Source organism: Strongylocentrotus purpuratus, unplaced genomic scaffold (genome assembly GCF_000002235.5).
Source record: "Strongylocentrotus purpuratus isolate Spur 01 unplaced genomic scaffold, Spur_5.0 spur5_scaffold_19, whole genome shotgun sequence".
Lineage (NCBI taxonomy): Eukaryota > Metazoa > Echinodermata > Echinoidea > Camarodonta > Strongylocentrotidae > Strongylocentrotus > Strongylocentrotus purpuratus.
The window spans coordinates 27,152,013-27,224,101 of NW_022145604.1; the positions used below are offsets into that span (position 1 = coordinate 27,152,013).

General features: G+C 37.8%; 1 protein-coding gene across 1 annotated transcript; it reads left to right on the top strand.

Moving 5' to 3' along the window:
* The first annotated feature begins 23,393 nt into the window (after positions 1-23,393).
* Positions 23,394-59,274, top strand: LOC764176 (corticotropin-releasing factor receptor 2). The gene is made up of 11 exons (XM_030990752.1): positions 23,394-23,557; positions 43,786-43,899; positions 45,493-45,590; positions 46,223-46,305; positions 47,443-47,563; positions 48,294-48,453; positions 50,306-50,360; positions 51,078-51,159; positions 52,855-52,940; positions 53,425-53,617; positions 57,219-59,274. The coding sequence occupies exons 1-11, from the start codon at positions 23,419-23,421 to the stop codon at positions 57,795-57,797; spliced, it is 1,710 nt and encodes a 569-aa protein (XP_030846612.1). The 5' UTR covers positions 23,394-23,418; the 3' UTR covers positions 57,798-59,274.
* Positions 59,275-72,089: the final 12,815 nt, after the last annotated feature.

A 72,089-nucleotide genomic window follows, 5' to 3' on the forward strand; every position in this document is an offset into this window, starting at 1 on the left:
TGGAAAAGAAGAAGAAGAAGAAAGAGGAAGAGGAGGAGAACAAGAAAAAAAAATGATACGAATAAGATGAACAGAAAAGGAATAAGAAGAAGACAAAGACGAAGAAGGTGAACAGAAAAGGAAGAAGAAGAAGAAGAAGAAGAAGAAGAAGAAGAAGAAGAAGAAGAAGAAGAAGAAGAAGAAGAACAAGAATAACAAGAAGAAGAAGAAGAAGAAGATGAAGAAGAACAAGAAGAACAAGAAGAAAACTGAAAAGAAGAGGAAGAATACAACATTTAATCACAACCAAATCTTAAAACTAGGTATAGTTTTATTCGGTTTGTAATCGGTTTCATGAGTCGACTGATGTATGAGTACTGATGTTCAACAAGCTAACGTGACTAAATGTCCGTTCAACTGTGAAATTTAAATTGAAATGAGTGCATTTATTTTCTGGCCATATACTCTGAAAACGTAATCAGGTGAAGACATTATCAGGGAAAGTAATTAGGGGCGGTGTTAGGGGGGAAATGGTTGAATGTCCATATTTCCCGTATGAATTTCCACCAAACAATTTGAACATAAATTCAGATAAGCATGATAACTTTATGGTGTCTTTTAATAGAGATAATTGGTGCTAAAGAAAATATCAACGAATAGCAACGATATTAAACAGACATACTTTTCGTCTAGAACTGATCCGAAGTCAGACAATATTAGTGGAATCGAAAAAAACAAGGAAACGTGTCTGGTTTCGTTGTAGTCTTCGATGTCTTTGTTGTGGGGGTGGTGTGGGGGGGGGGGCGGTTAATCGCCAGTACTTAACGATGGATGTCCTACACAGAATGAATACTCTTCTGATGTTTATGTCATTTATATTATGCCTTGTGCAACAGACACTTTCCATAAAGCCCCATACGTATGCAAAACAGCTCAGGAGACACCCCCAGATTTGCCTCCTTATATCATACTTTTCACGGCTTGTGAATGTCATCAAATATATATGTATTCCCGCCCCCTCGGGCAATGCAGCGAACGTTGCATAAGTCAGAAAAGCTGTTTGCTACGAGCATATCGCATATTGAAGTCAAAGACCCTACTTTTCATGATGCCTACCTGTGTATGACTACATGTATGTGTGATCAATATCAAGATGGTTGTGCTGTTGCTTTACGACAATTCTGATTCGGCTTTGCCACCTTGTCTGTCTACCTCAATGTCATATCAAGGTTTATGCACATCATTTGCGAGAAGTCATTAAAGGTAATACAACGTTTTGGTATGGGGTCATGAATTTGGTTCAAACTAATATATTGGAAGCATATGCGATTTTACAATATTCAATGATCGTTGTCGTGGTTGAAATTGAGTCTAAAGTGATGAAATTGTAAATAATAAACTCTTTATGTTGTATAGCTCCCTCTCAAGTTCAAGATAATAATTTAGCTTGCAAACCATGTTTCTTGACTAAAATCGCTTCCCGCTTGGGAATTATATGTCACAACTGCATATTTTGATATTTTCATCGTCGCAGCTACCATTGGATGGCCGTATAAGCTATTTGAAATATTAACATTTACCGGGAGCACCGGTAAATTTGTATATTCATTTTTCTCGAAAGCAGAAGTGTTTAAGGGGCTAAGTTTTTTAGTGCTTATATTACATCCTCAGAGGCATCCAAATATATAAACATTTTAAAGAATCGCTATCCTGCCATTTCAAAATATCCCAAAACTTGTTATTACCTTTAAGGGGCTAAATTTGCTAGTGCTTTTAATTCTTCCACAAAGGCATCCAAACATATTAAAATGCTAAAAATTACTTTCTATCCAATTTTCCAAATTTTCCTAAATTTTGCATTACCTTTAGGTACAAAATATTTCCAGTGGCCGCGGAGAATAAAAGGGGTGTCGCTTCGTCTTGGTAGATACACTTTTTACATTTTTATTTCGATTGTATTATTTGTTATATAAATTATATATATATACATATACATGTATCTATACATACTTATGATAATTTACACTCGGAGTACAAAACACGTTACATTGATCCTTTGATGACCCAACATTGACTCAAGTGTCACTGTCTCCAGGCTAATTTCGTGAAAGATTGGATGTATAGGAATTCAATCAGTGTGAGCATTGACCACAGGGCAATTCTGGGGGGGGGGGGGGGGAGGGAGAATGTGTCAGTTCGTATACTATTTACGACAGTTATCCTTCCGTTAGCCGTTTTGAACTCAGTCTTTTCCCGTTGTGCCTCATTTTATCATTTTGATTTGTTTTTGACCGAGGGCGTGCAAGGTAATCCCGCCTAGACAAACAGAATGACACCGGGTCGTACGGTCATGGGCGCTTCCCGTTCCATTATATTCATGTTTGTGCAGATTTTACCTGGCGGCGGTGCCACACTGCTGCATAGTTTCATCCATGTTCTTCGCTTCTAATTGACTGCCGAAATTCAATTGCGCTCGTCCAATCTCTGTAAGAGCCGCGTATCAGCTGCGGAGACTGTCATGCTCTCCCTTCGGCCCTCTCATCATCTTCGTCGTCGAACATTCATCGTGTGAGAGAAGGAAAGTTTATCCGAAAAATTGAGCATGGTCTTGATTTTAGGGAGCGAATTCCATATCTTCAAGTCAAGCCCCATGCGTAAGGCGATGCGTATTCGATATGTTGGTGTGCAGCTGTCGATAATGCCTGAATGAGAGGGAAAAGGACGAATTATTATCATAGCCGAGTCAGGAAAGAGAGAGAGAGAGAGAGAGAGAGAGAGAGAGAGAGAAAAAAACAAACAATGATTGTATGCACTCAACCACTTTCCTATCTCTGTCTGTCCTCTCGAATGTTTTACCCATGTCTCTATCTCTCACCTACCCATTATTTCCCTCTCACTCTCTCTCTCTCTCTCTCTCTCTCTCTCTCTCTCTCTCTCTCTTCCTCCTCTCTATCTCTCTCTTTATCTCTTTTTCTATCTATCTATCTATGTCCTTTTCCATTTTCATCTCAGCCATTCCTATATGCTTACACGCTGTTCCCTAAAGAAGGGTTATTATAATTGAATGAATTTTACTTTATCTGTTTAGCATTACGATTGATTGTTGTGAAAAAAGTTCACAAACATTAATTATAAATGTGTGATTTAAGGTGACTCCCCAACCCCCCCCCCCCCCAGCAAATAAAAATGATAATAACATCAACAAAACATTTTTTTTATGATCTAAAGTAGATATGGACTTACTGTAGATAATAACACTCTCTCTCTCTCTCTCTCTCTCTTTCTTTCTCTCTCTCTCTCTTTCTCTCTCTTTCTCTCTCTCCCTCTCTTTATCTCTCTCTCTCTGTCTTTCCTTTTCCCCCTCTCTTTCTCTCTCTCTCTCTCTCTCTCCATCTCACCCTCTATCTATGCACCTCCCTCTCTCTCTCTCTCCCTCTCTCGTCCTCTCTCTCGCCGCCCCTTTCACACGTCCGTCATCCCATTCTTACTTTCTTTTTCTTTTAAATTTTCTTCTTCTCACCCTCTATCTATGCACCTCCCTCTCTATCTCCCCTCTCTCGTCCTCTCTCTCGCCGCCCCTTTCACACGTCCGTCATCCCATTCTTAATTTCTTTTTCTTTTAAATTTTCTTCTTCTCCCCTCCCTTTCACTCTTCTTTTCACTCGTGCATGGCTAGACCATCAGACTGTCATTAATTTTATCGGCGAATAAACACATCTTACAACGAGGTGTGAATACAGTAATTCTTGATAAACAAGCGCCTAAGAATATCTTGTCATATCCACATCTTAAGTTTACACCTTTTATTAATGTGTTCATATATTTTCGGTATTTTGTTTTAATACTTATATTTAACTAATTAAATGCCATCCTTTCCCCGAATGGCAAAACGATCACATAGGTTTCCCAAAATGAATGCAAAGCTGATCAAAATGTATTGTCATATAAAACGCCAAGATGGCAAGCCATGGACGATTTTGTCGAATAAGCTTTACGAAAAATGACAGATGTAAAACACAAAAAACCTTCAAAATTACTTTCATTAATCTTGCTTGATATTATGAATTTTAACCAATTATAGCAAATCCTGGAATTTCCACTCTATTTCTCCATAAACGTGTTTATCTCTTTATAATATAAAACATCTTCATCTTCTGTCCAGCACTCAATAGATTATTTCTTAATTTCCTGTCGTAAGTTAAAGTCAAAATGCCAATTATTCTGGATTTCAATAATCACTAACGTGTCCGGCTCATGTATTTTCTCGTCACTATAGCAAGTCATATTGCTTCAAAACTTGTTATGGTAATCGCAGCTGCGTCTTGTTTTTAAAAGTTCGAGATATCTGATAATTGCCTGTCAGTAGTTGAATTTAAAGCAAAATTATTTTTTTTCGAATTTGTATTCATGTATTCTTTCATATCCTCTTGTTTATCCGGATGCACCCATAAGCTGGTTTAGCGCAGTTAGATATCATTATTTTTTTCTTCTAATTCAAATATTGTCAATTCTCCTCCACACCCATCCAACAGCGGTTTCTAACGTTTTCATTTTCTGTTCATGTTCTTTTTCTTTAATTCCAGGTTCATCAGTTTGTGTTGTGATGTTTTCATTTTTTATTTATTTATTGTTTAAATATTAAATCACGCCTTTGTTACTACTTTGTATTAGCTGTTGGCGCGGGGCGGATGGATACATGCAAACTAGAATCGAATGGAACAAAAATATACACACTTGCAGGCCCGAATTTCAATTTTCAATACAGATTATTTAAAATGTATTTGAACGTACAGACAGAACACTTTTTGAAGAATGGGGGTAGGGTGGGCGGGAATAGAATTCCCCTGTCCCATTCGTAATCGCATTTTTTTCTTCCACAGCTACATGTATGTATACCTTGTTGTTGTTGTTTTAAGCTGTTTTTTAAGGCTAAACATTGTTTAAGCGATGCATTTAAAAGAGCACATGTGTACATACATTTTCTAAACCTTTTCAAGGACAATGAGACTACGCTTCCCTAGGAAAAGACAGACTTCCTTAACATCGAAACGCTGATATTTAAGAGTTCGCTCGATGTCACAGCGTCAACCCTTCCGTTTTTGAAGGCCTCAACACGAACCAATAATCTATTCCCAAATTGTCGCTTTTCGCATGACTAGGCGCATTTGATATGCCTATTGAATTTCGATCAGAAAGGAGTCAACGAAATGAAATGATCATTAACATTAAAGAGATGGTCGTTTATCAAACAAAGTAAATCAAATCAAATCAAACGGAAAATGAAATAAAAAACCAAACCAATAATATAATCTTAAACCTACTCTCCCTAATGACGATATGTATCCGTTGCACATATCTTGGTGAATAAGATACTTATTGGTGAATGGGCTACCCTGTCAAAAGATTAGAAATAAATAAATACAATATATTAAAGCTAAAGACCAGTTATGGTCATGCGATTGCATTGTGAAAGAAACATTGTGAAATCGATCAGAAAAGGTTGATCATCTAGCATAGATGTACTGCAAGGTTCTGGAATCATCAAAATGATAAGAATTTGGCCAAGTCTTCATAAAGTTAGAATCACTGTACACAGAAAGATGTATATGGGACTACACACACGTGCGCGACACGTGCATTTCATTTTTTGAAATTGGGGCGTTTCCAATACTGGTCTTTACCTTTAATATCAGTGACAAACATACCGCGTTTGCAGAGACGCTCAAGAAACAAAATCAAACACAATTTAAATACTAATAGCATAGTGTATATCACATAGAAATCATGTTCAGAAGGCATCACCATGTACGCACATCGAATTTGCCTTAAGATTGTTTATCGAAAATCTCCTTTTCATCGTGTTGCATCAACATCTGAGTCGTTGAACTACATTCAGAAGCAAATAATCACATTTTTTTCATTTCCGACAATGTTTTCTGTCATTTTTCATCCTTAAAATACAACTTTGGCACAACATCAAGAAGCGATGCGTTACCTCACGTAAGCCCCTAACGCAAAACATTTATCAAGATAATCAGGAATTGTCGAGTGAGAAATGATTCGCGCGTGATGTATATATCACCCTCACGTTAAATTCCAATTTCGTTGCGGAATTCAAACCGCGAAATCTGATTCACTTTACGTCACTTGCCTTTGCTTTGCATACGGGTAATGTTCATTTAATACATAAGATTCAGTAACGATTTGGCTGCACGCCTCGGTAAATTTGTGATCCAGAGACGCACACTCTAGAATTGTGGTATTCGTCTGCCTTGCGTCATCAGCGAGATTTGTATATTTTAGCGATCGTCTGCAGTGACATGGAACACTGCCGGCATCCGTGGTTTTCATATGATTTGTCGGAGGGAATTGTCCAATTGGCGTATTTCCGTTACGAGAGTCCTTTGTTTACGTTAGGACATTGCTGTAGACTTGGACAAGTTATGGAAACTACGTCAATTCTGTTTTTCTGGACAGAAAAATTGACTCTAATTTTGTAATGAACCGTGTTTCGTAACTTTGAAGTCAACGTCATTCAGGGTATGAATATGAAAAAAATAACTGAGATGAAATATGGGGAGGGAGAGAATGGGGGAGATGGATATGATGGCAAATAAATAAAAAGAGAAAACGGAGGGGGATGTGGCAATCATGAATGGAGATTAATGAACACGAGTGCCCCCGACAACAACAAATTTATTATTTAAAAAAAAAAAAATAATAATAATAATAAATAAATAAATGAATAAATAAATAAATAGATAAATAAATAATTATTAAAACAAATTAGAAATAATTAATTTAAGAGGACAGGATACAACGTAACGATTATTTCTACTGGTAGTATGTTGGTCTGTCGATGAAATGCATTTGAGACTTCTCTTCGTTCTATGTTTTTTAGAAGCCACATAGTCAGAAAGGAACTTGGCGTTTGCCCCCTTCCGCATTCATGAAGATGGATCGGCGCCCCCACAACACAGTTATATAAACATTGAACAGGTATTTTTGCAAACATAATAAAATGAATAATTGACAATTGAATTTTTCAAGACGAAATCGGCCATGAGGGCCCTTTCTCTTGGCAAGTCGATGAATTCATGAATTATTTTGCAGAGCGTAATTATTCGAGCGCTTTGGTGTCCTTCGCTTCACGCCTATCTAGACGGAGCTAAGCGTGTCTTCAATCACCGATCCGTTCACACTCGTAGGATAAGAAGGTCCTTAGCCGGGTCGCCGGAAATAAGAGAGTGTGAGGAAGGACCAACGTATGGATTTCCATATTATTGATAATAACAAGAAAAAGTCAGATATTCATGATAAATCCTGGATAATAGCTGACTAATGAAAAGAAAAGGACCATTTCAGTGTTTTGTGCACGATTTTACTGTTACAGTATTTCCATGTCAAACCCTTCCTATGGATAACTAAGCTGACGTCACTTTTTTGTGTGTGAATGGGGTTGATGGCTGCCGGTGAAATGCAATTATTTTGAAGACCTTAGGGATGACTCATTGGGATATTGGTTTCGAGGGAAATGATACAAGAAAATTAGAAGTTGTAAAGCCGCAGCAGCTTTCCGTGTTGATATTTCAGTAAACCCGCTCGTTCAAATAGATGGGTCAATTTACATTTGGTATCATATCTTTGTCAGGGTCGCCATTTTTTCATGTCATCATCCACAAATGACAGAGTTCTTGTTCTTAAAGCCTCACTGCACTATCGAATTGCGCCCTCTATATAGCAAACAATGCCTAATCGGTGACCATTGATCCCCATGGTCCCCTTTTTCTTATGTTAATTGAGAGCTTCTTTGATGAGATAACCACCTGTCAGTGACCACGCAGGGAGGTATAATCCCTCTTGGTCAAAACTAGTGCAGATACGCTTTAAACGATACAAACAGGATGTAAATAACAGTGTACGTGAACTGTAAATTCCTGTATAGAAGTAGATATACTGACCACGTTGACTTGATAAATATTAATACGACTGATGTATTATTTTGCTTATTGATTGATTGACTAGATTATTGGTGAAACGCTACCGTCTTGTATTTACCCGAATGAGTGATAAACGGATGATCGATTTGTTGGTTGATTGATGTTTTGATTAGATTGCTAAGCACTACGGTAAAGGATATAGCGCACTGGCGTTGACTTACGTCATAAGTGCGTTATGCAGTTTGCAAATAAGGCGTCGTTTCAATTTGCGTTAGTACCCACAATGATTAAAGGCTCTGAAAGAAAACGAACAAATGTGCTAGTTATTCAACTCAGTGTTTGCATTGTCCATTTTGCAATAACAAATAAGATATTACTTTAGTATGACGTAAGACAATGCCATTCACCGACGCATTACTACGTCAGAAAATGACGCACTTTGACAAATGGACATTACATTGCTGGATCATGGATTCACCAATTTGACATTAATCTTATGATTACCATTGTATCAAAACATGCAAAAGGTTTATGAGGTATTGTTGCTTCACGCCGGTTGGATTATCTTATTTATCATCCAATAACTATCAACTTGGTCTAAGTTAAACGAACGGTAAACATATTTTGGGCAGGTCTGAGCTATTATGTCCAATACGTCACCGACAACATAATAAAGGTAAAGTATGATGATATATGGGTGGCTCTAGGGGTGGCCCTAGACAGAGCTAGGAATACACCAAATTCAAAGTGAAATTACATTTTTTCGGTAAATACATAATTCATCAATCTGACAATGCTTCGTAAAGTGTGGGACACAAATAATCATATACATTGGCTTTGCCCACTTATCTTAACAATACATCTCTTCCCTCCGATGTTTTCATTTCGGTGTAAACTTCGCTGAAGGTGCCACGTGTGTAGGTAACACACCATCCTTCTTGATTAAAAAGTGTTGTCTGTCGCCGTGCCTCTAGACAGCGGCATGGTCGGGTTGAGTAATAGTATGCAATGCCCTTTAATAATAAGCCTTGCTTCTTCAGCGATCAACACTAATCATGAAGCTTGCGGTGGAAGGTGAACCAGGGCCCTCGAATCATGTATTATTCACCAAACCCCAAGAGAACCTCCACATGCGGTATCCTCATCAGAATAAAAACAAACAAAAGGAAACTACAAAGAAGAAGAAATCCCAGTTTCCTAGACTCTTGCGATCATGACCGAGGTGTGGAGTCGACTGATTTATTTAAGGATTTCATGCGAATTGAAAGCATCCTTCTGCTTTGATTGCGTTCGGCTTTTGATCATCGGTCATATATGAATTGCAAAGTTGGTTAAACGTTGTCGATTTCGAATTCGGATGAAGAGTTTCTTGCTATTCACGCGTTGGTCGTTGACCTTTTGGTGATTTTTCCCCGATTGTAAAGTCAAAGTAATGGAAATGAGGATGGTCTTATCGGGGAAGTAGCGAATCTCACATAGTCATTATTTGTCTCCACACTTGTTGGCCCTGATTTGCCATGTACGTTTAGATATCTTGAGGTTTTCATGATAATTTCCCCAATTCCTGTCTAGAAAAGGCCATTAATAGGAAATCACCTTTTATTTTCGAACTGATGTCATCACGGACTGATATGACAGATGCTTTAATATTTTGTGTTACTATATATTTTCCGTTTCTATTTTGTCTGTATTTTATTATATTTATATTTTTAAAAGATAGTTGATCTTTTAATTTTCATTTCACAAGGCAACATTAACATTGATGCATGCAGTCTTCTACCATCACTGCAACTATTTGCTCACGACTTTCAGATATCAAAATCAATTCATCGCTACGTGTATAGGTTGATCCACGTCTAAATAAATTTGCCAATTAGGTCGCTTCACACCGTCTATCTCTCCATAACCGAGGTCTTAACGAATATTGGTGTGATGCACAATAGCTAGGTATCACAAGCTCAAACCATGCTGCTCTTAATCATGATTATTTTGTATCTCTTATCGAACTTCTCCCACTCGATCGCGAAGCAGGCGACAGAGGTCGATAATTATTCAAGTATACACTACGCATTAACTTTGCAGTCAATCGCGCCGGGTTTCGACGAACGTGAGCGGAATCCCGCCCAACAACAAGTCCCCGTTCCCGCGTTCCAGATCACGGCAAGCTAGACACGCATGAACAAATAAAAGACCCACTGTAATTAAAACCGATTTCCTCACACCTTGCACCATGAAATGTAATGACTTTAGATCAGACAATCGTTACCATGGCAGCGACGATCAATACGTGGCGGTATCGCTATTTTTAAGGCCAGCATCATTTTTTGTATATATACCTCACTCTCGAATTATTTTTCTGGGGCGTATAATCACCTTATCGATGTGCTCTCAATTATTCAATATAAGATGTTCCGACAGCAATCTCCGTGACCTATTTCTAATATTCCCATCGGGGCCTGCACATGAATTGCGACACATATCCCAATATATCCTAAATGAATTTAGCGTACGTATCCTGATTTGTGACTATATTCAACTCAATAAAGGCTTGTTGAGCAAAACAATGTTTTTAAAAATGTCATTGCATTATAATACATTCCCATGAAGACTTTCTGGAAAAAATAGCGAATCTTCACGTTCTTATTGGCTTTCTATTTTACAAAATGGAATTATTTCAGTTAGAATAATAACGAAGGATTATATTGCCTTCTGCAAATCAGCTCTATGGATGTTTAATGTATTCATTAGTTTATTGGCGGAATGGTTGCTTTGAGAAATACAATGACTTTCCAAAAGATAAACTTTTCTGTCTTGATTAGCTCCACGACAACCCTTTAAAGCCCCAATGCACTACTTATGGCTACTAGCTTGCGCCCTCTATATATCAAACAATGTATAATCGGTGCCTGTTGGTCCCCCCCCCCCCAATGATCCCCTTTTTCTTATGTTAATTGAGAGCTGATTTGATGAGATAACCAGCCCCGTCAGTGGCCTTGCATGGAGGTCTAATCCCCACAGGCCGAACTAGTGCAGACGGGCTTTAACGCCGGTATAAATTAATCTTGCATTGGAAACAGTTGACAAAATATTGAAGCCTTCGGTATACATAATATCCCATGTTAAATTACAATGTGCCAAAGGAATATTATTTTTTGCCGCATATAAAGAGTTAATTTAGGGCATATGAACATAATCATCTTGGGTTTGAAAACTTATAAAACAATAGATATTTCATCTTGAATGTCTTCAAATGTCTGTACTGGATTTTCGACTGAAAAAGGGGAATCGATTACCTCATAACATCAAATATTGTTACACTTACTCCTCCAGAGGAAAATTGTAGCAGAGGAAAATTATATGGTGCGGCATATAAAGAGTTAAAGGAAACCAAAACCTTCATACTAAGTTACTTTTATTGTAAAGCTTAAGATATTTGAAAAATATCAGTGAAAATTTGAACAAAATCGGGCAAGTAATAAGGAAGTAAGAGCTTAATGACTAGTCACTAGAGGGCGGTATTCAATTTGATGACATCATCTGTGGACAACTCTCCATGCCTTTTGTACATCAAATTTCATGTTTTTCCTTCTTTCTTGTGATTGAGATAATGTACTCCCCCGAAAGCAAGATATAGAATGCAAAATGATATTCTACTTCACATATTGTGAAGTCGGATCAAGAACACAAATAAATACGAAGAAAACGAAAAAAATGTGAAATTTTATGTACTAAAGGCATGGAGAGTTGTTCACAGATGATGTCATCAAATTGAATACCGCCCTCTAGTGACTAGTCATTTCAAAAAGCTCTTACTTCCTTATTCCTTGCCCGATTTTGTTCAAATTTTCACTGATTTTATTCAAATCTTTTAAACTTTACAATAAAAGTAACTTAGTATGAAGGTTATGGTTTCCTTTAATTTATGGCACATGAACTGTGTAATCTTAGGTTTGAAAACTTATAAAATAATAGATATTACATCTTGAATGTCTTCGAATGTCTGTACTGGATTTTCTTTAAAGACCGTCAATACTACTGGGCCAGAAGGGATTAGACCACACAGCGAGGTCACTGACAGGTGGCTATCTCATTAACTCAGCTCTCAACTAACATAATAAAAAGAGGATCATGGGGGACCAACAGGCACCGATTGGGGAAGTTGTCTATATAGAGGAAGCAAGTAGGTACAAGTAGGACAGTGGGGCTTTAAAGAAAGGGAATCGATAACCTCATAACCTCAAACCTTGTCACTATCCCCTCCTCTGGCTCCCAGCGGAACCCCCTTGATCGACATAGGCACGTGATCACGCACAAGGTCGGTTAGTCAAACCAAACTGTCAGGTGACAATAGTTCCTACCCTGTCGATCCATCAACCCTGAATGACGGGGTTTCATCAAATGAAACCTGGCCAGATTTAAGCTATAAGATGAACATGATGAAAGTGAAAATAAGGTCACCCCCAAAAGGGTGAAGATCGTGTTAAAAACAGGGGAGGGGTGGGGCAGCATTGCCGTGGTTTGAGGGCATAATCATCATTTAGTTGTGACGAATGAGAGCCAACCTGTCACTTGCAAATATGTTATAGAAATAAAAGCATATTTTTAAAACCTTACAAATATTTTGAGTCTGATATTTTAAAATTCGGGCTTTAAATGCATTCCTAAATACTCGACACAACTGGTTGGAAGTCACATAACAAACCATTAAAAATCAAACAAACACAGAAAATAGCGGGTTTTACATGTTTTAGAAAGATATTGAGAGGTTAATGTAATTGCATTCATTCAGATACGATCTGGACATTAAGTGCGCACAATCTAATGACTGTTCACGTTATGCGTTTACAAAGGGCATCGCATCCCTACAGACTCTTCAACATCAAAAAGGAGAAAATTGTTCGTCTCCCTTCAGACAGCGATAGTCTGCATTATATTATAGGACGTACATATGAACTGATACAAAATTGGGTCACATAGGCATGAGAAGACGGTTAAGTATACATTCCTTTTAGGTTTGCTTCAAGCTTCTATTTTTGCCACTCAAATCAAATGCGACGCTGTTGAAAGTAAGAGGCATTTATTTCAGCTTTTGGAAATGGACGTGAGGGCCTGTCTCCTCGTTACAATCTCCGTCTACCCTTTTGTTCACAGCCGCAGGTCCAGAGCTAACGCGCTTACGGCTTCTCTTTTATGCTTTCGCAGTAAGATTTATCTCGAGTGCTGTTGATTCTACTGAAGTTGTATCCCTACAAGTATGGAAATAATAAACGTCTTTTCAGACGGAAGATGTGCCTTTGATTCCATTTTAACACCAGAGGCGTCTTTTTGAAGAAAATGCGATTGGTTTTTAATCGCGTTTTCTTTCGCTTGAAGACTTTATTTTCGCTAGTTTATATGATAGGCAAATTTTGTCTCCACCATAATATACTCTTTATAATGTATATAGATACAGTTTAAGCTTGCAAACTTTGAAATTTTCGATGAAAAAAAATTGTGAGCTCCGTATTTGATTGTGTTTAGAGGCCACCGTACCCCCGTTGAGTGCGATCCGATTTGTAAAATTTTCTTATATCATTAGGTATGTAATTATGAAAATTTTAGAAGAAAATATATCATTTGATTTGAAGCGTTGATGAGACCATAATTTGTGCTACATTGCTATTGAATATCTACATTCTGCTGTTTCAATAAAATGCATGGAAATGCCATTTGCAGCAAACAAGCAAGTACATCTTTGCCAAGTAACTGATATGACTGTTTAAAAGGAAAAATATCCGTTTTACTACTAATTTGCATGTCATTATGCATTGCTTTCAGTGAAGAACACCAACATGAATACAAAATCTGAAATACGATATAAAAAAAGGGGTGAATAAACATGGATACTTCTCATATAAAAGGAAATTCCGAAAAGCAAGATGAATCCGTCATATTACCCGGAAATATTTTGGGTTCTCTCAAGAACAAGAAACGGTCATTGCCTGAGGCACGACTGAAATGCTCACTGCTTGTTTGTTTTCTGCTAGAAATTGGCATGGGCATCCGCCTGGTGGGGTATTTTAGTTCAATGACTTTCGAGGGCGTTGCTGGAGGATTGAATAAGAGGGGATGTGCCCTCCGCCTCCTCTTTAAAGATAAAGTTGAGTTCTGGTCTTGTCATTAAATTGTGAAAAACACGTTGTGGAATTGATCAAAAAAGGTTGATCATTTAGCATAGACCTCTATAAGTATTGGTTTATAGTGTAAGGTTCTGGAATCATCAAAATGATAAGAAATTTAGCCCAGTCTTGGTAAAGTTACAAGCACTGTACACAGAAAGATTTATATGGGACTACACTAACATTTGGCATAAAAATCCGTCCCGATTGTTATGATGTTACATGCCATATTTAGAATATTAAGGCAGCTAACCCTATGGAACTCAACCTTCTCTTTAAATAAAAATTCGTCGGCAAATACGGTTTTTATTTGTTTTAGGCTGTCGATAATTACATTTTCCGATTTGATTCCTTGGAAATGTATATACAGCTACGATGTTGGCAACATTAGTCTACCCTACTTCCCCCCCCCCCCCATTCGAAATGGTATGGAGCCGCCCCTAATGACTTTCTGAAATCGTCGCAGTTGTGTGGATACTTCGATCTATTTGCATTGATGTCCGGTTGAAGTAAGGATGAAAATGTGAGCGGAAAGATAAGGTTTCTCCATCGTGCAGTGTCATTTCTATTTTCTATTTATCCGTCTGCCTGAATGCGCCCGCGCGCTCTCTCTCTCTCTCTCTCTCTGTCTCTCACACCACTACCCACAATATCCCGATCTCTCTCTCAATGTTAATGTTTTTTGCCTTTCTATTTCTTGCCTTAGCACAATCTTCCTTTCTCTCTCTCTCTCTTTCTCTTTCTCTTCCTGGAGTCAATAGCCCTTTTTATTTGCATACACAATTTGTGTAGTTTAAAGTAGCCACACGAAGAATCAAAGTGTTTTGAATTGATGCAAATCTCATATCATTGCGAAGGGAAAGCTTTGCCGATCAAATACAACAACTCTTCTCTTCAAAATATGTTTGGGGCCCGCAGTAATCAACTCTCAAAAATGTTAGTTTTGAGATCCAGATTTTCTGCCTTCAGCGGTCCCTTGTAGAGCGTCAATATTTGTGACGTCACAAACGGGACACGGCTGGCACTATAAACATGACGAACAAAGAAAGCGGACAAAATATACAGGTCCTCAGGTAGACAAGGGAACATCCCTTCACTGCTATTATGTAAAAAGGTGAATATGCATGTGACACCTGTTCTACATAATAGCAGTGAAGGGATGTTCCTTTGTCTACCTGAGGAACTGTATATTTTGTCCGCTTTCTTTGTCAGTCATATTTATAGTGTGGCTAGCTGCATACTGCTACACGACACTGAGCTGTTCGTCCAGTGTGTGACGTCACTATTTAGAGCTCGCTACGCTTGTGTGTTTGACTTACGTTCAGGGGCGTTCGGGGGTCTAAGGAGGGTCTTGAAAAATTGCATTTTACGCCTTTCCATGATATCTATATGATTTCTCAGCAAATTGTTCATGTTTAACAAGAGAAAATCTTTCCATCCATATGTAATTTGTTCTTATTATGAGTTGTTAGTGAATTTCTTTGTGTAGCTCCTTTAACCATCTCTCTATATATTTATCCAATTGCCACTGTCTCATTCGTTCTCAATCGCCCTCTCTCTCTTTCTCTCTCTCTCTCTCTCTCTCTCTCTCATGTCTGTCTCTATGTGTCTGTCTCTCTCCCTCCTCTCCCTCGCTCTTGCTCTCCCTGTCTATCCTTTCTTCTTTGTTCCCATTCTGCTCCCCTCCTTATACACACCTTTTCATTATTTCATTCTTGTCCTCTCCTTTTGAATGTATTCCATCGCTCGATCTCCTCCTCTCCCTCGCCGAATCAATTTACTCGGCAAACAACGATTTCGCCCCTTGGACTTGGGAATTCCAAAGCTGCAATTATATTCAGACCTCGGTCCACACAGGTGTCATTCACTCAATAATGTGTTTGCCTTTCTTATTTCAGCCATCACCAATCGCTTTACCTCCACATCAAGTCCGATCTTTGGCAGTTGATGATGACCACCCGGCCTTTTCTTCGAATTAAAATAGGTTGAAGTTCATATAGACATAGACGCGAGCCTTGTCTATTTTTGACTGAAGAGCGCACACAGTTAAAACGCCCCTCTTGTTTTCCATCTATCTTTAGAATAATTTTACTTTTTAACTTTTCGAACTCTCCTTTTATATCTCAAACAAACTTCTTGATTGCGAAATCGATTAAGACCAGCGGGCCACTCTCCTATTCGACGTTTTGGCCGCTCAAAAGAAATTTACTCTGGTTTATTTTCAGACTTTGAAATGTTATCGCTCAAACTTAATCCGTGAAGGGACCACCGCGAAATCAGCGTAACTTCTTAATAACCTGTGATAAAAGGTCATCCTTAATACGGCCACAATGTCGGATTACTGATTGCACAGGGTGTACCAATCAATCGCTAAAAGGTAAGCCAAGCCTGTCGTTAAAGTTTCATCCCTCCAAACATTGGCGGGAAGAAAAGGGATAAAAACGGCCTCCTCTTCGAATGTCACGTGGTCGGTGTCGTCTGCGCGGAAGGTGGGTCTAACGAGAGTCGGTCGAAAGAAAAAGAAAAAAAAAATCAATGGCTTCGGCTCGGTTTCAACCGCGCGGAAAGGAATTGCGCGGCGGCGGAAAGATACCGGGAGCAAAAATGCTGAGATGTGCCTTCTACCTTTCCTCACCTGTACAAGCTCTTCTGTCTGTCTTTGAAACTCGAACTTGGTTCCCGATCCCTCTGCCGTCTGTCTGTCCTTAGTCCGTCGCTACCTATTTGTGCTTCGACTTTTTTCCGTTATCGGATTTGTTATAGAATAACAGGTTTGGTTTCGGAATGCTCTGAGTCATGGCGCGACTAGTGATATGTTTTTGACCATACCATAATATAAATCCTATGTTGTTGCATTTTCCTTTCTATCAGAATAACATGTCACTGTCAATGTCTTAAGTGAGTAGAGCCAGTTTCTGAGTTCTGCAAATCCCTCGAAGGTGTTGATTTAAAGCCTCGGCTATATTTCGGTGAAAGGGGGAGTATGCTTCTATTCTTCCTTTACTCTCCGAATCGCTTTCATGTCTTATATGGTGGATTCACACTGATAAACAACATGCGTTGTTGTGGCAAAAGTGGATGTAGGCATGTTCCAAGTTTGTTGAACTATTTAGATAGTGGACCTTAATTGGCAACAGAGCATAATCACTTTAAACGGAGATACATGTAGGTATGTGGTGACGTGTGCCTGCGAATTTGATTCAAAGCATTTATTATCACATGCTATTACTCAGGGCCGTAGCCAGAGTTTGATGTTTGGGGGCACATACTTATAATTGATCGACGTCCTGGGGAGGGGTCTAAACAAGTTCAACCGATCTTTGAGAAAAAAAAATTGCCGTCCCCCCGTGCCCAAGTAGCTACGTGCCTGGCTATTAGTACTGTAAGAGTTCAACATGTTTTGAGAGATCCGCCTGTCAATATGCTATTAACTAGCTGACATACCATCCAATATCTGACTGCTGTGTTTACCACAGAAAATGGAAAAACATGGAACAAAGTGCTGACTGCATATCCAGTCAAGTCGCTGTACTTGTCAAAATAGCATCAACAGAGTCGCCACAAAGTCATAACACAAATAAAGCTGAGATTGTCTTGGTAGATCGCCAAACGATGACTGTCTCTATCCACTGTATACAGAGCAAGTCGGACCAGTATCTTCCCCGGATGTAAACATACCAGTGTTCCTATCCAAGCCTATCTGATGCAAGTGTATAGCCTACAGTTCCAGTTATTATGCACTTCCAATAGGCATAGACGAAAGAAAACAAAATATTTCGCTGAGTATATAGCACTCGTTTTCAGTGCGTGCTCTTGGGCGGCGCCAGTAACGTAATCAAAGTTAGATGTGAACGTACTATCCAAATATTTTAAGAATTAAACAAATAAGAAATACCCTTTTTTTTTGGCAATCCTGATCGGGTTGTTAATCTTAATCTTGTTCTGATAGTTATAGCTGAAAAATTGAAAGGAAAACGCCCCCCCCCCCTTCCCACTATAAAAAGCCCTATCTTCACCAGATGTGAACATACTCGTAGTTTGTTTTATTTGGTTACCCTTTTGATTAGTTAGACGTGAATAATCAGTGGGTAGCTATTTGGAGCGGTATGCTGGTATCGGTGACACGAAACCTCAGTCAATTTGTTTTGTCAGTTTTTGTTTGTTTGGGGGGGGGGAGGAGCGGGATGGGGAAAAAAAGAAAAAAAGGAGGGGAGATTCACGTGAAAAGAAGGCGAAGGCCATCCATATCATTATGTATTTGTTTTTCCGTATGTTATCCAATGTGCAGTCCCTCCCCCCCCCCCCCCCGATCAACTGGAAGTACCCTCTCAGTGACGACCCAGGCCTATACACTACGCCATTGTGAATTATATCTATACATTATACTTGGAATAGGGGTAGAATGCAGCCGGTAACGTGGCTAAGCAAAATGACAAAATGACGTTAAAGTACATACAAGAGGAACTTGTGCCCATTATCCGTATTGCACGATTGTTTCATATTAATATACAAACAAAATGAAGAAACCACAAGGGAAAAGACACACACAATAAGAGACAGGATATAAAGCCCTCTTGGTAGTATTCATAGGCTTACATTAATCACAAGTCTATTTTAACATCGAAATTGTGTTGGGCCTTCATGAAAAAAATAATTATTATCGTTATATATTAAAGATAAACTTAAGAACTGGTAATGCGATTGCATTGTGAAAGAAAAGGTGTGGAAAGGATCAGAAACAGTTGATCATGTAGCATGTAAGTATTGGTGTGCACTGCAAGGTTCTGGAGTCATCAAAATCATAATAAATTTGACCGAGTCTTGGTAAAGTAACAAGCGCTGTACACGGAAAGCTATATATGGGACAACACACATGGTGTCGGGGCTGGTACTACCTTGATTTCCTTGTCTTTCTATGCTCATTACTCAGCCAGTATACATTTTCTACCAAAATTGTTTGGCACAGTCATGTTTGTAATCTTGAACATTCAGTGTAAGTTTCGTTTGATTCTGTGAGAACTCAAGTTATCTTTAATCAGAGAAATACAAATTGCAGTTGCCGGGTCGTTCTGCTCGATTGCATTACATTTCTTTTAATCGCGACCTTTAACAAGACTGTCCCTTTCAATAGCCTCTGACCTCAATGCGAAAATAATATCATCATGGTCTGACCTCTTTTACCCTGTGGCACTCGAACGAATCTACAGACTAAAAAATAATAATCTCGGCCTTTGGTGGTTTCGTTATAAATAGCTTTGAGATCATCTAAGGGACGAGAGTTCTTGAAAATTTCCAGTGCCATGAACATCAGAAACTTGATTTGTCAAAAGACCAGCCATTCCCTAGGGGAAGCCAGCGATGCGAGCAGTCGTATCTCGCGGGAACGCTCCCCGGGAATTCTGAATCAACAACCCTGCCAATCGCCCTACTACCACACGGTCTTTTTTAAAACTGTGTTTTTGGAGCTCCCCCTGTCTTTGCTTTTTGTTGCTTCTTCGCCATTCCTTTCTTGCCTTTTTTTGTCTGTGTTTTTTTTTCAATATCTCTGAGATTACTTTTAGATCCATTTCTTAATTACACGAGACTCTTCTCAATTTCATGTTTTGTTCTTCTTTTTGTTTTCGTTCTTTTTCTTTGTTATTTTTTTCATTTTTTCGTTGTTTTTTTAATTTTCTTGTTTGCAACCACACCTTTACTATTCAGCTTTTTAAATGTATTAACCCTTTTCTCACTCGTCTTTATTTTCGTATATATTTTCTCGGTATTCCTGCATTGTAATATATAATCATTTTATTATCGTTATTTGTACTTCTTAAATAGGTAAATGTTTGATAGAATGACTTAGACGTGAATCATTGAATAACAATTTAAACATCAAGATGCAGCCACCACTTATTTCAAATCAACTTCAAGCTATTGTACTTTTCATATACCTACTCCGGCTAGTGCTAAGCCAGTTCTCAAAGAATATCTGCCATAGATTTAAAATAATTTTCATTTATATTCTGGCCGTTGCAGAAAACATTCAAGATTAGCCGACCTTGTGATCTGCACTAGTGAGTGTTGTTATTATAAACCAATTTTTGTTGCGTGTGATTAAACCAGGATCATGAAATTTCAACCCGAGCAGCAACTGCAATATTGTGCATGCATTCGTTTGATGTTTCTGGACGGTCTAATATTCTGTCAAGGACGTAAACACAACATTGTAGTCTGACGTTAAATAATTAATCAAATAATATAGTTCCAACTCAACACCGTGAACTACTTACCTCAATGCAGCATGGTGTGTTTCCAACGAGAAAAAAAATCATAAAAATAACTACAACAACAACAACTGCAACATGGTCCATGCATCCTTGCGGTGTTTCTGGACAGGATAATATTTTGCCAAGGACATGAACTGCAGAAACCCGATGCATACGGTGTCGTCTTTCCCAGCCCTTTGGCCAGGTTTCAATGTAAACACAAACCCTTGATATACATGAAGTATCATATTTCTAATAACATCATATTCGATAGATTTAATTATTATTTAAAGTGATTTGCTCTCGGCGGTCAATCCTATGTGCTTCCAGTGTATTACCTTGTATTACTTTTTGCAAATTTGCCGGATGCCCTTTTGGCGAAGTGTGCATGTCAGGTCTGCATAGCGATAGGCTTTTCTGTCTGTTGTTGGTGTAGAGGGAAGGCCTATGGATGGTTTTGTATTCGAATACTTAGAATGATTGATATTTCATAATTATCAATTTCAATAGCTTTCATTAAATTAAGGAACAAATCAATTGACCATGTCATCGCAAACAACACCAAATATATGTTTTTAGTTTTAAAATAATTGAAATTGAACAAATTTTAACCCCCACATGCGTTCGTAATTTTTCGTTCAATGTAAGAATATTAAACAATGTGGCATAGACGAGTATTCATATTTGTAGTTTTAGGCCAGTTAACACTTAAGGCAAAGTATTTACAACTTAGGTTTACTAATACAAATTCAATTAATATTGCTTAATGAATTCGGAAGGCAGGCAGACTGATTATAAGAAATGATGTTTTACAACGTAATTCCAATGGCGATGAATAATCACCTACCAACATGGTCGGTCTTGAGCGATTAATTGTATGATTTCGTTGATGAAATTCTCTGTGTAAACACCAGCCTTGTTTGTTTTGGCTCCAAACTGACATGACTGAGAGCAATTTTACCCATGAATTCAGACTTTGGGGCTACCGCTTTGTTGATTGTGAACATAGCGAAAGTGCTATACTTCATTACCCCGTAGTCCATTACCATCTCTCCAGGCCCCCCCCCCCCCCCAACCCATGCTGTATGACTCTCCCCTCCTTCTACAAAATGTTTTCACTTTTTCAATATCTTCTAGTAGCTTTAATCATGGACTTACCGCCTTTTAATTGAATTCCCAGATCTTAAAGGCATCGTTTAACAATGCTAAACCTGAGATGCATGGCCCTACGTGTTATGAGTGTCTGCGATAAGGTGTAATACTAAAGCCCTAACAAAATTGCGCTTCAAAATGATCATGAAGTGCCTCAAAAAAGTAAAACACTTTGAGTGACCGGTTTTACTATTCTCATTTTTCCCAATTGACCGTCGTAATATAAAAACCGTTAGAAATTTCCCATCATAAATATCTTGATAATCAGACAGGCGATCGGCGTGTAAAAGCCATGGGATTCCTGACTGACCTAAAGGATTATAATTGTGATTGCAGCATGAGCTAAATCCAGCATTTTGTTTCAGAATCTGAGGCAATGTTACCGAGTCACTTTAAGTGGAACATCGCGATGCACTACATTAACACATCGGCTAATTAAGATGCAATAACATTGAAGAGTAGAGCGACCGAATTGAGATTAAAAGCTGAATGATGGAGATGAGACCTAAATAGGTGTGGCGGTATGATCCTTTCTCCTTTGACGGTTAAAGGCTTGCCCTCCTTCTCATTAACCCCAGACAATATGCAAGTCTGATGAAGGAATTCCTATCTTGGTCTCTTGCAGCTAGCACTGAAGAAGAAAACAGATGCTGGCTAGATATCAAGAAAGAGAGTCCTTGGTTATTGTTTGAGAAGGCCTGTGTGTGTTTTTTGGGGGGCACAAACCATCCTGAGAACCATGTCTTAATTGTCAGATTTATAGGTTAAGGCTTGCACATTATGTCCTGTTTATTATATCTAGCTGCTTTTTACATACATTTTAAAGCTATTTTTTGTTTTTAAAGTTTGAATCAATAAGCTAAGGACGTTCTATTTAATTCAAATGTCTGAGCAGAGTTTGAGAATGAAACATGTCGCACACCCCGTTCCAAACTTCTCCTGAGTATATCAAACGATTGTACGAATCTTAAAACCTTCCCGGCCTGTCAGAATCAGATCAATACTGTTGTTCGAGAATACCTATCGATTTTGATTGGTTCCACTGAGATTTAGTACCCTGGATAGCCCCCAATCGGGCTGTATAAGACCCTCTAGTTGTGACCCGGATATTTGGCGTCAAGCGTTGAATCATGGGTAACTCAATCTACAGCTCAAATCCTCATGAAAGGCAAAGATGTAACATATATGCCGCTGTCTATACTTTTCAAGCAATGTGCCTTTCTAGACATTATGCCTTCTTTTTGATATACCTCTGATACCTCTTTCTAGGCCTCTGATTGGTCAAAACTGCAGGCATGACATTCGTTACTGACTGCTTGGCAGTAGCTGCATCACAGAACAACATCCCCCTTAAAGGGATCGTGTAACAATGTTAATTCTGAGATACACGGCCCTACGTGTTATCAGTGTCTGCGATATAATGTAATATTGAAGCCCTAAAAAAAATGCGCTTCAAAATGATCAAGAAGTGCCTGAAAAAAGTAAACAATCTTTGAGTGACCGGTTTTACCATACTCGTTTCCCCCAAATGAGTGTATTGTTATGAAAACCGTAAACGGTTTTCAAAATTTGTAATTACAAATATAAATATCTTGATAATCAGACAGGCGATCGGCTTGTAAAAGTCACGGGGTTATTGACTGACCTAAAGGTTTATAATTATCATTGCAGCATGAGCTAAATCCAGAATTTTGTTTAAGAATCTGAGACAAAGTTACCGGATCCCTTTAAGCCGTATTCCGTATTAAGTGCTCTATAAATCCAGATTAATTATTACATTGTATTATAACTACCATCACTATTATCCAAATTCCAAAAATTAGCCCAAAATGTTATAGTTTCAAAAAGGATACCATCGCTAATTATTGATCTTGTTAACACTGTTATCTTTTCATTTTTTTTTTCTCGTAGATGCTGCAGACGTTGATAACCATTGCGGTGATGGCCGGGGGAGTGCCTGCCGTCAGCTCGCAGGACATGGAAAGCTCTTTCGGTAACGAAGGCATGTTGAGGAACGAACAGGACTGCCTAGATAGTTTCGTCAACTATACCTTTGTAGACGATGACCCTCCCTATCACGGTAAGAGCAATATTAGTTTCGTTCATAGGAACTCCCTTCGAAACATCGGGAATGGGGTAACGGCATTGCGCGCACAGGAGCTGACGGGAGAGTGGTGGTGGGGGAGGGGGGGGGGTGGAGGGAAAAGGGGAGACCCCTCCATTCTCCCCCCCCCCCCCCCGATCGCTAAAAAAAAAAAAAAAAAAAAAAAAAAAAATGGCATGTACCTGCATTTTTATGTGCCAACAAATAAAATTCAAGGAATAAAAAGACATAATAACAGAAAAAAGCAAACTAAACGATTATTGTTCTCCCTGATGGCCCTGCAATCATATTATTACAGTGTATAACGGCTTTAGCCGATCGAGCTACCATAATAGCGCGCTTAATTATTCAAGGAATGTCTTTTATTTGTTATTCAAACCACAGCTAATGTGTGGTTTCCGCCTGACATCTTAACATACAAATATTCCAATTGCGTAGGTATAAGTGCATTGCGGTTTGGCGCTGGAAACCAGTGGAAAGTGGCGCGTTGACCCAGAATACATTTGAACATAATCGAAATGATATCAGGCTTAAATAACTGGGGGATTAATTATCCCCGCTGTATTGACCGTGGTTTGATATCCGAAAAATGTGATTATTCACACTTTCTTTGCCATCGTCGGCACCGTGGGAGGGGTGGAGGAGGCGTACTGCCGCCTCGGCGTTCGGGCTGTTTTGTCCTTGGAATAGAAAATAGGATTATACATTATTCATGGTGTCGTCAAGAGGCAAATTCAATTTGTCGCTCAATTTGAGTCGGAATCAATTGACATTTTTTTTACCCCAAAGCCGCCATTATCGATTTGGGGATATATATATCCGCTGGGAGTAAATAACCATATATTTTCGATGCAGCACATTGTGGAGAATGAAGAGCTTATGACAGAAGAGTGGTTTTGAGAAAGAGTACATTGTACATGTAAATTATAAAAAATATGTAAGCAAAAGAAAAGGCTATAGGATATGCACACGGATGAATTATTGTTTGTTTGTTCGATTTCATTTCTGCATATTTTTAGGATAATAAAAAAGTAATATACGAACTAGGTACATATATAAATATATATATTATTCACAAAAAGTTAATACATATACAATCATAACATAATATAAATCAAGTAAATAAGTTTACCTTTTAAAAAACACTGAATTGAAGCGAAATGTTTCTGCCCATACAGTGGTGGTTCTGGTGATGAGTAAAACTATTTTTACTCTGTATATTCTCAAAGAAATGTTACTCGGCTAAGAATGATTAGCCTACATGTCAAAATGAACCAAAATCCTTTTTTTCCCGCCAGCCTGTTACCCCCCCCCCCCCCATTACCGTTTTGACATGAACGGACGTGTTTTTTAAAGCGCTCCGTCAAACCGATAGACCGATAGACCGTGTATTATCCCTCGATATAGCGTGCATATCAGTGTAATTTGTAATTTTAACTACCAGCTCTAAGTGTTCACCTCCGTATGCTGATGTTCTTGGACTTGATTTTTATCTAATCTTTGGATTTTTGGAGACCTGTATATCATCTTTTCGCGATGACTACAACTCGCAGCTTGAAACTGCAAGCTGAAGAGCTTACGAATAGCATAAGGGATGAACTGAACAGAGCCCTGGAGAGTGACACTTTGATAAATAAGCTGGTGAGTGTACTTAAGAAAACTTTGATAGAAGAAATTACACCAATGATTACGAAGAAAGTTTCAGAAAACTTACGCGAATATATTGACTTTGAATTGCAGGCGAGAGACACTCAAATAACTGTTTTAGAAACAAAGATGCAATCGTTATTAGATCAACAGGATGAGTCGGAACAATACTCTAGAAGGAATTCCTTGATATTCAACGGAATAAAAGAGGAATTGAACGAAAACACTAACGAAACTATCATCAAAATGTGTGCCGAGAAGTTAGACATTGCTTTAGATGCCAGAGAAATTGACAGAAGCCATAGATTGGGTCAGAGTAAAGAGAAGAGAAATAGAGGTGTGATTGTAAAGTTCACAAATTACCATGTACGAGAGAAAATCTACAGAAATAGGAGAAAATTGCGTCATTGTCAGGATGAGGCAATCTATATCCATGAAAGTCTGACAAGAAGACGAACGGAGCTTTTCTGGAAGGTGAAAACGAAGTACAGGGAACAGGTTGAGGCATTATGGACCCAAGATGGCCGCATCCTTGCCATATCAAAACAAACGAAAAAGCGAATCACCATGACTACGGAAGGTGACCTACACAAATTGAGCAAAGCTTGAATTCTTCTTCATTAGCCATCATCCTACAAGAATGAACTAAGCGCTCGTCTTAACGCTAAGCTGGTGTGGATGGATCCTCTCCATTATTCAGTTAGCCCCTCCTCTTTTGTTGGAGGAGAGCTTTTTAAGTGGCCCGAAGTTCATGCCTGTGTAATGATGCCAACTTAATTGGAGCTATCGCAATGTGTGTGTATAGACGTAATCTTCTTATCCTGGGTGTATAGCTAGTCTGTGGTTCACGCATCACTAAACCTAGGGAAGAATACAGTGACCCACTCGTCAAGTAACTATGGAACTAATCCGACCAACGAGCTTTCCATCTCCGCGGCAATAGGTTTTCTCGGATCGTGAATCGCTCTACGTACAGATAGCTCTCGACGAACGGGTCAGTGCTTCGAATGACAACCACCGATTGAAAATACCGGACAAACTCTCTTTTTCACGCCACTCACCATGCACTGCTATAAGTGAATTAATTCTTTGCAGATACAATGAGACATGGTCTACGATCGATTGATTTCCTTATTCCTAACCGATCTTTTAAAAGTAGATTGAAGAACTCGAACTGACTGTATTTTTTTTTTGTTTTTTTTTTTGTAATATTAAATAATATTGTATCTTTTTTTTAAAACTGTAATTTGAACTGTTTACGTATGGTCTTTAACGTCTACAATTACCCATGTGCCTGTTGTATGAAACCTGTTAAAAATAATCAAAAGGGATTGAAGTGTACTAAATGTAACCAATGGCTTCACATCATTTGTGCTGGTATTTCCTCCCAAATCTATGATGATCCGTCAGAGGATTTCTTTGGCTGGCAATGTAACATTTGTATTCTTAAGGAATTACCTTTCTATAATGAACTGGGTCTTTCCATTAATCCAGAGTTAAATAATGTCCATGTTAAAGCAAATAGCACAAGAATGGACACCTCTAGGGGTTTATACTACCATGAATTGCAAGGTAATGGTCTTAAGATTGCTCAATTAAATGTTAATAGTCTTCTCAAACATATTGAAGAAGTAAGGACATTTGTAAAATCAAATAACATTCAGGTTTTTGCTGTAAATGAAACCAAAATAGATGCATCTATTTATGATGATGAAGTCATGATTGACAATTTTAACTTGGTTCGGAAAGACAGAAATAGACAGGGAGGCGGGGTCGCCATATATCTTCACAAATCTCTACATTTTGAGAAACTAACGCATGAAACTTTAGATGATTTAGAAGCAATTGTAATAAAGGTGTATCTTAAGCTTGCAAACCCCCTTGTCATATCAACTTGGTATAGACCGCCCTCTTCAGACGTTGGAATCTTTAATTTATATGAGCTGTTTCTTAGCTTTATTGACATAACGAACTGTGACACAATTTTAGTAGGAGATGTAAACTATGACCTACTGGCCAAACCTTTATCGAGTATGAGTAAGAAATATATGGATATCAATGATATGTATTCTCTAGTTCAAGTTAACACAAATGAAGCAACCAGAATTACAAATGCTTCTGCTACATTGATTGATCATCTCTTAACTAATAACTCCCCAAACGTAAAGAGTTATGGAGTACTTCATAATGGAATGAGTGACCATTCTATTAGTTTTTTAATTTGGAATGCCAATGTTTCATCACACCCCAGATTTATTAACTTTAGAAGTTGCAGCAAACTTAATGGTAATGAGTTTAGAAATGATATTCGCAACCAGAAATGGGAGTATATAAATCAGTGCAATTCAATTGATGAAGCTGTTGAATTATGGCAAAATCTGTTGTTAGAAGTTGTTGACAAACACATGCCATATCGTTCAAAAAGAATAAGTACTAGGGGCTCTCCGTGGATGAATGCAGGTATTTATAAACTCATGAAAAAGCGTGACAAACTGAAACGGAGAGCGTGTAAACTTAAAGATGAAAAACTCATGTGTGAATATAGAGTACTACGTAATAAAGTTACTACTGATGTAAGAAAAGCAAAGAGAAAATACTACTCTGATAAATTCTCACTTTCTAGTGCTAATCCAAAACAGACTTGGAAGACATTAAAATCTATCATTCCAAATAAGAAACGTGACACGCCAATAGTTGCGCTTAATTCAGAAAGTAATGTTGATACTGCTAATCTTTTCAATACCTTCTTTGCTGAAGTAGGAAGTAATTTAGCAAAAGAAATTCCTGATACGCCTCTCCCCATAGAAAACAATATACCATTAATCAAGAGTTTTGAGTTTACCCTTGTAACCGAAAATGATGTGTTGGGAGTTATAAACAAATTGAAAAATACTAAATCTGTAGGTGTAGATAAAATATCAGTTTTTGTTTTAAAAGCATGTGCTACCGAGATTTCACAGAGTATTGCTAACCTGATCAACCGCTCTTTGTTGAGCGGTAAATTTCCTCAACAATGGAAAAGGTCCAAGATTATCCCAATTCACAAAAGTGGCGATAAGAGCTCTCCTTCAAATTATCGGCCCATCTCAATTTTGCCCTGCGTATCTAAAATACTGGAACGGGTTGTCCAAAGACAAGTTTTGGAGTTTCTACATGAGAACAATATCTTGTCAGCCGCCCAATCTGGTTTCAGGCCACGTCACTCAACTATTACCACTCTCCTAAAAGTAACTGATGACTGGCTTCACGCAACTGATAAGAAAGAGTATACGGGGGTTGTATTTGTGGACTTAAGAAAGGCCTTCGATACCGTGAATTGTGATATTCTTATTAAGAAACTCAATAACATAGGAATTTCTGGCACTCCATGTACATGGTTTAAAAGCTACATGTCAGACAGAGTCAGTAGGACACTTATTAATGCAGAGCTTTCTTTCGAATCAGTTATTGAGTGTGGTGTGCCCCAAGGTTCCCTTCTAGGGCCACTGCTCTTCATCGTATATATAAATGATTTAGTAAAATGTATAAAAACCTGTCAAGTTCAGTTGTATGCTGATGATACTGTTTTATACTTCTCACATCCTTCTATAGATAGAATTGAATTAGCTTTGAACTCAGACCTAGAAAATATGTATTACTGGATGTACCAAAACAAATTAAGTGTCAACTGTCAAAAAACAGTTTGTATGCTCATTGGAAGCAACCACATGATATCTAAAAAGAATGTCCTCCGAGTTTCATTGAATGACATCTCCATAGATCAAGTTCATCATGTCAAGTACCTTGGCGTCTTAGTTGATGAAAAGTTAAACTGGAGTTTACATATAGACAATATGTTGAAGAAAATTGGTCAAATGGTAGGCTTTCTAGGAAGACTAAGGCGATTCCTAAGTGAATCGGTACTGAAATTAATATATAGCTCACTGATCCTTCCGTATTTTGATTATGGTGATGTTATTTACAGTGCAGCTTTCAGGAAATATACAGATCGCCTTCAAAAATTGCAAAATAGGGCAGGCCGGATTATACTTAAAATAAAACTTGAATCTCATGTCTCTGTTTTGGAAATGCATAACGCTCTTAATTGGCAACTCTTGGACAAAAGAAGAAATCATCATTCCCTTGTTCTTATGTATAAAATAATGAATAATCTAACCCCCGAGTATTTAAGAAATGAATTTGAGTTGAGAACCCATTCCTACCCTTCCCGAATTGGAGCTCAAATAAAATTACCCAAACCGAGAACAAATTACCTCAAAAGATCATTCAAGTATAGAAACGCAAAGGCCTACAACACACTTCCTCCTCATATCAAATCTTCCCCTAGTGTTAATACATTCAAATCTAAGATTGCAGAACTGTTACAGTAGCACATGGTTCCCCTCCTTATTTTGTTATGATTACTTGTTTTTTATGAAATGTTTTTTTTTTTTTGTTTTTTTTTTTATCCCTTTATTTTATATTACTTCTTTTTGTTTTCTTTCTTCAAAATGTATTTACTGTTGTTCATATAATGTATTTATGTTTTGTTTTGTTTATGTAATTGTTCCGGACCCCACGGAAGACCAGCTTTCCCATGTCGGGTTAGCTGAATGTGGGCTATCCATCGTATTTTATGCATTTTTACTATGTTTTTTATACGAAAATAAATACTACTAAATACTACTACTACTACTACTACTGGCTTGGACGAAAGTTGATTGTTTCATTTGTAATACTCGTTTTGCATTCATATGCTCTGAAAACTGTCGATGATGACATATCGGACAGTAAACCCAAATTGGCTGTTTCATCCTAAGAATTAGGGTATTGGAATTCCAGACATCGTCAGACACAGCTGATTGTCATGAATTGCCTTTAAGTCATATTTCTCCATGATTTTAGTTCCTTGTGGTGAATATAGCCAATAGAGCCAACCGGTCATTCCTCGCAAATTGAATGTCTTTGTTTCGTAAAAACCTAATTAGTCATTCTCAATTGCTTTCAACATGAAGAACAGTCTGATCGCAGTAGGCCTACTGTATAAAGCAAAAAGTGGATTTAGGATTTATATTCGATCATCAGTATGACATTTAAATTTTTCATTTATTCATCCTTTTTTGTTTTTTTGTTTTTTGTTTAATAAGTATATATATATATATATATATATATATATATATATATATATATATGTGGTTGTGTTCAGATTGAGTCTCAGTGAAATAAATATATCTGATTTCAAATCTTGCTGAAATGAATTGGACACCAATCCGCCAGCTGTATTCAATGTAGACAGTCTATTACATTATTGCATTCATGTGGCGTAGCAAGAAATTTGCGATTGATTGCAAGTTGCAAAATTTACGACTGATATTTGCAATCGATTGCACCTCAACTTTCTTGCAACACCCGACTAGTCTCCTACATTTCCTAAAATTGTTGTTAAGATTAAAGTTTTAACAATTAAATTAAGTTTACTCGATCTAGCTTTTAATTCTCCCTCTTTCTCTCTCTCTCTCTCTCTTACTAATGGGGCGTTGCGAGAAAGTTGAGTTGCGATCAAATTTGCAATTAATCGCGAGGCTTACGCTTGATTTTCGTGCAACCGTCCAAGATTGGCTTTTGCTTTATTGTACATGTCAAAGTAATCAGATTTGTATCTGTCACATCTGTTTGATCAATGTTACAAAACTAGATCATATTTTATCGAACATGTATTATGAAAGTGCAAACATGTGTTCTTTATCATGTAGGTTCAATGGTATGTTATTCTCTTTTTCTTACATTTGCATACATCTGTATTCGTGTAAATTGCCTTTCTCTCTCTCTCTCTCTCTCTCTCTCTCTCTCTCTCTCCCTCTTACTCTCTCTCTCTCTTGCTTATTATGAAAGTGCAAACATATGTTGTTTATATAATCTACACTGTAGGTTCATAAGATTTGTTTTGGTATTTTGTTAACACTTGCATTCATCAGTATTCGTGTACATTTTCTGTACTCTCTCTCTCTGTCTCTGTCTCTGTCTCTTTCTCTCTGTCTCTATGTCTGTCTTTCTCTCTGTCTCTGTCTCTGTCTCTCTGTCTCTCTCTCACTGTCTCCCCCTCTCTCTCTCTCTCTCTCTCTCTCTCTCTCTCTCTCTCTATCTTGAATCATTACTATCTCTATACATGCATCTATAATACTTGTCGCACGCCATGTTCAAGTGTCATTGGAACAGCAAGAATGTACCCTCGATTAGCATCATAAAACCATCAATTAATCTTAATCTCAATTGTACGAGCAGGGTTCATTACATGGAAGAAATTAATTGGGGAGCTTTGTAGATATTTCGAGGGCATGGTTATTGCTATCTTATCTGTATTCCTATCGCCCTATGGACTATAAACCTCCGAGCACACCTGCCCGTAATCGGGATGTTATAACATCGTTAGAAACCAGGTGCGGTCGTGAATTATACCGGAGGCGATACAACGATCGTATGAGGGGGTAATTTGTAATGATACAAGCGGATTGTTTTTGGTGGCTTTCTGGTGCTTGAGAGCTGTAAAACGTCTCATATAAAAGGGGCACTTCCCGTTCAAATCTCCCATATTATCTCTCTCTCTCCGAAATTATTGAGCAAGAGGCTTCGCTCATGTCACTGAAGTCGGTTTTATTTTTTATATCGATTGGAGGAAAACGACCCTTTGGGCCACACCCCCACATGCAGCTACCCCTTGTGATCCGCATAAACATGGACCATGTGGACATTCGCCCCTGGAGAACAGTTGTCCACTAGGACGATTATTACACAAGCTGTCACCATCAACTATCATCTAGTAGGTGATGGATAAAGTACGAATCCCACTTAAAAGGGCGTTGCTGGGATCTGCAAGGTGAAAATCTCAAAACTTTTTCCAAGGCCAAACTGTTGTTAAAAGTCATAATCGGAAGACTTTCCTACAAACATTCATTATTAGCAGATTTACAGTCGTTTTTTTTTTCTTCATATTTTAATTTTGCAACTGGCTATTATGTATACACATTGAGGGCTTCAATTTCAACTCGCAAAGAGAAAACCACAGAGCCTTTTGATCTTAAAATGTGCACATACTTTCATAAGAAAAAACATATATAAGAGATGTTGTCAATATATTCACCATGGCAATATAATTCCACGTGAGTGACTCTATACGTCACTTCCTTACACAAATCGAAACGTTGCGGTGAAGATAAGGCGGTAGAAGCAATCAAAAGGTGGCATTGCGGTAAAACTGCCAATATACGTAAATGTACGTGAGTAACATTATGTAAATGCAATAGAAAATGTTACACAAGAGTAACGATGTTGATGGGTATTGGGAAAAGGAAGAAAATATACGAAACGGAAAGAGCAGTAAAAACGCGATTTCCTTTTGATTAGGTTGTTGCAATAACCATGGAGTTTTAACTCCTTGCAATATTCATACTGATAGCGTTATCAAGCTATGGACATGCTACCGTCCAGTGGTTTGCGTGCGCCAGACGTAGGATGGAATAAAACTTTAATCATTTATAAATTTAAAATGTTTTACGATGCTGACTTTGTGTGCCGTTTGAGATCATATATTTGATGAAGAAATGCTAGGCGAATGACCGTGTTGTTATTCTGTCCACGCATGGCTAGGATGAACATTTCACTGCTGAAATGATGTTGTTCCACAGAGCGTTTTTCTGATCATTCGTTCCATTGGTTTTGCATTCCCTTTGCTCGTTTGTTTATTTGATGCGTGGATTCATTTAGACATTTATGGCGGTCCAGCATTTCCGTTTTATTTCATCGATTCGCAATATTGAAGGCATCGAAGAAGAAATAAAGTTCCCTAAACGTGGGATGTTTTTTGTTTTATTATTATTTTCGTCCCCCTAACGTATGACTCAGTGCTATGTTTATTTTGTTATTCGTATACCTATGTTGCTTATCATTTTGTAATAGTGGAAGTGTAGAAGTAGTCGACTAATAATGAGATTTTAACATTCTTTTCGAATCGATCGTACTCAGAACTACTTAGTCAGAACTAAAGCCACTTCATAAATCAAAACAAAACGAGAATAATGCAATCAAACTCGATAATATTCCAACTCATCAAGGGTGTGAGCAAGTAGTAGGTTACTCATTATAATGGATTTAGTTATTAATACATTAACCGTAGTATTTGTGTTATCATGTAGTTGTAAATGTCATCAGGTAAAGATGAGAAACCATTCAGATCACTTAGACATGTCAAAGCACCTTTTAACATTGATAAGTAGGAAATGAAGTATTTACCTTTTACATAAACAGGACAATTTCCCCACATTTTTAAAAGTTAAGTGGAAAAACAAGTATAAGGGAGATTATGTGTCTTAAAACACTCAATTTTCCTGTGTTTTTGTTTTGTTTTGCTTCATTTTGCTCGCTATGTACGTTGCATAACCAATTACAGGGCCATAATATTCGAATGACAATAATTATATAAACTTAATGTTTGTCATAAAAAAAGTTTCCTCGACAATAATGTTGATGTTTTTTATGGTATTGCAATTCTTATCATCTTAAAACATTGATAACACTTACAGATCAAGTTGATTATTTGCCCGAAGTGTGTTAGCGAATTGTTTTGTTTTGCAATCTGAGCAATGTAGATCATGTAAGTATCAGTTCATCACATTTTTGAAAATTGAAATGATTTCAGCTCCCCCTACAGCAAATTATGATTATGTTACACAATATCATCAACATTATCTTCTGATACCTAAAGCCATTTACCATGCCTTGCGCCGATTGGATCCCTGAAAGAACATGATTACTTGACAGAATGCTTTTCTAAGGTTTCTGTTCAAGATTTCTTTTCACCTAATTTTGGCAAGAGGAACAAAAAACAATCTTCAAAATGGAATGCAAATCATATTTGTATCCCCCCCCCCCGTCTGTATATATGGCCAGAAAGTAATATATCCCCGTAAGCCATCCCCCCCAAAACGAAATTGCTTTTGCTGTTGACGTCGTTGATGGTATTGCAAGTGTATTATTTCCTTCAAAAAAATAGGTATTATGTGGCAAAAAATTATAGTTGCATACTTCCAGGTAATGAACGAATCTGAGAATAGTTCGTATTTATTAATAGGGCGCTTGTATACGTAGATGAGAGAAAGATAGATAGATAGATAGATAGATGAATGGAAAGATAGAGAAAGAGAGAGTGTGTGTGTGTGTGTGCGTGTGTGTTTGTGTGTGTGAGAGAGAGAGAGAGAGAGAGAGAGAGAGAGAGAGAGAGAGATAGAGACAGAGAGAGAGAGAGAGAGAGAGATTCTGCCTGTGCTTCATACTGAATTGGAACTCCAGTACTAGAAATTCGAATGGATATAAATGTAGTCTTTGCAGAGATAGAGAGAGAGAGAGAGAGAGAGAGAGAGAGAGAAGAAGACCAGACAGATAGAGACGTCGGAGATATATAGAGAGATGGGGAGATATATGGGGAGACAGAGTGACAGAGAGAGAGAGAGAAAGACAGAGATATAGAGAAAGGGAGAGAGAGAGAGAGAGAGAGAGAGAGAGAGAGGGGTCCATTATAATTGCATATTCTTCATGGTCATAATGGTATTAAGATGATGGTACTTGGAAGTCATCGTAAGTAGATTATCCTGATTATAGAGAACTGTCAGTGGGTGAGAGGGCAAAGCCAAGTTCGTTAATCATCCACGAGGCATGTTCACGAGGCTTGTAAGGAGGTGGACATGAAATAGTACCCCGTCTTCCCAGGTCTGAAAAACACTAGACCTCTTTGAAAGGGAGAATTGTCCGTTATTCATGGAGCTAAAAGGAGAAGATAGAAATAGAGAAGCCCGGATATACTTGACGATGATCGGTTACTGAAACCACTACGAGTAGCCTACTTTGCTTGCTTTCTCTCTCTCTCTCTCTCTCTGTCTCTCTCTCTCTCTCTCTCTCTCTCTCTCTCTCTCTCTCTCCCTATATCTCATTCTTGACAGGAATTCTTAGTTTCGCTCCCCTTCCCTCTATTTCTCTTCCATTCTCTTTGTCATGGTTATGTTTTCACTCTTACTCCTTTCCAACCTCTCTCACACACTCTCTCTCTCTCTCTCTCTCTCTCTCTCTCTCTCTCTCTCCTTCTCCTTTTTCCTCTCCGTATCCCATGTGTCTATTCTTCTCTCACACTCACTCATGTTTACTCTCATTTTCTTTGCCCACGTGTCCTTTTCTTTCTTATTATTCATCTCTAACCGCCTCTCTCTCTCTCTCTCTCTCTCTCTCTCTCTCTTCTTATCCTGTTGCTCTCCGTATTCCGTTTCTCTATCTTTCTCTCACACTTCCATTTTTTTGCCTCCGTTTTCTTTTATTTCTTTTTATTCATTTCTCACTGCCTCTCCTCTTGTTCTCTCCCTCCACCCCTTTACCACGCAACTTAACTCTCGTTTTAATACGCTGGATAGTTGTCAGTTTAATGAATTCTCCCACTCTTCTTGGATTCAAGTACGACGTTTTTAGTCCAGGATATTGGCCTACAAATCGGTGACTTGACCTCCTTCTGACTTCCAAACGAGTGTGCAGTGAAACGTGCACCACTGTTTCACTTCTATCCTCTCCTGTCGAAGAAAATTCTTTGGAAAAAGAGACGATCGCATCACATTCGCTCCAGTTGCTTCACCCTGAGAACGGACCGACGTCATAAGATGTGGACATGTTTAAATAAATGGGGAACCCTAGCAGTTTGACGTCCAGTTGACAATATTTTCTACTCACCCCCAACCAGTCCTCCCCTCCTCTCCCCCTCCTCCCCTCTTCCCCTCCTCTCCCCTCCTTCCCTCTCGCCTCCTCCCCTCCTCTCCCCTCCTTCCCTCCTCTCGCCTCCTCCCCTCCTCTCCCCCTCCTCCCCTCCTCCCCTCCCCTCCTCCCCTCCTCTCCCCCCTCCTCTCCCCCTCCTACCCTCTTTATCTCGGGTGTTTGTTTGTATTGGGGGCCTACATGTATTATATCTATATCTCTCTATCTCTCATTTTCGCTACCCCCCTCCCCGCCCCCACTCTCTCTCTCTCTCTCTCCGACTTTCTCTCTTTCTTTCCCTTCACCCAGCATATCCCATCATTCTACCATACTCACCCTTCTCTCTCCGTCTCCTCGTTCTCCTCTTCCTCTTCATCTCTCCATCCTCTTCTTAACCTCTTATTCCCTCCCATTCGTGCATACCCCCCCCCCCTCTCTCTCTCTCTCTCTCTTTCCTCCATACGGTCTGAGGTCGCAACCGAAAACCCTGATAAGACTTTGGTCTTGGAACTGGAATATTAATTCTGCTTTAGAAACCACAGAGGGGATCTCGTTCTTTTCCAGGAAAAAAAAGCCATTTAGCATGGCTCTTGAATAAGAATTGTAATCGTAGATTCACTGGGTCCTTATCGCCTTGCATATACGTACCGTTTTATTAACAGTTTTTAGTCAGTCAAGAAATCCACGAATCTGACCAAAATAGTTTATTGCTATAAACTTGCGTAATTATAGAGCTACATCCAAGTTGAAAGACGGCCATCGAGATCAGACAGTCTACAAAGTCGACAGCCCACAAGACGCAAGGTCTCGAAGGCCTTCTGTGTTTTTATTATGGTTGGAAAGTTCGTACATAGACTTGGATGCCCCCATTAATAAAATGGATTTCAAGGAAGTGTGCATCCTAAGACAGAAAAGAAATATAAAAGCTTTGGACTTATACGTTTAGCTAACAATGTCTAATCTGCTTTCGTATTTGTAAATATTTATTCTTCCCCTCTGTATCCCTTTCCCCCTTATTTCATGGGTAAGCCTTCGAGTCCTCTCATATGTCTACAAGTGCTGCCGATCGAGCATCCCCTTGTATATGTGTTCCAGGCGATTTAGGGCGGCTGCTAGGGGCTTTACGGTGATAATTAATACTTTACCCTTGCCTGGGCTTCTATACCTCTCTTGCTGCAGCAACGGAATGCAATTAGTTCCCCAAGGCTGTCAAATAGCAACCGTGCTATTCTGATAAATGGCCCTTATGTAGTCCCATTTGTTTGTTCACGTGTCTGCATATCCATCACCGCTACCGCGCGATGAAACATTCCTCAAGTGTCTCAAAAGTTTCGATTAAACGTTTAGCCCTTATCCACTCCTCCTCCTTCCCATCTCCTCCCCGGCTAGGAGTACAGGGAAGATGGTTGGTTTGTTTGCTCTGTTCCTATTGATTTGTGATGGTAAAGATGACTCGTAAATTAAATTCCATGTCGCTTGGTGAAAAGGTACATCAAGTTGGAGAGCTGGATTGGCGACCAAAGTCTTCAGTTTCCCTCAGTTTCCACATGTATTTTGAGTATTTTGATGTATTAGCTTGCCCCATTTTCCCCTATCTTGTTTTGTATAACTAACCTATTAAAAGACGAAGTCGGTTGAATTCATGGATTCTCTATTATGTGTTGTCTTATCAATATATCAATCCGAAAATGTGTTTATCATGCTTAGTGACTCCGAGAGGCTATCTTACAAAACCTGAATTATTTGTATCGGCTAATTCTATGCAATTCTATAGCGCTTTCTTGTATTTTTTCATATATTAACAGCTAATTTAAATACTCTGCAAATTTCATAAATTCTTTTGAAATAAGTGGTGGGTCAAGCGCTATTTTGACTGGTTCTCATTACAGTATTACGCCCAACTTTAAACAGTCTCACTCATCTTCTCATCATCATATCTCTCTCTCTCTCTTCTTTCATTGTCTCTCTCTCCCCATCTCTCTATATATCTCTCTTTCTTTCTCTTTCTCTTTCTCTCTCTCTCTCTCTCTCTCTCTCTCTGGCTTTCACTATCTCTCCTTCTCTCTCACTCACTAACCCTCCCGTCAGCAAAAAGCAACCACGTAGACACAAAGATCAAAATGAATTTGCATGAAGTAGCCGTCAGAATAGTCATAGCCCCGAATCACTTGCATAGGAATCCCGTTGTTCAGCCGTAGGGATAGGAATGGATACAGCTTCACAATGGTAGAAGAATACACCAGTCGTAATGAAGTTTCGAAAATAATTGCCACCCTGCAATCAATCATCGTGTCGCCTTGAACTTCAAAATCAAAACATAAACTGTCGGCAGAGAGGAATGCAGATTTACTCAGCTGCAGGACGAAGAGAAGGGAGCCCGATTCTTAGACACTCTCTCTCTCCCTCCCTCTCTCTCTCTCCCCTCTTTTTTTTTCTCTCTCTCTGTCTTTTAACATCTCTCTTCTACCCTCCTCCTTCACTCCCTCTCCCTTTTCCGATCTCTCTCTCTTTCTCTTTCTTTATTTGTTCCTCCTTCCCTCTCCTTTATCTTCCGGAGCAACACCCCCCCCCCCCCTCTCACCATTTCTCTTTCTCTCTTTTAACTTCTCTCTTCCACACTCCTCCCTCACTCCCTAACTCATTCTCTATCTTTCTTCTCTCTCTCTCTCTCTCTCTCTCTCTCTATCTCTCTTTCTCTCTATCTCTTTTTTAATCTGTTCCTGATTCCCTCCCCTTTCCTCCCCAAACCTCCCGGAGCGACTTACACCCCCCTCCCCCCCCCCCCTCTCTCTCTCTCTCTCTCTCTCTCTCTCCCTTTCTCTCTCTCTTTCTTTCTTACTCTCTTTCTCTCTTTCTACCTTTCTTGTCGTTTCTTTCCCTCTCCTTCTTGATAATCTGACAAGGAATCAGTCCTCAGTGTCATCTATTTGCGCTGTGTTATTGTTAGGGATTTATCATTTGTTATTCCAGAGTCCTTTCTGTTCAGTAGGGAGTGCGCAAGATACATCCATAAATTGGAGGAGGGGCATTGCTAGGCCGATAGCCCATAATTTATATGATTATATATCATACGTGTACAACAAATCACATACAATACTATTTTCATTCCAAAGCCGTCCTATTAGAGGTTTTAAATTTGTTTTATTATCTCTATCCCAATTTAAAAGTGTTTCTCTATTTTTCATGTTTTAGCATATAGATTTATATAAACTGTAAAGGGTAAATATACATATCATTTACATCATCATTGTAGTATACAAAATAGTAGTCACCATAACCGTGTTCCATGGAAATTGGCAACACGAACGCTCATTTTGCACGTATTTGCATATAGTTTTTTTTTAGATCTGATATTGGTTCCTATTGATGTTTAAATGGCGGTTCGTTTGCCAGTGCCTCTTCATCTATACTTTTTTTTTTCTACAAAATAATATAAAAGTATAACAGAGGGAGAAAAAAAAGTATCACGTCACATGCTCTCAAGTTTTCGGCTGTAGATGACATCTTGGAGAACCAAAAACAAAGATAGAAATCAGGTGAAACTGTGAGCTAGGTTAAAAGCGTTTTATTCCACCTGAATACAGTAATGTAATATAATAAGTTGACATCTACCTAAGACAGCATACATCATATGTAATATATATCAGCGGATGTGATTGTAGCCTTGGGACTATTGCCCCAATAAAATCATGAATGTATGCATGCAGATGTTATGTCGTCGATAGAGATAGGTGTCTATATACATATTCAGTTGCGGATCCATGGACGGGGATGGGGGGAGGGGGCACGTGTCATCCCTTGATGTCCCCCCCCCCCCCCTCAGTATCTGCATTGAGCATGTATGCATGACGCCTCCCCATCGAAACTCAAACTAGCTTAAATTTTAAGATCTGGATTGAGTCCCCCTCCCCCCCCCCGCCCCCATTGTCAGAGAATGTACAGACATGCCCTCCTGCTTGGATACGTCACGGCGATCTTTGTTATATGAAGATGTTTGTGTGAAACGTAAGGGGTGGGGAGGCGGCAACTAGTTGCATCCATTTTCTTACTGTACTTGCTAAACACCCTGAATAAGGCGTGAACCCAGCCCCTATACCACAGCAAACTCCCTGCGGACGACGTACTCATACTTCAATAGTACGTGCAAGTAAGCAAGTCTGTCACCTCAAATCCTATCTGCGGATGTTAGCAGGTGGTAGTACGTTGGTGATCAGTGGCGTTGGCGATCAGAGGGCGGGTGGCAAAGGCTTTCATGTTAAAACAGTGTAGGTACATCAGAGGTATGCCCTATTGCAGTATACTGGTCCAACGATGGGTTTCAAGATAAATGTGAGCGGTCAATATATGAGCGGTCAATTTCCTACCATAGCCGAATCCCTTCATACCTTTACTACGCTTAAAGCCCGTCTGAACTAGTTTGGCCAGGGGGATTAGACCTCCCTGCAAGGTCACTGACAGGTTGTTATCTCATCAAATTAGCTCTTAATCAACATAAGAAAAAGGGGATCATGGGGGACCAACCTGCACCGATTAGGCATTGTTTGCTATATGGAGGGCGCAAGTAGCTATAAGTAGTACAGTGGGGCTTTAACACTAACCCTAACACCAAACTTAACCTTAACCCGATCCCAACCCTAACATTACCCCGTTCTCTATGACAAAATAATGTCAGTGGTATACAACATGGTATTAATAGGTTGTAGCGAATTTACATGATTTAGGTAACGGGATTGCAGGTCGTTAAAAACAGCTAATTCAACATGGTTTAATCTACAAAGGACGTTTTGTTCAGACAAAAAAAATTGACGAGAATGTCCAGGAAAAAAAACTTAAATTGGAAGCACACCGCACATGACTTTTTGTGAGTAAAAGAATAATTGAAACAAGGTCGCAAATACTTTCGAAAAATCAACTCAAGGGCAAATTCAATACCCTATTGTATGTTCCATAGAAATCAAGTTTTGATTACGTTATACGTCATTGCCATGCTCTTACAATTAATGAAATTTATTGAAATTGCCTCGGTTCGTTTTTTCCAAAATAGTAACAATCGTGTTTTTAATACGGATATTTTCCCTATGGCCCCATAAAATAATTTGACAGTCATTCAATTCAATTAAATTCAATTCAATTTTATTCGTCCAATAATGGCATAGAAATTAATTGTGGGGTTTTACATGTTGCATTTTACATTAAAATCATGTATAAAAGGACATCACAAGCATGACATTGAAATGAGAAATAATTACATTAAAAATCGGTGAAAAATTCGAAAAACATAACATGACATCGACACAATGCTCAAATATACATAGTAAAACGACCTCGAGGTTTTCAACGTAACGTTAGTACACAGAACCCAGATCTCTGCACACCCCCCCCCCCCCCCCAGAAAACTCATTCCAGGCCGGTGCACGACCGGAAAGACATAGATAGAGACAGAGACCGTGAGAAATAATGAGAGACAATGATAGAGAGAGAGGACGAGAAAGAGATATAGAGACAGAGACAGAGACAGATAAAAACAGACGGAAAAGAAAGAGAGATAGAGAGAGAGAGAGAGAGAGAGAGAGAGAGAGAGAGAGAGAGAGAGAGAGAGAGAGGGAGAGAGGTGGAAGAGAAGGATCGAGACAGGGGCAGAGAAGGAACCCCAACCCACAGTACGGGCCAACCCGAATTCAGAGATAATTGCACAATGTACATGTAGTTCATAGTGCATACACTGGCTATATTTTAAACGTTATGATAAATGCGTAAGCTATTCCAAGTACGTCTTAAATAAAATAGGTTTGAAATTAATAATGTGCATGTGTATTTAATAGGACATGGTCGAACTGATATTTGTGAAGCCTCTCCAAATCTCTTTTGATTGAATGATTACATTCTGTAAATGGGTATACTCTGTTTTTAATAACAGATCATGCATTCTACATTTAAATAACGTTCGCCTTTTCAGACTCGTCACTGCATCTGCGTCATTATTGGGTTGAAATTGTATGTCATTCTAGCAAATTCCATGTCAAAAACAAATATAAAATCCTTTCCTTAATACCAAGGATCGAGATTTAATCATCGCTGCATATCAGTCTTGAGCTGACTGATTACAGTTGCATCTCTTATAAAAAGAGAGAAGGAAAAAATAGTTGTGTTTTGTTCGTAATTGAAATTGAACTTTAATTACAAATGCTCTTATCCCAAAATCGGATCGTAGTCTGATCGTGTAGTGTGCGCCTGGACTTTACCTTCAACTGCGAAGTGCCACTATCTTTATGATTTATTGCGTTTAAAAGAAGCAGAATATTCTCATTTTAATGACAGAGTTTTTCAATTTGGTCTTACTTACAATTTATTTCTCCTTAATCTAGTAGTCAGAATAGCACGCCCGTCTACGTCTGAAATAACGTCACTAGCAAATAATCAAGTGTTTCGTTGATCGTTTATTTATTTGTTATTTTCATTGTCACCTGGTAAGCGTCTTTTTATATGCGTCATGGGCCTTAATAATATAAAGCCTTTAGACTCGACCTGAAAAAATAAAGTAATGTATCAAATATTCCATATCAGTTGTGGATTTTAAAAGATTTACAATTGCGTTTCATATTCGAGTGAAGAATTTGAAGGTAATCTCTCTTGAAAATTGTTTCGTAAAAATGTTGTTTGTCTAGAGTTGTTGTGATTAACAACGGCGAAAATAGTTTTAAAAATACTTTTGGGAACCGTCATGGTGGTGGGGTCATATGAATCCAGTTCTTAGGAATTACGTCCATCAAAAACATGTAAAATGCATTTAAACATAAATATTTACCAAGTAATTACTCTCCTCAAATAATTGGCAATGCGCGTTCGGTTGTTTGGTTGACAACTTCTATTGACTAATAATGATTATGCGATTCATCAGGTGATATGCGCTGAAGAAAAAACAGTTTATTATTGTTATTATTACTTGTAGAAATATTATTATCATTATAATTATCATTACCATTATCATTAACGCTTCTATTATAATGATTATTATTAATTAAGCGTATGTTGTACATGTACATCAGCATGCAATGTTAGGTGGTTTTGTTCTAACTCAATCGGAATACGAGAATAGCCTTTTCGGATGTTCCCTCTCCAACTCCGCCCCCCCCCCTCTCTCTCTCTCTCGCTTCCTGTATTCTCTGTCTCCCTCCCCCTCTTTGTATCTATCATTTCATCTTACTCTATATACAGTGTACCTACTACTTCATACCCCCCTCTCTCATGACCACCGAATTGTTACAAGCGTAAAGAGAGACTCGCAAGTAAATGCGCCTTATCTGCAATAATCATTTTGGTCTTTATATCGCATCTCGGCTATTTATGCCAGTCGGCACCCGAAAAGAAACTCTGCTTTCAAACTTTATAAAGGTGATCGATGGTATTCCCCCCTACGTTCTAATTGGTATTATCTATCTCTCTCCTTCTCTCTCTCTCTCTCTCTCTTTCTTTCTCTCTCTCTTTCTATCTTCTCATCTCTCTCCCCCTCTCCCTCGCTCTCTCGTTCTTTAACTCAATCCACCTCTGATGATTAGATGATTTGAAATACTAAGTGTGATTATTATGAATAGTTATTGACACATTTGTATTCTTGTTATTTGAATTTGTATTATAAATTACATTTTTGTTTTAAATATATATTTTGTATGAATGTTTTTTTAACGGAACTGCTGAAAAACAGCATTATGGCTGTTAGCGGGTGTTTTAACCGTGGTTAAATAAAACAAACAAACAAGCAAACTATCTATCCTTATTTCCTCCTTTATCCGAAACAGGTTTGTACTGCCCAGTCGAACATGATCTCATTCTCTGCTGGCCTCCGACCAAAGCGGGAGAAACAACATATCTACCATGTCCCGAGGAAGCTGACCAATACCAAACAACAATGGGTAAAAACAAAATTATCTTTTATTGTTGCGTTCTCTCTTGTATTCTATTTCCCATCTTCCACTTCACTCCCCCCCCCCCCCCCGAAAAATTGTACTCCTCTCTTTTTCGTCATTCATTAAAGTGACTCGGTAACATTGTTGAAGGTTGATGGAAAAACTGATCATTTTGTGTATGAAATGTTACGTATTATATTCCTTTTACAGTACTAACCCTCCAAAATACAAAATATCCTGGACAAATTCTCAAACCACAAAGATATTTACGATTCTCCTAACCAATTTTTCAATTTTCCCAACCGTTTCCCCATGCAAATAAAGACCATGAAAATAAAGACCATAAACATAAAATCTTTCAACATTTAAATATTTAAAATGGTATATCGAGCCAATTTATTGCTTTGTGACTATTTACATTGACCTAAATTAAATCAAATTATGATAACATAGTTGCCAACTATATTATTCTCCCAATGGGAGAATTCAGGAATCGATTTGATCAGTTTTTCCCAATTGTTATCATCAATAGTAATCGGTTTTTACTCAAACTTTCAGATTATCTTTGTTTTCCCATCTAGCATTGACGTTACCACCTTAGTACCATTTTCTCTCATCTGAGCAATGTTACCACGACGGTCCCTTTAATTACCATAACGCGAGGAATTTCTTCTTGTTTACCAGAGCAAATTTTTCATTTCCTCTTCCTCCTATATGCTTGTTTCGTTCATTCTTCAATATTTGGATTGTTTCAAGTTGTTTAAAGTTGGGAACTGAATTACCACTTTGACTCTTTGAAGTAGAGTTTTGAGGCATGTTCTGCATCATTGAATATGAGTGGTAGGACGCATGAGGGCGTTGATTTATTAATTTATTGGCACCTTTTCGGTCCTTGTCCCACAATGACGTCATCATCACCATTTGCAACTGCATTCATTTATGGCAATGCATATGCATAATCTTTAAATTAATTCTTGCCTTCACTTATTTGTTGTCTGCTACATTCACACTGTTTTTCGTTTTCCGAATATTGTTTTCTTTCTGCTACGTGCATTACATGCCCCAGAGGAGCCCGTTTAAGAAATGCAAATCAATGACATTGGCATAAATATTGACATTTTCATTTTTGACACCAACTTAATTAGTGATAACGAGTTATTGGCCAAGATTGTGTGTGTGAAAGTAATATCAATCGCCTATTTTGATGATCAACATCATGGTGATGATGACAATGCAAAAGAGACTCATACTCATCTCCCTACCACTCTTTTGCTACATCTCTCTCTCTCTCTCTCTCTCTCTCTCTCTCTCTCTCTCTCTCTCTCTCTCTTTCTCCCTCATTCCCTCTCTCATTCTCTCACTCGCTTTCTCTTTCCGTATGTGTGTCTTTCTCTCTCTTCATATCTCCCCTCCCACTCTCTCTCTCTCTCTCTCTCTCTCTCTCTCTCTCTCTCTCTATATATATATATATATATATATCTTTCTCTCCTTCTCGCACTCCCCTCTCCCTCTCTGACTATCCCTCCTCTTCCCCCTATCCCTCATAAAGTATGTGTGCATCTGTTATTATTATCATAAATCATTATGCTCTCTTTACAGCGTTTCGTAGCTGTACCTTAAATGGTACGTGGGATACTTCTATTTCACCAGAAGAAATTTATTTGAGCGGGAAAATATGCAGATGTCTTCACTGTAGTGTAAGTATTTTGTTCATTTCCCACGTTTGAAATAAATCAAGCTTCAAGTACAATTTATATCTCGATATCAACTCGAATGTGTTAAAAATGGTTTATGGTTTACTTGTAAATAATGTAGTAGTGATTCGAAACCAAATGAACATACTAATGTTCTGTATACAAACACTAAAAATCATTAATACCAATAAAAGTCGAAGAGGAAGAAGAAGTCGAAGAAGAAGAAGAAGATGAAGAAGATGAAGAAGAAGAAGAAGGAAAATACGATAAAGAAGAAGAGAAAGGGAGAAATAATAGTATTGGAGGAAAGATAAAGCAGAAAACGTAAGGAGCAAGAACAAAAACAAGCGGACATTACATTCATGGAAAGTTGGAGGCACTTAATAATCAACCACTAGAAAAGGAAATGAATAGTAATCGTATTAGTTAGACCTATAATTGCCTTTCTTGTCAACGTTGAACGAATTAATTGTAGATTTTTACCGATGTAAAGATTTCAAGATGTAAGTTTATCAATTAGAGAAGTAACGAAGGAGTTATTGGGTAAAAGTTTCCAATAGATGATGACAAATAGTTATTACCTTGCCTTACATTTTAGTTCTCACTATATATATTTGTAATTTTCTTTGAAACAGGTTATCTTCACCATCAACTCATTTGGCTGTGCCCTTTCAGCATTAGCCTGTATCGTAGCCTTTCTCATCTTTTTATTTAGCAGGTAAGTGCTTAATACTTAAATTAGGAGGAGCTTTATATGCCATCATGTGTCACATTTCGCTCACAACGATGTTGATAGAATGAACAAATATTGTTTTCAACAAAACTCGTACGCAGCAATATTTGTCATGAAGTAATTAATTAATTAAAGAATAAACAAACAAATCAATCAACCAACAAGACTGTCGTACATTATAAGCCGAGTCATTAGTTTTAGCATTGGTTGAAAACGAATATTGTCTCAGAAAATGTACAAAATTTACATAGAAGATTCCAGAAAAAATATATAATTTGATGGTAGATAAATACTAAATTAACGACAGTTCATGTAGATGACGAAATAAAAGATCAATGCAACTTGTTAAAGTTTTGTGCGAAATGTGCACACTAGTTACCCGTTCCTTTTCATTGTTGGCGAATTTGAGCTCTACATTTTTGTTTTCCCTGCCAAGTGTTTCTGGTCTAGTTTATACATTTTGTTTCACAATACACTGACAATTCTAACAGGGTTGCATTCAAGCAACCGTGAAAATATACACTGCCTATACGAGCATTTTCCCCTTGCAATATCTACGGAAAGTTAAAATGCAAAACACATTTTGACCTTTCCCGGTTATCTACAGTACAAATTGTATACATTTATATAATTATGGAATAGTAATCACCGCGGTCTTATTAAATTCTTAGCTGATGACGGTAATTTTTTAATGGAGTTTCACCTGTGTATTACTTTAGCATTTCAACGTCTGTATGTCTGGGAGTAAATTGATTGCGGGGAATTAGTCCATAGCTTGTTTTATCAAAACGTGTAATAGCCCTAATGATCAAACTAGGGTAAGAAATCTAACCTTATGGTCGGGGAGGGATAAATGTTCTCGAACCTGTATAGAAGTCGAAAATGTACTTATTGGTTGCTGCATTTTACCGTGTCCAAAATTCACAGCTGTCAAATTTCATTCCATTTTAAAGTGGGACATTGTTTGGAAAATGAATTGAAAATATAATCTTTCATTCAATATTTCTCCGAATGATCAAAAATTGAATCACGTGATCCACAGTCCGGTGACGAGCCCTATAGACCACGAGAATTATTCATGCAGGGGATAAATTTTATACTTCGTTTTCATTTCATTGGCAGGCGTCTCTGGTGCAGGAGAAATCACATACATTGGCATCTCATCAGCTCATTCATCCTCAATTATTTCATCTATTTCATCGCACTTGGAATTCGACAGTCCGCTAATGCCACAAAAATCAAGGTGAGATATTATACAAATTATACACGGCAGTGAGAGAATTTGTAAGAATTACCCACACAAGGTACCTTTGGAACTGTCTAACACGTCCGAGGTGGTAGCCGAGGGTGTTTGGACTGTTTTGAAGGTACCTAGCGCGGGTAATTTTACTAATGATGTGTATTATTTGTTTTATAAGATTATGTTTTATTTGCTTTATAAAATGATGTTTTATAACATGATTTTACTAATGACCGGTCATTATCCATATTACGCGTTAGGCAAAATAAATGCCTGGTCTCGTGTACGCTTTTAACCAATCATTTGATTAGGAACCACGTCATCATCTTATAAATACATGTATTATACATTGTCTTGTGGACTGCTTAAACTCTTTCATCGCAAATAATTACCCATTTCGAACTTTGACGATATTTATATGAAGCGCTTACAGACATCATATTATATGCATTACGCGTTATATACATATAGATCCAGAATATTATTGTTTATACAGTGAAACCTGTCTATAAAGACCACCCAAGGGAGACAAGAAAGGTGATCTTTATAGACAGGTGGTCTTTATGTACACGTTCCTTTTAATAGAACATGTTTCAATGAGAAACCATTTTCAAAGGAAACAACAGAATGTGGTCTTCGTAGACAGGTTGTCTTTCTATACAGGTGATCACTATAAAAGCAGGTTTGACTGTATTACCATTTACCTTTTCAAATGTGTTTTGTTTCCATTTAGTGGTTGGAAAATCTTCTGGATACGCTCTATTTCTACGCCTTGATGACTAACTACTTCTGGATGCTCGTAGAGGGCCTCTATCTCCACACCCTGGTTGTTTTTGCCATGAGAATCGATGCGAACCGAATCAGTTTTCTCATTTATGTTTTCATCGGATGGAGTAAGTATGGATTATCGTGACAAATCATATTTGAGCCTTTCAGGCCTGCAATTCGGCAAAGGTCTAAATTTGACAGTCAGTGGTTGTTTGTCAGAAAAAAGGAGAATGATAAGCATGTTTATTAATTTATCATCCCCCTCCTCCCTTTGTCCGAACAAATAAAGCAGATCTGTATACGTACTAAAAGACACGTAAAGTACAACACAATTATTCAATTTGTGTTATTTACGACCATATTTCTCGCCAGCTTAAGTTTATCACTGATCAGCGCATTTAAAGCCTATTTGCACTAGTTTGGCTAGGAGGGATTAAACCTCCATGCTGGTCACTGACAGGTGGTTATCTCATCAAATCAGCTCTCAATTAACATAAGAAACAGGGGACCATGGGGGACCAACGGCCACCGCTTAGGCATTGTTTGCTATATAGAGTGCACAAGTAGCTATAAGTAGTGCAGTGGGGCTTTAAACTCGCTAAAATGAGGTCACCAACCCTGAAAAAGCCAAATCGTAATGGACGGACTGACAGTTTTTTTTTGTGGTATAGATTTTTTGTCAATGGCCACGATATGAAATTCCATACAGTGAATATTGGTTGCTGTATGGATTTTGGGGAATAGAGTCGCTTCAAATTAACACGCCTTTTCAATGGGATGTCGGCGAGCTAGTACTTATGGCGGTTTCATGAAACCCTGCCCTGAATGCCAACGGCACGTTATAGATTTTCTACAGCTAGAGTGAATACTACGTATGTGTAAAATGTAAACAACATTATGACTAACAGCGTTTAGCGCCATTTCACACGGGGAAAATCTACGCGATGCGGTTAAAACTTTATTAGATTAATCATTCACTTTTAATCAAGCTTATCATCACAAAAGGGATCAGGTCTTCCTTCCATTTTAACTTAATGATTTTTTTTTCCAAACTAAACAAGGTCGATATTTAAATATTACTTATAGGGACTATTTAAGAGCAATTTGAAACACAAGATATGTTATTTGCCAAACGCTATTGTAACCTTGGTAACCAATATCCATTTGATTTTGATGTGCGAGAAATTTTTAATTACATTTATACGTGCAACTTCCCCTTGTGTTTCCTTTTCACTTTTCCATACTAAGGGAATCGAGGACATGAAGCACTACTTCATACTATGCAAACGTGTGACAAAATAGGCCAAGTGGTGCTCTAAGACACCGCAAGGAATTGCCCTTTAGCTACCTGTGCCAGAAACATCCTAACTCGACAATCCTCATTTCTCTAATGTACTGAAGTATGAAATATGATCAGAAAAACAATAGCATAGACATGATAAACATCCAACGTGTTCTTCTTAAAGAGACAGTAATCACGCATGCGTCCCTTTACATTTTGCAGGTTCCTTAAGCCTGTCTGCACTAGTTTGGCCAGGAGAAATTAGACCTCCATGCAAGGTCACTGACAGGTCGTTATCTCATTAAATCAGCTCTCAATTAACATAAGAAAAAGGGGATCATGGGGGACCAACGGGTACCGCTTAGGCATTGTTTGCTATACAGAGGGCGCAAGTAGCTACAAGTAGTGCAGTCCTGCTTTAAAAACCGAATAATAGTTGAACATTATTGAATCGAAACCAATTTTCTAATTACGCAAATACATGCTTCTCTTCTTGCGGCTGTCTGCCAGCAGACAATTGGCGTCTTCGAGTGAATTGAAGTCTGTTGATCCGCCGGGTTCGGAGACAAAAGTCGCATGATGTACAATTATAAGAATTACGTAATCTGAAAATTGTTATAATCAATTCTGCAAATTAGATGAACCATTTTCAGAATTTCATTAATATTAGCAATTCTCTTTTCTCTTTTGTGCAGTTTTACCGGCGGTTTTCGTGTCGCTCTGGGCAATCGTTTCATCTTTAACCAGAGGGTATGATCATTATGACAGTATACTATAATCCCATTTTCTGTATGAAGAACTAAAAGACTATCGAGAAATCAATTAACCCTTTGTATACGGAAGCCGAGTAGTCCCTGTATTAGGCCTACGGTAATTAGATAATTCAGAAGTCAACGGGTTAAGGCAATTTCAAAAGACTGGTCCATCACCCAATGAAATGTGCCAAAATTATCTAGTCACATCTCGTGATCCAAATATGATTTATATAACATATTATTATACAACAGGTTATTGAAATTGCCCGTTAGTTAGTTTATTGTGTTGTCAATAACTTAAATTTCATATTAACTAAAATAGATATGAATGGGTTTTTTTTTTTTTTTTGGGGGGGGGGCGTTTTTATAAAGTTGTTTTTAAATAAATTATTATTATCTCTTTTTTTTTTTTTTTTTTTTTTTTTTTTTTTTTGGGGGGGGGGGGGGGTGTTTTGATTTTTTCAATGCATTTTTTATTTTAAAAATCTGGATTCTACTTTAAAGCATACCCCCCCCATTCAATTCATTATTACTATATATTATTATTATAAGTAGTAGTATTATTCATTTTGTACAATGGCTTCGCCCAAGTCTGCATCTGGTACATCGTGTATTATAATAATTATAATAATTATTGTAGAAAGCATGGACATTTATTTGTGATTTTTGATTACCCCCTAAATTCGATATTATGTGTTTCCTTCCCTTTCAGAGGATTTGCTAATCCATTATCACAAAATGGGAGCGTTCAAGATTACATCTGCTTTATAGGGCCTATCGGAGTTGCATTATTTGTAAGTACAATCTAATTTTGTGTGTGCGTTATGGAGTATTATTCATGTCTTTGTATCTATCTTGGGATCTGGTGAGGCGACATAATTATATTCTAGTTGTTCAGAATCTGGCTGATTTTTAGGATATTTATTCTCTTCAATAACAATACCCCCCCCCCAAAAAAAAAACTGTTGCAAACCAAGGTTATCGTGATATCGGAATTCGTTTCACCGGCTTCAATCGTGTGGGGGGGGGGGGGGGGCTAAATGGCGTAATTTAAGACAGTAAAATGGGCCGTATTGTATACATGTTCGTATCCGGTGTTGCCGGTTTATTGAGGCCGAGCAGGAATATAAAATATTAACTGCAATGTAGAAAAAGAAGTAATTTGTCTATAAATATCAGCTGCAATATTGGCAATTTAGTATAGAATTCCAAAATCCAAGGTGTGCATCAACATAAAACACAGGAAACAGTTCAAATTAAGAGGCATATCCATGCCCTTGCGAATTGGCAAACAGATTATTTACGAGGAACGTGAGAATAATTATGTTCAAATGACAATGTTTTCTTACAACGTCATACCAGCCGCATTATAACATGCACTCGATCATTTATGAAATCAAGCCCCTATGTGAAAAACACTGCCTTTGGAAACATTATGCCAAGAATTCGGCTAATGATCGAACCCTTCAGGCGCCTCAAACCCATTTCCGTATTTGATTTTACGTTAAGCGACATTTATAACGATAGGTGGCGCTCTTTCCCTAACATTTCGGTACTGGTTGAGAGACAGGATTGGCGCCAAGCGAATTTATATGTTTGGACAACCAATAATATTGTAAGACAGAGACGTTCTTTGATGGCCAAAATATTTATATCAGTAAGGGGGTTTGTGATGCATCGTCTAATTAAACAAGCGGAACACGGAGCCATTCTAATGGAAATGGCCTGAAAATAAACTTCTCTGACTCTTCTATTGGTGACGTTAAGATCAGTGGTTGATGGGTCTGTGTAGTTATGTACATGGATCTGTTAAATGATAAAGTACATTTATTTCCTGTTTCTAGAAAGGCAAAGCTTATTTTATTTTTTCAAATTTGAACCCAATTAAATTGGTTGTTGGTTCACAAGAAATGTATGGTAATTGGTAAAGTTCCTGTAATTTATCTTAGCTTTTGCTTCTGCTGAAAGGTTGCCCAGTATAAGCCCAAATAATACTTCCATTTTACTGCACAGATAGAAACTTAACTCTGCTGGTGCAGGTCGGTCGCATTTGACCGATAATAAATAAATAGTAACTACTAAATCATTCCCAAGTCGGTCTCCAGAACTTTATGTGGAAAGGGTTGGATAGCGGTTTACGGATGTCACCTACTCTTTAACGGTAAACATGGTAAGTTTGTGCTGATGGCTAAATATACGCATAAAACTAAGGGGTTTGATCTGCTGAACGAATATTCCATGTAATAAATTTTCTATTTAAGCTATATAGGGAGATTGCTTTGTGAACAATACATTTACAATAAACAAATTGATATTATCACCGATGAATTGGGACCAAATCTTTCATACATATTATATTGTATGTGTATATAATTATGTGGAGGGGGAAACTGAGACGAAACAAATTATACTTTGGATCTTTTCTCGCAATCCAGTAATGAATGAAATTGTATTTATCTGTATTTTGTTTTCTTTTCTCTTCCGTGCAGATGAATTGTATTTTCTTGTTCAACATCATGCGCTGCTTGTGTAAAAAACTAAGAGAAAACTTGAGAAACGAAGAACAACAATCGTGGTAAGAAAGTGATCATTTCTAATTCAGTCATCTCTCCTCTTTAGTTCTCTTTTCATTTGTATTCTCATTATGTGCTTCTTTTTCAAGCCGCCCTATAACCCCCCCCCCCCATCTCTCTCTCTCTCTCTCTCTCTCTCTCTCTCTCTCTCTCTCTCTCTCTCGCCCTCTTTCTCTATCCCTCCCACTACTCCAATATTATTTGTATACGAGATTTACTCTTTTTTCTGTGGTTCTATACCTCAAATGACGGTATGTAATTAGTTTCACAATAAAATATTATTATAAGGTGTTAATCAATACAACTTTTAATTTTCTTTCGTTAATATTCTGTCTTCGCCCATCCCCCTACTCTCTTTCTCTCTCTATTCCCTCTCACTCTCTCTCTCTCTCTCTCTCTCTCTCCCTCTCTCTTTATCCCTATATCATTCCCGATTTATTCTGTCCCTTACCTTTGTTTTTCTTCCATTCCTCCCTCATTCTCCAGGAGGGGCGCCAAGGCCACCATGGTGCTGGTCGTCCTCCTTGGCGTTCACTACGTCGTCTTCCTCATCATCGTCCCCATCGTCGAGTCGCAGCTCGAGATCACGGTCACGCTCGTACTCCAGTACATCAACACCTTCCTGACCAGCACCCAGGGCATCCAGGTCTCCGTCATCTACGTGTTCCTCAACAGCGAGGTACGCCAAAGTCTCCGTAGACCGCCTCGGTCCACCTCGCTTCTCTAAAAAACTCACACACAAACCGGCTGCTTTACGTTCCCCGCTGCCACCATACAGTTCAAAAGACAGGGTATTAATTCATGACCATTCATTTCAAACATCGCATCTCAGTCTATCAGTAGCTTTCAGTGGTCCGTGGTCGTTTTGGTCATCGTCGTCAGAAAAAGAATCGTCGCCCTCGTTTTATTATTCGCTTCCATCATAATCAAGCATTTCAGTGTTTTCACCATTCATGCAGCAGTATGCCTATCGTCCCTAAAGCGTTGTTTTATAACAATGTTCCAGTTTGATTGGAAGACGCGCTTTTTTCCACTCTTTCTTCCTATAATTATATTTCATTTTCTCAGGCACGCATTATATTTATATATGACAACATGCATTTTTGCGCTGCTTACATATTGCCTTCCATGTATTAATAATTTTTGTATGATATTACTATCATAATTATTATATTTAGTTATTTTTGCTGTTGACGAATCCAACGCATTCGCATGAATGCATTTGAAAAACCTGATGTGTATTTTGTTTACGAAAAGGCATACGCGCCTTATAAAGATAAAAAGATGTGCACACAATTAAACCTGCACTCATTTTGAACGACATCGTTTGTATGTGTCACCATTTTTTCATCACTTTTTTCATTTATATGATATCACGTTTCTGGTGTTCTGCAAAACACACTTATTTGCACATTTTCTAATCTCCTCTTTCGCTTACTATTGCCTGTGTTTACTCATAGATTACTGAATTATTATATTCTCTAAACTTAGGTTTAATATAGAAATCCCTTTTTTCTGGTAGGCAATGATTTTAAGACTAATTCCCTAACCGTGAAATTCACATGATATAAGCCCCCCCCCCCCCCAAAAAAAAAAAAAAACCCACAAACATTATGGTAATGAAATATCATCATGTGACGTCTATTAGAAGGTCTTGTGCATAATTATAATATAATGTAAACAACAACAAAAAGCACGAAAATGCATAATGAAATCGTGAAGAATGCAGTTACCATCTTGTATCATCATATGAATGTAAATGCAACCTCTTAATATTAGCATGATAAGGCTGCTTTTACATCGTATTTTTTATATCATTATACAAAAATATATGAACAAATAAAAAGTGTCGAAACGTTTAATATTTGATCATGCTTTCCATGTGTAATGTTTGGTAATATGAAACTTTTCCAAATAAATATTGACGACGAAATGTGATTAAGTTCAAACCTGTTTTAGAATCAATTTTGGAGGCCCGTGCAAAAATGCCCTAAATTTGGTAAGAATGTGTCGAGGTTCTTGATTACATGTTGACCTTAGTCCCCCTGTATTTATGATCATTTTGCCTATATGAACATTACACATCATGCATGCATTCCTTTCTTACGTAATATCACCATCATCTTCGTCACTGTTATAACCATCATTATTAACATCATCGTTATCATCTTGTTCTTATCTTCATCATCATCATCATCATTATCATCATCATCATTATCATTTTAATCATCACCTCAGCATATATTACACCTTGTTAACCTTTGGCAGAACTTTATGTAATCCTCAATATCTTTGTACCTGTTTTTTTTTAAATAATTAATATTAACACCATACTTACAGTATTGTATAACATAGTGCACAATTTCATGCTCATTCTTGCGTAACTATTGTCATTCACCAGATAATACTAACTCACCCTTTATTCGTTTTTCTTCTACTAACTAACATTATGTATAATTCAGTGACGTATCCAAGCAGCTTAGGGCGGAGTCAGTAAACACCCCCCCCCGCCCCCATTTAGACGAAAAATACTTATATGATATTGGCTCTGAATGTGATACAAGAATATATTGATAGAGCTACATGCATTTCAATTTAGGACGAGTTGAAGACGAGTATAATATTGTCACATCGAGAGCAATATATTCTTGTATCACACGAAAACAAAGCCATACAATATTATCATTATCATTGTGACTCTGACTAGCGAAATAACAAATTTGACGGGTACTGCGCTAAAGATATTAAATACACTGATTTATTGTGCTAATTGAAAGCGTGGTATAGATAATAATTATGTGTACTGTTTGATAGTAGCAGTACGTAGTTCCAAGCATGCATCATATTGCAGTGCCCTAGTGCCGGCGGTGTTTCGGCAGCCTAGATATACCCACCCCCCCCTATGCATGTTCGGATACGCCACTGATATATTCTATTGATCTTTGTACCAGCGATTGAATTTCAGTATATACATATACGTTTGCAGTGATGCATGTATTTGGCTTTTTTGTTCTTTTCTTATTAACAAACAATGTGAATTGGAATTACAAAAACAAAAAAACAAAAATATATCAATTATGAATGTAAAATTTATTTTTGATGTATTCGTCATTGTTTAAAGAAGATGACTGAACAGAAAAAATTAACAAACTTAAAGGATATCAAATTTGATTGTTGGCCTTTTTATTTGGATGGTTATATTGACTTCCGTGCCACAAATATTTTTCTCTTTTTTTCCTTAAAATACACTGTTGCTCATAACGGTGGAATATTTTTTTATCCCAATTTATGGAATTATTTTAAAAATAATTTAAAAATACTAGATCTAGATAATAGTATACAGTCTCAGATTTTATTGAATAATAATTTGCCAATATGTGTTTTGCGTGACTGCTAAAGCATGTATATTATGCTACTATGTTTATCAACTAGGGGACCTATGCCCTTAAGTCATAAATGACAGTAATGAGGATTAATGCCTCACAAAAGGGCTCTGATATAGCACATCGACACGGTTTTGATCCTGGGGCCTCACAGTTACGAGGCCATTGCTTTGTCACTAAACCTTGACTGAACGCAGCGGGGGCTAGGGTAGGGGGCAGTTTCCATGAATTAAAAAAAAACAGAAAATGCAATAAATATTCAATAATTTATTGCATTCTACCCCGGTCCCCAACATAAAAAAATCCTCTGGACGGCCATGCATTATGGCTCAAGGCATGGGCACACAGAAGATTTGTTTATGTTGGGGACCGGGGTAGAATGCAATAAATTATTGAAAATTTATTGCATTTTCTGTTTTTTTTTAATTCATGGAAACTGCCCCCTACCCTAGCCCCCGCTGCGTACAGTCATGGTTCAGTGACAAAGCAATGGCCTCGTAACTGTGAGGCCCCAGGATCAACACCGTGTCGATGTGCTATATTAGTGCCCTTTTGTGAGGCATTGATCCTCATTACTGTCATTTATGACTTAAGGGCATAGGTCCCCTAGTTAATAAACATAGTAGCATAATATACATGCTTTAGCAGTCACGCAAAACATTGGCAAATTATTATTCAATAAAATCTGAGACTGTATACTATTATCTAGATCTAGTATTTTTTAATTATTTTTAAAATAATTCCATAAATTGGGATAAAAAAAATATTCCACCGTTATGAGCAACAGTGTACCTTCTAATTCATGTACTAATTCAAAACAAATTATCTCCAGCTATCATTTTAGAATCTTGAGTTTATGTCGCTTTTCTTTGTTGATTGTATTTATTTATTATCTAGGTCAAAGGCTCTATCAGACGCACAACGGTAAAAATAATGAGAAAACAGGACTGCCCATGCATGAGAAGGAGACTAGCAGCTAATCGCCAGAGAAACTCATCCTACTCCAGGTGGTTTACGGACGAGAACACGTGCTTGAGTTCGTTGCGTTCAAGTCCCTCGCGGGTTCCGAACAACGGGCGGATCAACTCCGACTTGTCTGCGACGATGAACGGCGGCATCGGAACGAGCGAGCAACCGGCGACGCAGACGGTTTCGTCGGTACCGCAGCACTCACCCATCCAAGAAAAGTCAGACGAGTTCGAGAATTACGAACTCGGCGCCTTGCCGGAGAAAGTAGAAATGGATAAAGATGGGGACGTCGTGAGCGCTAAGCACATCTTACCTCCGCAGGAAGGAATGCCTCTGTTGAAAGACAAGAACGTAGAGGGCGCGAGACAAGCTGCAAAGACGACTAGCAACGGGAGTCCTCAGATTGGAGTTAGGGATACGAACGTGGAGAGATGTGTCGATGACGACAACAATCAGTTGAAATCAAATGAAACGCAGCACCTGACCACACAACATGTCGCATGCTAGCTGATAGAGAGAGATACATAGATATTCTTGTACACAAATTGAACCCTTGAACAACTCTTACACTGGATGTGAGAAAGAACAATCTAATTAAGACACCAAAATGTGAGAAATGTAGACGTTTGGGTGTATGCATGCACCCGTCAGTATGGTCAGTCAATTATTGCACGCTTTCATCTTTATTGACCTTGGCTGAAAAGAAGGAAAAACGTAAGCAGATGTTGTATGTTGAAACAACTTGCCGTCATCGTCAGGATTTCATTTTTATTGTCGTTGACGTGTATCAAAGTTCCTGTTCGAGAGACACAGTATGCTAGATTTTGGACCAGAGTGAAAGTAGTCCAGACTCTGGCCGGTTCTTCATAGTATATTCCCTACAATTGATTCAAGCCGCCGAAGATGGCGTTATCAACAAACTCATTATCCGCTCACCAGCCCAGCCTAACTCGTCGGGCGTCTTACAATTTGATGATCACGCCATCTTCGGCTGGTAGCAAGTAATGTAAGTCGGTGGAGGTAGCGTTGGTGTGGTGGAGATCAAAATTAAATAGGCCAGATTCTGGACTAGAGTGATAGTGGCCCTGACTGTTAAACATCCTCCTTGTCAATCAATCACGTGGTTAGATTGTTTGAAAGTAAACTTGTTGTTTTAGAGCTGCCTGTAAGCCACACCTCAAGTTTAAAGTGAAGTAGAAAGGTTCAAAGGTTACCTGACATCGAAAGAGTACATTTTCATAATATGATGATTGTGGAAGACTCGAAAGTCCGAAATGAACAGACTCGTGCATGTGTATTAGGAAGTAAGTGGTTTAAAATGACTAAGTTTTATATTCAGCGATTGTAAATTTAGATTGAATACTGTGTTTTGACGCAGAAACAATTATCATTACACATCCGACTATAGTTGTTTGACGTTCATGGTTGTCATAAATTGACAAATAGTGTGGCCCTCGTGGCACTTTCAGTTTAAAAAGTATTTTAGATATTCAGATTTTTAGATATTTAGATATTTAGATATTTAGATATTCACTCAAAACTATTCCCACGGACGCAATTTTGACTCATGCCGGCGTTTGATTATCGTGTCCAATAATTGTGATAGATTGAATGAAAGCCCACGTATTTCACATGCTGCATCTATTTCGATTCATAAAATGTGCTTGCGACTTGGTTTTTGAAAAGCTTTCGTTAAGGAAAAAGTGCTTGCTGAAATCTCACTGAATTATTCTTTGTGTTTGAGTTTTGTAGTACGCCACGAAACGTAGTTTTCCTAGACTTTTAGGTATTCAAATTGATGAGAATCGATTATTATGGGATGGTGAGTGATTTATTTCGCTAGATGGGAGTATTTACACCTTATAGGAATTCAATTCCCATGTTTCCTTTTTGATCACAAGTATGGACTGTTTTCTCTATTTGTCTCCTTCTATTCCTCCTTCTTCTTCTTCTCCTTCTTCTTCCTCTCCAAACAATCGCTATGTCCTCCTCTCTCTCTCTCTTTTTTTCTCTCTCTCTCTCTCTCTCTCTCTTTCTCTCTGGCCTACCCCCTTGTAGAATGTAAAAAATTTGGAAGTATCGTTGAATTTATACCTATACAGTTTTCCTTTCTATGAATAATTTTGTTGGGGTCTTCAGGGTTTATGAAGTGATTGTAGTGGGGTTGAACTTGCTGTACCTAAAAAATATTTGCTGCAAATATTTGTATGTTTTTTTTAAGTATTTTCGTTTGTGTGACTTTCATTTATATTGCATTATGTAGAGCAGTATAGCATCGGTTTTCGTATGTAGTGTTTGTTTTTTTACAAAGTTCCGCATAAATCTACTAGCCTATGACAAAGTTTTAACAGATATTTTGACGGACCAAGACATTATTATGCGTGTATTGTAGACCTCACATTGATCACAACTGCGGTCAATTTTAAGCATCACTTTTCTTCCAAGTCTGTTAAATCTTGGTGTGTGTCAATTCAGAACTATGTACAGCTGTTCTACGCAATGTATAAGAAAGTAGTAACATTATATTCAAATCCATTGATATGTGACATCATGATGATGATAATGATGATCGGCAGCACTTGTATGGCGCCATTTATCTGTTTCAAACATTCAAAGGCGCCCGCTCCTTCAATTGTTATGGATTACTTGCTCGAAAAGATAGATTTTGAGACCTGCTTTAAAGCCCATCTGCACTAGTTTGGCCTTGATACATTAAACCTCCCTGCATGGTCACCTATAGATCTCAATTAACATAAGAAAGAGGGGACCATGGGGGACTTACGGTCACCGATTAAGAATTGTTTGCTATATAGAGGGCGCAAGTAGCTGTAAGTAGTGCAGTGGGGCTTTAAAGCTTTCTAGCTTGTCGGTATTGCGAAAAATAATCATGTCCTGAGCATAGACTTTATATAGACATTATATGTATAAACTATAAAGAATCGTCACAATATATAATGGGTAAAATTTCATTTGGGGACTAATCCTTTTATTTCATGCTATAAAACATAATGATGGTTCGTATTCTTTCGTTTAAAGAGAGACATGATTGGCATGTGCTGAGTACTGATGGAAGAATTGCATTTGTGTTCATATCTAAACGAATCACATTGAATCTTCTTAAATGAACAAAGTCGCAAAGACTTTCTAAAAATCAACCCTTCATTTACAATAGCCATTGGGCTATTTCAATAGGCATTTTAGATAGCTCCCCATCACCTATACAGTGCGTCCCAGAAAAAAAAAACGAAACCGAGAATCATCGATGTTTTATCATAACTTATTCACATTTATAATTAATAAATGACCCATGTTTGGAAAGCGTAGATCCTCTTCTTTCATTTTCTGCCATTTATATGATGCATATTTCACGTATGAGTGATTAAAATGAATTTGAAGAGAGGAAACCAAAAAATCATTTGACGGACGGTATCTGAATTTCAAAGAGAAAATCACATTTCTAAAAAGTTGAGTTTTTAATTCTCGGTTTCGTCTTTTCTGGGACGCACTGTAGAAATGTACAAATACTACAATGACATGATAAAAGCCGAACATAACTTCATGGAGTACTTGAATTTAATTGATTTTTTGAAAATCTTTGCGATCTTGTTAATGTTGATTATTATGTAACATAAGAACGATTGCGTGTATTGGGTTAGAGCCATCAACTGGTCACAATAGTGACGAAACTTTGAAACCTTGCAAAATGTCTTACATCTTGAAAATTTGTCTTAATATGAAGTTAAACAAATTACCTTCTTAAATTATTTTTTGTGGTGTTTAATAACAATAATTACATTTGTAGAGCGCCCAATCAAGGAAAAATATACCCTGATATTATGCTGATTTTTATAGAAACAGACAACTGAGAGGAACAGGTCAATGAAAATTTAAGCAACATCCGATTAAAAGTAAGAAAGTTATGAACCTTTGCAGTTGCGATCAATCAAACACAAATTGGCAACTATGTGACGTATCGTGTGAGACCCCCCCCCCCCTCCCCCTCCCCCCCCTCCCCCCCCCCCCCCCCCCCATTTGCTCTGTACTAACAGCAAAAATCAGACATTTCTGTTTTTGCTAAAGAAATTTTTCAAGCTTAAATGCACGGTAAATATGATTATTACTCTTATGTTTCTATGCAACTCCTGCGTGAAACAAATTTATTCCGTCATCAACAAGTAAGAACATGAACCATGGAATTGTATGACAGAGCAAGTTGGAGAGGATCTCGAAAGAAATATCACAATATTGCTAATGTATTAGTTATTGGTGACATCTTCACAAAATCTATAGCTTTCTTACTTTTAATCGGATTTTATTCCAACATTCTTTAATTTGCTTTCCTCTTGTTTTTTACTTTAACTAATACCAGCTAATTATCAGGGTAGACTTCTCCTTTAATAGTTATGTTTATTAACGCGGTATTGTATTGCTCTGGTTTTAGTGGCTATCCTTATCAGGCACTTTGGCTTTCAAGGACTTTCTTCCTATATCACAGCATCACCTAGGTGGTGAGTGGCAAAATGCAGATTAATGTCTTGCCTATTGACTTCGGTGTATAGTGGCAAGGATTCGAACCCCGTACTTTGTAATCGATGAAATGAAATGGTTCACAAAGTATATAGAATAAGTATATATATCAGTACCAGGGGCTAGGCATAGAATTTTTCTAAATTATACGAAATTGTACACTAGGGCCACAAAAATGGTTGTACAACACAAGTTGCTCAGAAAATGTCACCTCGATCACAAATTTCATACAGTCACCAAATTCCTAAATTTAACCCTGGGCCAAACCTTAACACCAACCCTAACACTTAAACCTTCAACCTATTAAAAGTCTAATCTTTTATAAACCTAATTGCAAAGCTAAACCTTACCATTTATATTTGTGGCTAAATAAAGCTTGAGGAAATTGTCGCCGAAGCTATTCTCGAAAAACAGCAAAAAGTTTCAATGTGAATTGTCTTAACACGTCACCCTATACGCAGGGGGCACCCGATACCAAATCACCATAAGTTGTATATACGAATATATATATGTGTCAATATTGTATATTTTATATCACGCGCTGTAATAAGGGGAAAGCATTATATTGTATAAAGTGTAAATACTGAGGAGATTATGTAACATACATTGTCCAAAGGAAACATTTACCGTCACATTTCTGTTTTGTTAAGATATATTAACTATAAAGTAAACGGCTTTCGAATCAAATTTGCATCAGAGTCTGCCTCGTTCTTATCATGTAGATGTATCATTTTTTTTTTGTAGATACGGATTTATGAGAAAGCATGGGCGTAGGAAGCAGGGGAAATGGGTGGCTGCATCCATCGAGAGTGAGAGAGAAGGACGGAGGGAGAGGGAGATAGAGAGAAAGAGAGAGAGAGAGAGTGCGCGAGGGAAAGAGAGAGAGAGAGAGAGAGAGAGAGAGAGAGAAAGGAAGAGAGGGAAAGGGAAAGAGAGGGGAGGGAGAGATAGCGAGTGTGTGTGTGTGTGTGGTGGTGTGCGTGTGCGTGTGTGTGCGTGTGTGTGTATGCGTGCTTGTGTGTGGGTGTGTGCGTGTGTGTGTGTGAAAGAAAGAGAGAGAGAGAGAGAGGGGAGAGAAAGGGAGAGAGAGAGAGAGAGAGAAGAAAGAGAAAGGGAGATAGGAGAAAAATACGAATATCTAAGTATTATTTCCAAGGAGAAACATATAAAAGGGTTGAAAGGCAATTAAAGATGTAACATGAATGACATTAAAATGTATACAATGTAGGTAGATGGGAAAATCAAATAACAAACTACAAACCATTTAATTGCATTTGTTGAGACATGAGGACGAGGGGGGGGGGGCACTGATTTTCACATGGCTACTGAATAAGGGGGGGGGGGGGTAACGGGAGCTGTCTTTTCACGATCCTTCCTGCGCCCCTTTTTCTGTATATGCAATGTTCTCTGTCTCTTGTTCCGATTTACTATGCCATGGATGGGGAGGGGGTTATATCCTCCCCCTCCCGTTTCTACGCCACTGTTAGACGTTGACGCCCATTGACCAGACGCTAATGTACAGTGATAAACTTTTCACGTGAAGTCATTCATGAAAGTCAAGATGACACTGCTCTGTCCGATTCATATAGATGGCGCTGTTTAAAAAGACAAAGAGAGAGCTGCGTTTTGGAAAGTTTGAGTTTGAGTTTGAGTTTGAGTTTTGAGTTTATTAACAACAAAAATAATAACAAGTAAAACATAATGTATCAAGCATGATTACATAAAATATAACAATATAACACAAGATTGATAACATTACACATGAATAATACAAATATTATTTTACAAGTATGTCGTATACAAATGGAATAAAATATTATGTGTACAGTTTTGTTGTTAAAGGGGGTACCAGAAGTTAGCACAAGTGCTAGTCGAGTCTGGTTCCCTGTCTTTAGCAAGAATTTTAAAACTATTTTTTTATAATTTTTTTTTTTTTTTTTTTTTTTTTTTTTTTTTACTATACTACATTATACACATGTAACATAAACTATATAAGTAAACAAAGAAATAGAATAGTCCTTTAGAAGTATTCCTTACTTAATATACATGGAAGTCAAATGTGTGTCGACTTCTGTATCAATACCAAACATACAGTAAATAAAAAAATATATCATTATCTAGTGATCTTTTTATAAATTCTCTAACCTGAGATTTCTTTTTGCCATTTTAAGAAGTTTTAACTTTTGTTTAACTCAAAGTATTTAGATGTTTCGTTAACCCCTTCCGAAAAGTACAGTGTCTGTAATGTTCGTAGGAGCAGTTAAGGGTATGAGACCTTCAACTCTTAAGAAAAGGTTTATCACCTCATCAGACTCTAAGTATCACATTAATACTGTTATCAAGATGATGCTAAGTCGTAAAATTCAGATTTTGCGAAGAGTCATTACTTCATCCACCCTCTAGGAAATTCCATGTAACTAATAGGGGGGGGGGAGGGGTTTGTTTTTTGTTTTAAAATTTTGTCTGATCAATGATTCTTATTGTTGATTACACAGTGGTTCCTAAATTGTTATACCTCACCATTTTAGTGTAACTATTTCAGTTAAGTCACATGGATTGGAAAAAAAAAGACCTTGGTGGGTTACAGTTATTTAGTTAATCTTTTTCTTTTCCCGGCATCCATGTGACTCTTTTCCAAATATACTCTTGTTTTGTATTCAATGATTTTCTTTGTTTTTGCCAAATAAATAATAATAATGATACTGATAAATCTTTCTTCTGTATTGTTGACGTCGCAACCCCCCCCCCCCCCCCCAAAGTCGATCAGTAAATTTAATTACTGACGGGGCTATCTCCCATCGAAATAAATCAAAAATGAATAAACTAGTAAATACATGATGTATTGTCCTATTTTAAATGGGATATTCCAAGAACCTCCTTGGAGAATCAATAAACGAAAACAAACAAACACAACTTAGTAACATGTACTATTTCATGTAGCTATAAGATAAAGATCAATCCAACCTTTGCAATTTATAGAATACATTTTTATTGTGATATGAGCTCTATGAATATAAAAGAATAGATCATAGCATGCAGCTTGTGTCTAAGGTGTCTAAAAACAAGAAAGGTAAAACAAAAAGGCTGATATGTTCAGACTATTCATGTAGATGAGAGAATGTTAAAGATAATCTTGAATTCTGTTTTTTTTTTAATGAATTATCATAAAATCAAACGAAACTTACATTGAATGTTCAGCAGTAAAAATAAATGTCATTTGCCAAAAGAATTTGGTAAAAAACTTAGGCTAGCTGAGTAATGAGTATAGAAAGATAAGAAAATCAAGGTTAGTAGCCCCGACACCATTTGCGCGGTCCCATATACATCTTTCTGTGTACAGTGCTTGTTACTTTACCAAGACTGAGTCAAATTTATTATGATTTTGATGACTCCAGAACCTTGCAGTACACACCAATACTTTTATGCTACATGATCAACCCTTTCTGATCCATTCCAATTTTTTTCTTTCACAATGCAATCGCATGACTAGAACTTAACTTTATCTTTAATCCATTCGTCACGCTTGTTACTAGAATACCTTTCAACATTATTTTCCCACCTTTTTTAATAGCATACATTTTTTTACAGCACATCTTCCGAGGTCCGCAAATTATTAACACGTTCCTCACATTGAACGTTGAAAAAAAAACCCAGATACATGCATGATTGTTAGATGATCTTCCTTCGTAAATGATGTTACCCCCTCCGACCCGTGTCTCACCCGCCGAACCCCCAAGGGAGCCATTATTTTTCTTTCTAGATAGCAGTGGACCCACATGAATTATTCGGAGAATATTCGCGCACATTTAACGACCTCTCAAGCTGGATACTATTGTCTCTGTCGGTATAACTATTGAGATAAAGATATTAAAGATAAACTTGAGTTCTGGTTATAAAAAAAGAAAATTAATTCTCACAGAATCAAACGAAACTTACAATGGATGTTCAAGATTACAAATAAATGTCATTTGCCGAACGATTTTGGTAGAAAATGTATAATGGCTGAGTAGTGAGCATAGAAAGATAAAGAAATCAAGGTGTCGAGCCCCGACACCATTTTGTGTAGTCCCATATACATTCTTCGGTGTACAGTGCTTGTTACATTACCAAGACTGGACTAAATTTATTATGATTTTGATGACTCCAGAACCTTGCAGTACACACCAATACTTACATGCTACATGATCAACTTTTCTGATCCATTCCACACCTTTTCTTTCACAATGCAATCGCATGACTAGAACTCAACTTTATCTTTAAGAATATTTCAAGTCATGCGGAAAGGGCTTCATACTCCGATCTGTTTGGTAAATTGGATATGGAATAAGGATGAAATATAAACAATTGATTTTGGCATCAAACGTAACTCAAGTAATGGCTGGGGCATTTTACATTTGATAAATCATTTCAACCATTTCCCCGAACAGATTTTGTTCGGGGCCGGTTGGCTTATATAGCTATATAAGCATAGTACAGCTGGCGAATGACCGTTGGGTTAGTAGTGTCGTATATGTATCATGTCCATATATAAAGTGGATTTTCATAAAGGACACAATTGTTCCAAATTGCCAGAATCAACTTGATAAAGCAAGATCATTGTTTTCACAATGAGTGATACATAGAGATGGGAGGGGGAGGAGGGGAATATGAAGGATCGGGGGTCAGGGGTTAAACAAGAAAGAGGAGACAGGGAGAGGGCGGAAAGACTGGATACAGACAATAATTATAAGGTATACGACATATGCACTTGCGACGATTGCTCAGCGGTATATTAACCATGCCAACCGAATTCCTATCTTGCCGAACAAATAGCTTTGACTGTTCCTACCACTAAACCAAACCCGAATTGCAACTCTAAACTTAACCCTGCATTTTTTTAACGAAATAAAGCACTGAACAACTGTCTGAGGGAGGGCGGAGGGAGGGAGAGGAATGGAGAGGGGAGGGCGAGGAATGGAGAGGGGAGAGCGAGGAATGGAGAGGGGAGAGAGAGGAATGGAGAGGGGAGGAACATAGAGAAAGAAAGAAAGAAAGAACGATAGAGAGAGAGCGAGAAAGAGAGATAGAAAGATATATATATATATATATATATAGAGAGAGAGAGAGAGAGAGAGAGAGAGAGAGAGAGAGAGAGAGAGAGATTGGGTGAGACGGGGGGAGGGGAGGAGGGGTGAGCATATTAACAAATCAAATATGCATGATATAAGGGAGTTGGAGAGATCGATCACGAGAGAGAAAGATATTTACCAAAAAAAAATGGGCAGAGACAGAGGGAGAGAGACAGGGGCAGAAAGGGATTGAATGCTGGTGAAGATACAGAGGAAGGTAACAAAAATAGTGGCAATAAAATGTCGAAGGGTACTTCGCTTGATATACGATGAGGAAAATAAATATATAAATACATCAAACATTAGCCATACATCATATCCGATGTACCGCTTGACAAAAGGAAATGAATTCGAGAAAATTGATTTATAGATCAATAAGGATTCAATTTACGAAGGATGTCCGCAGGCAGACAAGTAGACATTCATGCACATACAAATACAAGTCGGGTTTAATCTTGGCTCTTCAAAGATCCTTTTGTTAAGGGTGATACAAGGTAATTTAAGTTCTTATCATAGAATCATTTTTTTGGAGATACTGGCTTATTGTTTACAAAGAATTATAGATCAGCTCCTTTTACCAGTTATATACAAGAACAATAATGATAATGATATTAGTAACAACAACAATATAAATAATAATAGGCCTATACTACTAATAATAACTATAATAAATAATAATACAAATAATGCATAATAAATATAAATAATAATTATAATAGAACTAATAATGATAGTGAAGAATAATGATAATAATAACAATGAAGAAGTATTTCTTATAAAGCGCTCAATTAGCAGTTAAACGACCAAATCGCTGACAGTATCATTTTCGTTTGGCACTACCGTATGGTGCCGTTGAAAATGTTGATGTAATTTTCTTTGATTCCAGAATTTTTTTCCCGTCCTTTTCTCGAAATCATGATAATCCTAAAGTGATTGATAAGCAATATAGGCCTCGTAATAAGTGAAGATGAATTGGAAGATGAAATGGATTAGGCCTGAGTCATGTCGGGATTTTCATAAACCGGGTCCCGACGGCCTTGCACCGATCGGGACCCGGTGTCCCGAAATCAGCTCGCAGGATTTGTCACTTGCCTCTATAAAAAGCGCATATCATCAGTATGTCCCTTAAAAGTGACCTTTTTTATCAGTCAAATAAATCAACACATGCATACCTCGGCACAGACTGGTATATTCTTCCATTTGACATTATTTTTCATCCATGATTGGCGATGTTTAGTGGCATTATCGTGCCTCTAAAAATAAAAAAAACTCGAGCAAAAATATAAAGACTACATTCGAGCCGCCATTTTGATTTATGCAGGTTGAATAAATCGGGTCAAAGAATATGAATGTTAGAATAATAAAACGGCTTTCTAAAAAATTCTTCTTTACAACATACCGATCAAATAATTTGTTAAAGACAAAGAAATATTTATCTCCTATTTTAAACATCGCATGCTTTTTTTTAAAAGCTGAAAATTACTTGGTAATCACAACAAGAAGTTTCGATACGGACAGCTGTTGCAAGGCAAGTTCAGACTAGTCACGGAAAAATGCGCAGTGCACCTCTTAGCTGTAATGCGTGCCAGACCGAATCAAAACAAATATACTTGATCGTAACAAAAAATCATTCTAAACTACGAGAGCACAATTGGAAAGAGAACTACTGCTCAAAATTACCATAATCAGATACATTACTTGGACAAAGAATTCAATAATCGCCCAAGAAATGCCACAGAAAATGTGATAATCGAGGAGTAACTGGGTACATTTTTATCGCAAGGGGCCTTCTGCAAATACTCGAATACTTTGTTATACTGCTTTTACCGTAGAGGGCGGTATTTGTTTTCGATCTAGCCTCGTGTTCAATTTAAACACGTGTAATTCAGAGCAGAAGGCCTATTCCGATAATGATTGTACCTATAGTAACTCCTTAAATATCACTGTTTCTGTGGCTTTTCTTGGACAACTATTGTATTCTTCCTCCAAGATATGTATCTGCTTACGATAATTTTGAGTAGTTGTCTTTCCAATTGTGCTCTCGTAGTTTTTAATGATTTTTTCTCGTTACGATCACGTCTTTGTTTGGGTTCGTTCTGGCACGCATTACAGCTAACGACGAGGAACACTGCGCATTTTTCCGAGACTAGTCTGAACTTGCCTTGCAACAGCTATCCGTATCGAAACTTTTTGTGATTACTAAGTAATTTTCAGCTTTTAAAAGAAGCATGCGGTGTTCAAAATCAAAGAAAAAATATATATTTTGTCTTTTAAAAATTATTCGATCGGTATGTTGCAAAGAAATACTTTTTAGAAGGCCGTTTTATTATTCAAACATTAATGTTTCTTTCAACCTGATTTAATTATCCTGCCGAGAGACCCGGCCAGTATAGCAGCTAGCTAGCAGCTGGCAACAACAACCCCATGGGTCGAACTGCTTTGCAACCCATATTTATATCAGCAGTTCGGATTGATTCAGGATGAGCTAGAATATGATTAATTGGTAACAATTAAATACTTAAGTTTTAAGGTGGAATGATTTTAGTGGTGTGCAAAACTGCAATTTCTTACATGTTTCATTATTTTTTTCGGAGCGTCGGTTCTCAAAAACGAAACCGGGACCCGACGGCAACGGTCGGGTCCCGGTGTGATCGACCGTACCGACTCAAGCCTAAAATGGATCCCTCTCGCACGATGGCCGCCCCCAGATGTAGACGGACCCACGCGTTTAAAGGGATGGTTCGGTTTCGTTAAAAGTGATAGTTTGTAAGCATTCTCATTTTGTTAATCCCTTGTGAATATACAGGTATATCATTGCAGAAATGTCAAAATTAAAATAAATCCTTTTAGAATGCTCTCATATTTCAAATATGGCGAGAAAGAACGCTCAACTTTGCACCCATTTTTGGTGCCCCATAACCTCGTGCAGAATTTGCATCGTATGCAAATTAGCTGAAATTCATATACACCGCACTAAAAAGTGTTGAAAGGGATAATACACACGTATGACATATAACAATAATTTTGGTCCAATTTTGTAAGCCATTTCTTGATATTAAAAATGTGAGATAATTTGGAGGGCAACCTTTTTCAGTGATCATTATAATTATTCCAAACTAAATGAATAGAACAAGAAAGCTCACAAATAAGTGTTCACCTTTACCAGAAATCAACCTTCTCTTCAATAGATCTTTGATATGAAAATGCTATGGGATTTCAACACTCGACGAGTCCCTACTGTACGATATCTACCAGGAACATCAAAAGAAAATAACTTGTTTTCAACATTATGAAGAAAATTTAATCTCTGCGCCCTGATTAGAATTCATAGATTCGGATCTCGGTTATAGATATTCTTATATGATGCCTTCGGCCGTGAGTTGGGGGAAAACCCCTAATCCACCCCCGTGAATAAGAAACAACGCGTCGAGAAGCACCAGGAAATGTTTGTTTTGTACGGTTTGACGAGAATGACCGGTCCTAGATAATCCTATGGGTAATCAGATTTTTGTTTTTTGTATTTGGTTAAATCGATTTTGTGTAAAATACAATACATGTAATAGCTTGATGGTTGAACACCCCTCCCCCCCCCCCATTCCATCTTCGTTCAGGAAAGAAAACAATCCCAGGGCTCTCATGAGTAATACATTGTATATCGGTCCGTATTTCTTTAACATATCATTGTTTCCATCAACACTTTCGAGATAAACCCTGTACAATTGAATAAATATTCTTGCCGAGATCAATGCACGTACGTCTCAAAAAATGATGAAAGAATCATACTGAAATCTGGGAAGCTGCCCCCCCCCCCCCCCCCCCCCGTGAGAGGGTACAGACCGCGTCTCTGTTAAATTCTGTCAACAGGTCGGTCATGAAGCGATGACTAAGATGTTTAGAATCAAAATATGGGCAGTCCATCATAATTCTCCAATTTCATGTTTATGTTCGTATATTCCGCATCCCCTCTCCTCTCCTCTCCATCCAATCCCGATTATCATGTTCAAGTTCATCATAGGCTGTGCACGTACCATGTTGTTTCAAGATATAGCCACGTGTTTTGAATAAAGTTTTCTTTATTACAGCCCGGGGTCCTTAGCGAGCGAGGCTTCATTACGTCGCTCTTGATTACGCCTGGAGATAAACAATTACGTGACACGAAAACCAAGCCGTTTTGAGGGTTGTTATTAAAAATATATATCGACACCCTTCTACAACATAGGAGCTGTACGGGGGGTTTTAAAGGTTAAACTTAGGTTGTGGTGGATCTGCTTTTCATGAAGAGAAACCGATTAATATGCATGTTAGTATGTTCTCTATCCAGTAAATGGATTGGGACACCACATACTAAGAAATAAAATAATCATATATTTAGAACTGGAGTGATTATTATCACACAACAAAAGCATCACTCGGCAAGAGTAAGGTATCGGGAGATTAGTTTGTTTCCCAAACGTTGTCAGTTAGCACGCGATACTGGACACATCTGTTCTAAAATACAGTGAAACTTGTGCGATGTACATGTGCATGTATAAAGACCACTCAAGGGAGACAAAAGAGTGGTCTTTTTAGGCAGGTGGTCTTTATGTGCAGGTTCATTTAATGCATGGTTGAATGAGAAACAGATTCAAGGGATACAAGTAATGTAGTCTCCATTGATATCTGGTCTTTTGTATGCAGGTGGTCGCTAAAGCAGGTTTGACTGTATAACTTTATTTGATGTTTGACTACATCAAAGCTTTCTTTGGCTGTCACGAATATATTCATCAGATTATACTACATTAATTTTGTCGATGCATGGGTAAGGTCTCCTGGACTTACCCAAGTTATAAGAAAAATATTTCTTCACATGATAATCCATAAACAAACGTATTTGCAATGGTCCCCTAAAAGTATATTTACAAAGATATTGATATGAATAACCGATATTACATTTGAGTTATGTAATCAAAATCAAGAAAGGAGAAGAAGACGAAGAAACAAAAGAAGAAGAAGTAAGAAGAAAACGAAAAATAAAAAGAAGAAGGAGAGGAGGGAAAAGAAGAAAAAAGTAGAACAAGGAGAAGAAAGTAAAGAATAAAAAAGAAAGAAAGACATCTATATAGCAAACTGAAACCAATAAAGAAACACATCAATCAATCAATAAACAACATGCATCAACATACAT

What these genes read in the sequence shown, in the direction of transcription:
- LOC764176 (XM_030990752.1), top strand. Translation starts at nt 23,419, where the DNA reads ATGGCCGGGGGAGTGCCTGCCGTCAGCTCGCAGGACATGGAAAGCTCT. An exon ending in CGATGACCCTCCCTATCACG is followed by an intron (nt 23,558 to 43,785) that starts GTAAGAGCAATA and finishes TATCCGAAACAG; the next exon opens with GTTTGTACTGCCCAGTCGAA. An exon ending in AACGAAGAACAACAATCGTG is followed by an intron (nt 52,941 to 53,424) that starts GTAAGAAAGTGA and finishes CTCATTCTCCAG; the next exon opens with GAGGGGCGCCAAGGCCACCA.